Raw genomic sequence first — 72,089 nt, forward strand, 5'->3', positions numbered from 1 at the left:
GTAATCGGAACTCACTAGCTAGAGGTTTGAATGTAAACTTTGAGATCAATTTGGGAAACTATTAGACATTGTTTTCCAAAATTTAACCTAAACATAAGCCATGACTATTCTTCTGTATATAACCAACCATTTTAGCTTGCTAAAGTTGCCAAATTGCAGTATACCAGAGCTGGGTTGGCTTTTACAGTGGGCATTTATTGCTTATAAGCTTACAATTCTGAGGCCATGAAAATGTCCAAATCAGGGCACCATCAAGACAACACTTTCTTCTTAAAGACAAGCTGCTGGTGATCCAGGACTCCCCTGTCATGCGGCTAGGCAGGCTGGGATGCCTGCTGGTCCCTTTCTCCAGGGTTCCTTTGCCTTCAGTTTCTGGTTCTCCATCTGTGGCTTCGTTTCTGAACATCTGTGTCCTCTCTTGGCTCCTGTGGTTTTTCCATTCTGTCTTCTGTGTGTTTCTGTGAATTTCATCCCTAGTAAAGAACTTGGTTAAGAAGATTAAGACCCACCTGGGGTATGCCCCAACTGAAATAACCTGATCAAAAGGCCACACCCAATAGATCCACACCCACAGAAATGGATTAACTTTAAGAACATTATCTTTTCTGGGGTACATGCAGCTTCAAATCACCAACAGAAATTTATAACATCATTTATTAAATACCTATATAGAAATGTTGCAGAAGAATTATTCATAGGAGCTACAAATACAAAGCTATGTATTTGTCCATCAACTTGTATCTACCAATTTGTGTATTAAAAGGATACACAAGTTTTCAATGTAATATTATGCACCAATGGAAAAGAAATAAGGTCTTATACATGTTTAATTTCACCAACATAATATTGAAGTAGAAAGAAGCTATACGCAAAACACTCCTTGACCCCTATCATATGATCTCATTTATATAAGATTCAAAAAATTAAAATTTTAATTTATAGTAATGGAATCCATAATGATGTTTATCTGGGAGATGATGACAAGAAAGAATCCTGAGAGAGATTTCCAATATATTGGCTATATTCTGTATCTTTATGTGGGTACTGATTTCACAGGCGTGTGTGCTTTGTAAAACTTCATTGTATTATACAATTAAGATTTATGCACTTTATGTTATACTTCATTACATACAAGCTAATGAAAACATTATATGATATACATAAATATGGAGTTTACTTTGGAACAATTACTTATCAAACTCTTTCAAATTAAATCTTGATAATAGCTAAAAGGAATTGCATTTTTATATTACAATATATTCCATCTATTGACTTACTTTTGTAATTTTGAGGTCCTGTATCTAAGTACATGTTTTGTGACCTGTCTAGCTTTAAAGTTAAAAAAAACATTTAAATCATGTATTATAAAAAGTTAAAATAATAATCATGCCAATGTGCCTAATATCATGGATCATCAGGGAAATCTAAATTAAAAACCACCATGAAACTTCACCGTACACACAAAACAAAAAATGATTATTTTGATGGGGCTAGTATTCATAGAACTTGCACTAGGTGCTAGATTTTTAAAAATATATTTGTTGAAATATAATTGACTTACCATTAACATGGACATATTTAAAGTATACAATTTTATGAGTATACACCCACAGAAGCCATCATTACAATCAAGACAATTAAGATACATATCAACTCCAAAAGCTTTCTGCCACTCTTCCTTGTACCCCTCCCCATGTCCTGCTTTCTGTTTATGCACAGTTTGCATTTTCTAGGATCGTATACAAATGGAATCATAAAATGTGTACATTTTTGTCTGGTTTCTTTCATGCAGCATAATCATTTTTAGATTCATGCATATTGGTGCATTTGTTAATAGTTCATTTTTTATTACTGAGTAATATCCTACTGTATGATATACTACAATGTTGCTGGACATTTGGGTTGTTGCCAGTTTGTGATACAATAAACATCCATTGCCAAGCATTTGCAAGTATATATGCTTAATACCGAAGAGTGAAAGTACTGAATCATATGGTTGGTAGACGGTTAAAAGCTTAAGAAATTGCAAAAATGTTTTCCAAAGTGGCTGTATCATTTTATAGTCCCACTAGCAGCTTATGAGTGTTCCAATTACTCTACATCTTTACAAATACTTGGTATACAGCATACTCTGCAATTTTAACCATTCCAATAGGTATGTAGACACACGTCATTGTGGTTATAATTTGCAATCCCATAATGACTAATGATGATGAGCATCTTTCCATGCGTTTATCTCCCAACTGTATATCTTCTCTGATAAAGTGTTTAACAATCTTGTACTTATTTTTATTATTTTGTTTTTCTTATTTTTGCGTTTGAGAGTTCCTCGTATATTCTGTATAAACCTCCAACAAATACATGATTTGCAAGTATTTTTTCTCGTTCCTAAGGCTTGTTTTTTAATTCTCTTAACAGTTTCTTTTGAAGTGCAAAAACTCAAGTTCGATTAAGTCCAATTTGAAAATGTTTCTTTTTTAGTTCTAGCTTTCAGTATGACAGCGAAGAAATCTTTGCCTAATCACAAGTTGCTAAATTTTCTCCTAAGTTGTCTTCTGATTTTATAGATTTATCTTTTATTTGATGTTTATATGGTGCAAAGTATATACCAAGGTTCAGTTATTTATTTATTTTGCAGGTGGATAGCCAAATGTTCCAACACCATTTGTTGAAGAGACTATTTTTCTTCCATTGAATTAATTTTGCATCTTTGTCATAATTAAGTGACCATATAAATGTGAACCTACTTCCGAATTCTAATTTGTTCTATAGATCTATTTATCTATCTTGTCATCAATATAATGTGGTCTTGATTACATAGCTTTATGATAAGGCTTAAAGTCTGGCAATGTAGGTCCTCCATAATTGTTTTAAATTTTCCATATAAATTCTGGAATCAGTTTGGGATTTTGATTGAGATTGCATAGAATCTGCATGTGAATTTGTAGATAATTGACATTTTAATATTATCAAATCTTCCAAGTCATGAACACAGACTACCTCTCCACTTACTTGATTTTCTTTAATTTCTCTGAGGAATATTTCATTGTACTTTTCATTTTAGAGGTCTTGTAAGTATTCTAACTGGATGCCATTAAGTATTTCACTTTTATGCTAGTTGAATGTTGTTTTTTACATTTTTGATTCCAAATATTCATTGCCAGTATGAAACAATTTACTTGACATTTGTACATTGATCTTGTATCCAATAACTATCCAATAACTTTGCTCAATTCACTTATTAGTTCTGGTAGCTTTTTGGGTATTTCATAGGATCTTCTATGTAAATTTTCATGTTATCTGTGAATAAAAGGAATTTTACTCTTGTTTTTCAATCTTAGAAACATTTACTTGCTGTTCTTGCCTTATTGTACTGGCTCGACTCTCCAGAATGGCCGAAGCTGAAGAGAAGAAGTGGGGCATGGACACCTGGCCTGGCTCCTGAGCTTAGGGACTATCCATTTAGCCTTTCCTCATCTCATACGCCATTAGTATAGATTTCTCTCAATGTTCTTCTCATGTTAAGGAAGTTCCGTCCTTTTAATAGTTTGTCGAGATATTTTATCAAAAATAGACGTTGGATATTGCCAAATGTTCTCTCTGCATCTACTGAGATAATTGTACGGCTTTTCATTTTTCAGCCTGTTAATGTGATGAATAGTATGTATTGATTTGTGAATGTTAACGTAACTTTATGTTCTTGGGATAAAACCCATTTGGCCATGATGTATTATATCCTTATTAGCAAATAAGGATATAATATTAGCAAAAGTCCTAAAATTGTTTTGGGAATCTTTGCACTTATGTGTTTGGAGATCATTCTTCCTAAGTTTCTCTTCCTAAGAGAAGATATACAGTTGGGAGATAAACGCATGAATTGAGCAAAGTTATTGGATACAAGATCAATGTATCCATTGAGTTCCTCTCTGCAGCTCTCCTCTTTCCTATATTCTGCCCCGCTATCTCTAGGAGGCCTGGTTTCCCCAGACTGTAGCTCTGTCTCTCCAGGTTAGGAAGAGCCTCAGGTTCTGCCTGGGGTCCTCTCCCTGAACAGCAACTTGGAAACCCTCCAAGCAGTACACGGGGCAAGCACAGGGCTCACCTCATTTGTTTCCTATCTCTCAGCAGTTACTGTCTTTCATTGTCTGTTTTTAAAGTCATGGTTTCAAATGTTTAATGTGAGTTTTTCATATGTTTAATGTGATTTTTTTTTTTAGTTGTTTCTGGTGACAGGGTAAATCTTGGCTCTGTAACCCCATGTTGAATGGAAGCAGAATTAGATTTTGTACAATATTTTATTTTATTCTACAAGCCCCTCTCCACTGTTCCCAATCTCAGGAAAAGGCATCACTGTCTTCACAGCTGCTCATGCAAGAAACCTGGAGTTGTCCTTGATGTTTTCCATTCCCTCACTTGAACAATTCCATTGGTTAAAACCTACCAAGTTAACTTCAATATACATCACCAATATATTGATTTTTTTACCACTAGCATTGTCACTACTCTAGTGCCAGACACATCCAAGTATGATAATTTGCATAATGCAACCTCTGAAACGATCAGTTTTCCAGAATCCATAAGGGAACTGTAATAGTCGATTTCAGGAAAGCTTCTAAAACACAAGGTGAATACAAGGAGTTTCCATGTTTCCAGGCTGGTATACATGTCAGGGAAAACAAACTTCACAAGCGGAGGGAAATCAAAGGAATTCAAATTTTGATAGGAAGGAGAAGAAGAGGAAAATCTCCTGTATTTCTTTATCGATGTATCATTATAATCTAAACAGAATTATTTGTAGGTGTCTAGCTATCAACACTATTAACTAAAAATACATCCCCACACAAATTCTATCCCCATCCTTATTCACTGAGCTACTTCTCTAAAGGGAAAAACAGCTTGGGAAACAGGGGAAAGGCTATTCCTTAATTTTTTTGTACCTATAGAGAAATCTTTGGGAAACACTACTTACAGCTTCAAGATCATAAACACCTGCTTATTATACTATATGCCACTCATTCATTCACCCATTCGTTCATTCAGAAAACATTAAAGGAGGCCTGCTATGTGGTCAGATCTCTGCTTCTGGGACTTTAATTACAAATAGGACACAATCATTTTTCTTTGGTAGTTCATCTTTTATTAGTGAAAATAGACTTAAAACACACAAAACATATAACACAAAAATATCTCAGGGAAATTAATTTTAAGTGATAGTATTTTCTTTTGAGTTTAAAAACAATCTTGAATTTCAAAAGTGAAGACTCAGACATAAGTAAGTATTTCCACCAAGATCATCTACTACTAGTAAAGAATTCTACCTATGACTGGCAGTTGCCCATTTGCACAATTAAAATGATTGAAGTGCTACATTTTTACTAAATTTTGTTGAAAAAAAAAATCAAGAGAATACCTAAAATTCTTTACTTAAACGCAGAAAAATAGTATAACTGAAAGATAAAAGGTGACTTTTTAAACTCCTTTTAAAAGGAGTTTTCATGTGTACATATATATATATATGTACACACACTGAAGGCACATTTGAAAATATGTATAAATGCATTAGAAAAAGCTTCATATTCTACACCTAAGGAAAAGCATTTAACATAGTGGAAAAGACATTTAGTTACATAGTGATTACAATTAAATAAAAATTAAATGCTAAAAAAGCAGTTATTAAAGATTTTATAGCCTCTACAAAGAAAGTCATGTACATCATATTGAAATACGTGGATGTTTAGTTTTACTGATATAATTAGATAATAAATTATATTTCAGAACTCCAGGAAAGGCAGAGCCTCAACTGTCTGTTTGTTGCAAAATACATATCTGCTTCATGGAATAATTCAATTAAAAATGTACTAAAATGTTTATTTTTGTTAAGCTAATTTAAATTCTTCTAACAATAATAAGTATTCATACCTTACATCAATATCATAAGTAATACTCAAAATGTAACCAACTTTATATTATACAAGAGAATAAAAACTAATTAAAAAATATACAGAATGACTCAATTTTGCACCATATTGAACTGATTAAAGGTACTGCCTGTGGTGTCAGATCTGGGAACCCTGTTCTAGGTTTTCTCAAACATGAGATATAACAATGGTATATGAACAGTTAGGCTGGGGTGAGGTTGAATGAAATAAATCCTACAAAGTGTCAGGAACTGTCTCATCTGTGTTGCCTGGACTTAAGAACTGCTCTTCTCTTCACAAGTATATCCAGGCCATCTTCCTTTATTGTGTCAGTGAAAGGGTTCAGACTTGTGTCACTTAGCAGCTTCCACATTCAACACATAGGGTGACCCTAGAGCACCTCAGGCCAATGCTTGGTCATATAGGACAGAATGGGCAGACAGCTCAGAGCCCTGCTACAAGCTTGATATCTAAAAAAGGCAGCCTTCTTCCTTCCCAGACTCTTAGAGCAGAAGGCTTGTGTAATTGTTGGGCAAAAGCCTAGAGAAGCCTAGAGGAAAGGTCCAAATCCATCATGCCACAAGTGTGTGGATAACGCAAAAGAAAAGGCCAGCAACTGTACCAAGTCTTCCCATGGTTTCTTCAAACATGGTTCTAGCTTGAAGCCTCTGTCTTATATTTTCTGCTTCAGACCACATCTTGGTAGGCAATTCAGATGTGCACACATGTAACTCTAATTATATGTTAACACTGTTGTGAAACAGCATGATAAACCTTCATGGTCCTTCGTATATAAACCAAAAACCCAGACCAAGTCAGCTTTCCATCAGGTCACACCTGGCAGGCTGACCCATGGGCCATTCTCTAAGTCCCATCACCAGCTCCTGTCACTCCTACTCAGACCTGCATATAAAAAATCCTTTCTTTAATATTACATCCAAAGAATGTGACACTGGGTAAAACTTTGTTGATTTTTACTTCTTTCATATACTGTAAACTTGATATTCTCACAGAAAATATACCTGACAGTCTTGCTTTCCAGGTCAGCAGAGATTTTCATACTCAAACAAATTCTGCTGACTTGCATTATTTATTTAAGAAAGGCAATGAAAACAAAAAGAAACTAAATCTAGATGATGAATTTTTCCATAAAGAACAAAATTCTTAGGCCCAATGTGCTACAGAAGACTTAGTCATTATTAATGAAACTTGCAGCAGCTCTCCATGTTCTGTGAAAATAGAGCTTGGGATTTTGGTCAATTGCTATAGCTCATTTTATTCTAAAGACTCATCTTAACATCTAAAAAAGTATCACCATGTATCATAAACATAGATGAACAACACATATCACTATGTAGCAAAATGGATTAACATTTTATTTTAACCACTTCCAAAAGCACATCAGTATTGTAGTACAGCTTTAGTGACATTAAAAGACATTGGTTCTAAATGCTGAATGTTTACTGCACACTGGACATTTTCACATATTTTCTCAACTACAACCCACATAACCACCCAAAGAAGAAATTGTTATTGTCTTCATTATCTTTTTCATGAGGTATCAGACCCAAAGTGGAAAAGTGATGCATATACATTCACATAACTAATATGTGATAGAGTCAAGAATTCAGCCCAAATCTTCTAATTCAAAGAACCATGTTATTTTCTCAGCATAATTGTTAGGATATTTACTGAGATTTCATGTAAATTGAGCATTGTATCTCAATATAAGGAGGGCTAAAATATAAACATGAGGGAAATGTTATGTTAAAATAGCAGAATAAAACTGAATAAGAAATTTCTCTTCATTGAAACTATCAAAACAGCAAACAAACAAAACTAAAATTTCAAAAAGGAAAACCAATTTCCTGGCAGCAACCAAGATGGGACAGTCAGTAACCAAAAACGTCAAAGCTCTCAAAGGAGGAAACTTAAGATTCTGAACAAAGAGAAAAGGCAATGGATGGCACAGTATGGCAAAAATCCTATTTTTAAGCTAAAACTCTCAAATGCAAAACAAAGCAAACTGAGTGAGTCCCATCTTTATTCCAATTCTGACTGAATAGGTCTGACTGGCAGAAATACAGCTGTCAGTACTGCACACTGAATTGGAATAATGGGCTGCATTTTTCTGAAGAGTGTGACCAAGCACTGCCCATCTCTTCAGTAATTTATTCCCCTGCTCCAACTCCCCCAACACCTCACCTCACTCCCATCCCTGGACAATTGTTGAGGCTACAGAAAAGTACAGAGCATAAAGAAGGCCCAGCCTCCAAATTGTTATTTAGAAGGTAAAAGAAATAATTCCCAAATACAGAAACAATTCCAAATACAAGTTGAATAGAAGACCTGGACAGAATCGCCCAAGCATAAAAAAGATGAAAGATTTCACATGCTGACAAGGCAAAGTAGTAGAAATAAAAGAAAGAAAAGTTTGTTCATGATAAGCTTAACCTACAAGAAGACCAATCCTGGCCCCAAATGGAAGAAAAGTCATCATTCCATAAAATAACAATTTTTGAAATGAATCAAACCAGCAGGAACTGAAACCAGCAAAACAGACATAGCTGGACATAAATATCACAGAGGAGGAGCTTAGGACAATTTCAATGAAAGCATATAAAAAGTGCAAAGGAATTAAATTAATTTTTTTAAAAAAGCTAATAGACACGAAGGACATACAAGTGCAATCCAACATAAAAATGTGCAATAAATGGAACAGAAAATACAATATAAGAGATATTTTCCTGAAAGGAATAACAATAAAAACAATAAAATCCAAATCAGCAAGTTATAGGAATATATGAGGTTTCAGGGAAATTTAGTGCTCAGAATCAAAATGGATCATGGTTAAGAATTTCAGGGAAAAATAAGAATGCCCCAAACATCCAGGGAGAAAAGGCACATCACATTCAAGGCAGAAAATAGCAATTTTCCTCAGAGTTTTCTACTGCAGTATGCAATGACAGACTATGTCTACAGCAGTATGAGTCAATGAAACTATTAACCAAAGGTATTATACCAAACAAACTGTTGCCCTAATAGAAATCAAATAGGAAAGAACCCAAAAACAGAGAGCCTATGAATGCTTATTTAAAAATAACTTGAAAATGAAACCCAGCCAAAATGGTAGAACAAGAAATACTCGTGAGCACAATTAAATACAGAATTAATATGAAACCCCCATGGGGATTATAGTTACAAGTTAGAATGATTCTTTTATATATTGGGAGCATGTAAAATAATAATAAAACAAATAAAAGAAGGGAATAAAGGAAAATCAGAGAGAGTCTTTCATAACAGGGAGTCAAACTAATAGAGTTTAATTGGCACATAGTTTTAAAATATTAATTCAGATCTGAATGGCTTCCATGGCCAGTTTTAAAACATTAGAATATTTTAAGCAATAATATCTCTTGTGGTGCAGAAAATGTATGGATCTCTGCAATGCCTTCAGCTACACTAGGGTTTTCCTTCTGAAACATCCTTATACAATTAAATCAAGAGTTTCCATTAAAAATTTTCATAGTCCTAATGAATAAAAGCATGTCTGTATATTGGTTCTTCTCTCGGTGTACCAATAAAAATGATTTCTGGAAAGACACAGAATAAATAGAAACAAAGATTATATCTTGGTTGTGTTAAATTTTACATTTTTATCTTTTCTTGTTCTCATAATGATCTTGCATCATGTTTCCAAAAATGATAAAGAGATTTTGGTCATTTAAGAGAAAAAATGAAACAAAATGCAACAACCCTGCAGCTAAAGATGTAAAATACTTTTAGAAAGACTTAAAATCTTACATAATAACACCTGAGAGAATTTGAACAGAGGGATATGATTTTAAAAAATAAACTGACTGTGTTAGTATTGATCAGAAGATATTTCTTAGAAATAAGTACTGGTGGTTTCTGAAGGAAGAAATTAGCAAAAATTGATAATCAGAAGTGTAAACGATCTCTAAGAAGATCAAAGGAAGTACAAAACATGTACAATAACAAAAATGAATGTATTTAGCTTGAGCAACGGTCTTGGGATTTGAATAAGTAAGAAAAGGAGTAGGAAGAGGAGGGAAAAGGGAAAACATGGGGAGAATGGAGTAAAACGGGAAGAAAGTGAGGGGAAGAAGAAACGGAGAAGGGAGGAGGAGTATGAGATGGAAACGGAGAAGAAGAAAAAGAATAGCAAAAATTCTATTAGGTCTTAAATATGTGTGTGTGTTCTAGTTTGCTAGCTGCTGGAATGCAACACACCAGAGACAGATTGGCTTTTAATAAAAGGGGATTTATTTTGTTAGCTCTTCATAGGAAAGGCAGCAAACTTTCATCTGAAGTTCTTTCTTGCGTGGGAAGGCACAGGGTAATCTCTGCTGGCCTTCTCTCCAAGCCTCTAGGTTCCAACAACAGCCCCCGGGGATGATTCCTTTCTGTATCTCCAAAGGCCTGGGCTGAGTTGCGAGTGCTGAGATGAGGTATGCTGAGCTGCTTGGGCTGTGCTACGTTGCGCTCTCTCATTTAAGCACCAGCCAATTAAGTCAAACATCATTCATTGCAGTAGGCACTCCTCCTAGCTGACTGTAGACGTAATCAGCAACAGATGAGGTTCACGTACCACTGGCTCATGTCCACAGCAACAGAACTATGTGCTTTCACCTGGCCAAGTTGACAACTGAATCTAACTACCATAGTGTGAAATATTTTTCAAAAAGTAAAATAGAGAAAGAAAATGCATCCAGGTTTGTGAAGCCAGTAAATATCAGAACTGGAATTTCTCCCTAAAGTATGTTAGGCTATTTCTAGGGTTGCCTCCAAATTAATTTAGGAAAATACAAAGTAGTCTATCTACATACACCATAACCTTCATAACTTATTCAAACCAGCCACTCAATCCCAGAACTTAGAAAAGGAAGTAAGATTTTTTATAAAGGGCTTTATGGACAAAGAAGAAAAATGAAGAAATTGATAAAAACTGTCCCTACTCAACTTTCCCTTCCAGGCCGCACAACAGGAAACTTCCATTGTCCAGGTGTTTGTTCTCAAGTTTGATGTAGTTGACCAAATAAGGGTAACAGGTTGACCTTCATGGACCATGTCTTGGCAGCCATTGAGCCTCCAATTTTGGATGCCTGGTTTGTTCTTTTAGGGGAAGCAGTTGGGACTACATTAGGCCTCAAGGCATAATCTTAACATCAAGATGTGTAACCCACACCCCTGACTAGGGTTCAGGCACTTTTAGTCTTCAGTCTGGTCTGTACCCCTGTCCACGAACAGGAGGCCTGCTTCCTGTCCCACTCTTCTGTGTTCTCTGTTACATCATGTCAATGCATTTTCCAGGGCAAACTAACCTATATTTAATATAAATAATATATTTATATAAATTTTTAATCACTCTAATTAAATGTCCATTAGGAATTGGTGGGGATTTCTGAGCGACAACTTCACTCTGCAACAGACTGAAGAAATTTCCCAACTGGAAAATCACAGCAGCAGCAGCAGCAGGCTGGAGTGTGGTACACCAGCTTTTAATGCGTCCACTGAGAAGTGACATATGTGATGACTTCTTGAGCTGAGCAAGCCAACTGGGCATGCCTAATTTCAAGGGTAGAGAGATGCGTAATCTCCTATATGCTCATTACTAAGTATAACCAGATAGTGGGTATTAGTAGTAAGGTTTCTTGATTGCTTGCTGCAAAATGCAATATGCCAGAAATGGAATGGCTTTGAAAAAGGGGAATTTTTGCTAGTTTACAGCTCTAAGGCCAAGACAATGTCCCAAGTAAAGCAAGTCTATGGAAATGTCCAATCAAAGGCATTCATGGAAAGATACCCTGGTTCAAGAAGGTCGATGAAGTTCAGGGTTTCTCTCTCATGTGAGAAGGCACATGGCAAACACAGTCAGGGCTTCTCTCTCATCTGGAAGGGCATGTGGTGAACATGGCATCATCTGTTAGCTTTCTCTCCTGGCTTCTTATTTCATGAAGCTCCCCAGGAGACATTTTCCTTCTTCATCTCCAAAGGCCGCTGACTGGTGTACTCTCTGCTTCTCGCAGCTATCTCGTTCTGCTCGCTCAGAATCTCTCACATTCTCCAAAATATTTCCTCTTTTATAAGATTCCAGTAAACTAATCAAAACCCACCCGAATGGGTGGAGACATGTCTCCACTTAATCCAGTTTAACAACCACTCTTGATTGAGTCACATCTCCAGGGAGATGATCTAATTACAGTTTCAAATATACAGTACTTAATAGGGATTAGAAGAAACAGCTGCCTTTACAAAATGGGATTAGGGTTAAAGCATGGTTTTTCTAGGGTACATACATCCTTTCAAACCAGTGCATGGGATAATTTACAATCAGTTTCAATGGCTTATTTTTGCCTATGTCCTAAATAGGGGTGTGGGGTCCAAATTATTATTACCTTAGCTGTCATATCCTATGTAATGGAATTAAAATATTCACAAGTGCTGATAATGTATACAAAGTTATCGCTCATTGATTGTCAATTTTAAAGCAAAACTGTATTACCCTAAACATATCAGAATAATTTTTATGCATTTATCACGAGCAGATATTATTATAGATCTTCCCTATAAATGGGCTGAGATTTTGTTTCCATTTTTTTCGCAATAATTCTTCCCAAGTTACAGTACACAGAAATTAAAAAAAAAAAAAGTAGAAAAGAGAAGAATGTCTATCATGAAATTCACCTTAGGAAGATAAATAAGGTAAAAAAACTACTCCAGTTTTTAAAGAGGTGAATTTGTGAGAATATGCATATTTGAATTAAAATGTTAGCCATTTAGTATAGATTGGTAAGTTTTAAGATAAGTAAAAGGAAGAGAAAAAATGTTTCCAGATTTACTGAAAAACTGTAGTAGAAATACCAGTATAACAGAAGAATATGAATACTTTAAAAATCAGATTCATTGGGAGATGAAAACAACTAAGAGAAGACAAATACTTCATGAAATTAGGTATACACCAGAAAAAAACCATTATGTGCCTATAAAAGGCTAGTATAATTGCAGTGTTTTGTCTGTTTTGCTTTGTTTTCTTATTTTTTCAATGAAGGTAGCATGTGATTGTCTAATGGGTTATGGGTTTAATTTTATTGTTTGAGAATTTTTCTCAAATAAACCAATTCATGCTTAAGGAAAACAGTATCACACCAATCTATCTTTTTGAATATACAATTACTGTAGCTAACCAATAAGACTAACTCACACATTAACATCAACTTCTACAATCACACAGCAACCCCTTCACTTTCTTCAAAAGGATGAGAGTCTGCAATCTTACTGATGAAAAAGCTGCCAACAATTTTTTCCAGTGCCTAGGACTTCTTGCACTTGGTTGCATGCTTCCATGGTTGGAGATTTCACATCCAAATCAGTAATGTGGAAAAATAAGTCCTATGAGGAACAAACAAATTCATCCCAACAGTCAATGACTTTGTCAGCCACAACTCCTACTTCCTTTGGGATTCTGCATATCCATGACCTTTATGGAAACAGGCTCTTTTGCCAAGACAAATCGAATAAAAAGGAGAATGCAATTGTTTTTCATGAAGTTTTTCTATTGTTCACAAATATGAAATTTGCATAAACTATACAGTAGTATAGTATTCCTTTTTTAGAAATTCAAAAGGAAATAAATTTTCCTTTTGGGATTTCAGAACCTGTTGAACTGGATTTTGTTGCATATTTTAAGGCTACCAAGTTGTAAAATAGATAAATTGAAAATTATTTATTCATTTTAAAAGAGATTGTTTCAGCTTGCACGTTTGTGGAAGCACATCACTTGTGACCAAAGGAAGTACAAATTCAACCAGTCAGATCATGGCAGCACCCTAACTCTTCCACTTATAGTACTTTCTACACCTGCAGTTCACACTCACTCTGACAGGAGTTGATTAGATCAGCTAGAGAACAGAGTGAATTAAAACATCTCTGATGTGTAATAATAGAAAGGACACTGTACAAATAATATAAATCAACTAGAAAGGGGAATTTCTCAAATTAAATTGATGATGAATATGGAAACATAATAAAATTTGAGCATTTGCCAAAATGTCTGCAAATGAGGAAATGTGATAATGGCAGAAAATTGGGGAAAAAAGATACCTAAAGACTTTTTAAAATAAAATATTAGGAAAAATATTATTTAAGGGAGCTTGAGGAGTTTACAATTCATGATGGAGCATCCAAACTACACACAGAAAGGAGCTCCATCGAGAGAGTAGAAAGGGGAAGGTGATACAGGGCAAATACAGAAGCAAGTAAGGAAATGTTGTGACTGGTGGACATAAGGTTTCCTTTTACATAGGAGGTCTTACAATATGGGAAGCGTATTACATGGATTAGTATGGTATGCTTGTCCATTCCGGTAAACTCTCTCCACTGGGCTGAAACAAGTGCTGCTTAGCTACAGTTCTTTGGGAGCGTTTCATTGTTTCATTTTCTTGAAAACCCTGAAGGTCAATTGTGTTTTCTGGAAAATCCTTTCTCAGAAAGGAGTCCCTCTCAGGAATGCCCAATGCAGGTGGTCATTCTATGTTACTTAACAGACTAAAGGAGACAACAGTGAAAGGGATGGACTAGCTACATGTGTGAATTTTCTTTTGTTGTACTTGCTCTTGTAGAACTGTTGTTATTCACCTGGAGGGAGGAGGTTGTGGGGATAGGGTGATGGTGACAGAGAAAGGCAACATGTCTTCTGAACTTTTGAGGGTAATATTTTATTGCCACCATGGTACTACTGGGGAGCTGAGCCACGTGTGCAGGAAACATATCTAGTTATGGCCAGGATGAGTCTTCTTCTCATGTTTTGTCCTGGAGAGTTGTTCACTGTTTCATCATGTGACGTTTTCAGTAGTTGCATTATATGGCTTATGCTAAGCACATCACGGATGTGCCCGTTTCTTGGCCATCTACCAGACCTTCCTCACCTGCCCAACTCCTTCTCTGGGAAAGGCACGAACACAGCACATGCTCAGTGGCCATCTTCAGACCTTCCACTAACCCTTCTCCCTTTCCATTGCGTGCCATTCCACAACCTGGTGCAGGTGTTAAATCCAATGATAAGGCTAGAAACCTGGAACAAGCAGCCCCAGTTGCTTATCACAACAGGAATTCTCTGGCAGGGCCCTCTCCCCCTGAGGTGAAATAAAACCACACTCAAATAAGATACATGGGTCTCTCTTCTCCACAGTGAAGTGAAGCATGTGAAGTTGCCATCCATCTATGGACACCAACCTGGAGCAGTTTAAGCCAACCTCAGACACTGGCCTTTCTCTTTTGGACTCTTTGTGCCATGTGAGTAATAAAGGGATTATTTGCTAAAAGTTCCTGCCATGCACTCCTACTATGCTCCTACTATGCACCATGGTAGCAACTCTTTCCACAACATAATAATGGACTAAGGCCACCATCCCACCTCTTCCACTAGTTAGCTGAGAGATTGCTAATTGCACAATGAGCCTTTCATGCAGACCAGTGCTTCTCAAACTTCAACCTGCATCTACATTCCTGAGGCTCTTATTAAAAGGCAGATTCAGGTTCAGCAAGTCTGAAGTACAGCCTGAGACTCTTCATTTCCAACCGAATCCCATGTGATGCTGCGGGGAAGGCATCTGGTCCATGCACCACACTTTTTACAGCCAGGATTTAGAGATTCCATCTTTACTTAGAGTGAAGTGACTAGAAGTATCTATGGGCCTAGTGGGCTCTGCAGTATTATCTTCAGTACTATTTCAGTTCCTACATCCAGGCAAAGCTGTAGTTAAAAGGGTACCTCAGAGGTCATTGGTAAGGGAAATGATTGGCACCCACAGTATTGATCTCTGTTTCTGCTATCAGCAAGCCACAAATTGGTGCTTGTCAATGCATGCAGAAGAAAAACAGAAATGGGTAAAAACAAAAGCACTTCCCCTTGGGGAGAAACAATCCACTGTTCCAAGTATTATTTCCTGGCTACATAACTGTCCAGGCAGAACTCTGTCTGCTGAGTGAAACTAAGTCTTGTGCTGTAGACCTTCCATTTGTCAGAACATCCCCATATCAATGCTTTCTCTTGACAAGTGCCAGAGCTAGCTTGCCTATCTCACCAGAACAGAGCAATATGCATTTCTGAGTTACTGTTTGTGGTATCAAGCCCATTGATAAGAAAAATTATGCCATATATTAGAATTTCATTTGGCCAGTTTTGGAAAGAAAAGCCTTCATTTGTGACAATCCAAATCTGCTCTTCAAAATCCTTATTACAAATGGTTAGAAAGGAAATGCCAACCTTAGTTTTCTATTTAGTCTTAGTTAAAATTTTGCATTAACTTGTCCTGGCTCAATAAAAGTATTTGTTTAAGCATTGACTGCTACCCCGTATTTACCCAGTAGACACCAGTTAATAGAACTTGAAAATATTAGACTATGAATGACAAGAGGCAGCTTGCTATTTTTATAAGGAAAAAAATTGTCCTGTTTTATACAGACTTCTAAACAGTCAGTTGCATGATTGGTAATACAAGAGCAGGTTAGAAGACCCGGTGTTTCTTCAGCTGCATTACCCATTCATTGGCCCCCACTGTATTTTAAGCTTTTTTGTGGCAGAAACTATCATGCAAGGGTGAAAGAAGAAAGTCAAAAGTTGCCTTCAATCACTTTGCATTATGAATGTCATCCAGCGAAACCTCTCACTTCTGCATTTCCTTTTAACATCATTCCAAATTTCTCACTTCTCCAGCTGCCTTAGTAGGCGTTTTGACACTTGACACTTTTAAAAGGAGGAAAGAAATAGAAGGTTTTTCCATATAACTATCTCTCTGTTTTCTAATACTGTGAGAGAAAGAACAATTCTAGTTAATTTGATATTCTGATTAGAGAATTTTCACATATGGATTGTAATACATTTTAAAATGTGTACACTAAATCTAGATTGTGTACAATGTAACTTTTCTTAGAAGATCCAAAAGGCTCTTAATACTGCATGGCAGATGTGTGGAAATACTGGTTAATGGGGCTGGCGGATAGTGCAGCTGATTAAATGTAATACAACATTTTTACTGAATGCCAAAGCAGTAGCAGTACCCAGTTGCAAGATTTCTAAAAGAGAGTTACTGACTCATGCAGATATTATCTACATCTGGACTGTGCTGTTTCTCAAAGTCAGAAAAATCATTAACTTAATGATTTTTAGGGTTGCTTGACACCATTTATATGTGGGCCCATGCATTTTAGATCAAGTGCCTCAAAGACAAGAGTATTTAAACTTCCAGGGTCTTACAGTAGAACCAGAAAGTGGGTTCTTCCATTCGATGTATGGAAGAAGTTCGGGTGCTGTGAAGTGAGTAATTTAAAGCATTTTAACCCCCTGGGTTATGATCTCCCCTCTGTCCTACATTCTCATATGAGTTTTCAAACACGATCACCTTTCCCTCCCCAAGTGGCCTCTCCAAGTTCTGCAGAAAGGGATTTCAGAGACAATTAATGGATTTTAAAATCAGGTTTTTGTGACTAATGAAAATAACATTTTATAACAGTTTTCCTTAATGAAAATTTATGCGCTCATGAAAGGAAGTGAACTAACATATATTGAATGGCCATGATGTTTCTCCATTCTTGTAGGCACATTTATATGCATTACATGCATGATCTCACTTAATCTCCACCAAAAATCTGTGGAGTAGTTATTAATTCTACTTTCCAGATAAGAAAATACAGCCTCCAAGAGGGCAAATTTGCCCCTGGTTGTACAACTAGTTGCCAATAGAGCTAAAACATAAACCCATATTCATATAAGTTTAATATTCACATAATTTGGTATATCATATTCAAACACAACTATAAATTAACATCAGATAGAAACTAAACTACACTAAACAATTTGTTCACTTGGCTTCCATCTATTCATTTATTGAATTATCAAACTAATATAACTCATTAGAAAACTTGAAAAATACAGCATATTTCCTGTAATCTTATCACCCAGAGATAACCATTGATAATATTGGATGGGGATATATAAATTTAACTTTTATACAATTAGGTTCATAATTTGTGTATTTTTTTCTAATCAGTATTTGCACTTACCAAAAGCCATGACCATTTCCCATTATATGACCATTAATAACATATTAAATATGCTTCAAAATATAATTTTCATGGCTAAATGTCATTCCATATTATGGAGTCACCATAATTAATTCAGCCCTCTGTTGTTAGATGTTCTTGTTGTTTCCAATTACAATTGTTCTTTAAAAATAAAATAAAAGAAAGCCCTGTGATACAATGAAAACAACCCAGGACTAGAAATATAGAAAATTGAATTCTAGGCTTTTTTATTTGCTAGGTCTGAAACCTTAAGAAAGTCATTTAACCTTTCTGGTATTGATTTTTACCTGTAAAATAAAAGAATTAGAGTACATAACCCCTCTCACAGGTTGTAGGTTCTATGAAGCTAGGAATACTGTATGAGTTACTATAATATTATGATACTCAAACTGGGTATATTGTACTCAAACATAAAAACAATTTGGTGATGATGGTGAGGATTCTCAACCTACATATTGGATAAATGTGGCAGACTCAATTTACCCAAATTTAGTTGAAATATTACTTTGACAAATACTAGCATATAGCAGAATAAAAAGCAATATTTTCTTGGATTTTTCTCCCTAAAAAAGAAAACTTCAAGATATCAAACCCCAACTCCTTAGGGTAAATAATGCTCTCCTGTTTTATTAATATATTTTGTTGGAAAAATTGGAGCATTTGAGTAGCATTGCCCTAACACTATTGAAACTGTGCTGAAATACTATCACTATGTTAGTAACTAATCAGGTATTTCCAAGTAAATGATTCAGGTTCCTGGCACAGATTTCCTTTGCAGATGTCTTCCTTCAGATATTATGGACAGCAGAATATTTCTCGACATTGCAACAGAATAAATATTAACCATTTTCCTTTTATTTTACCTCAGATGGATTCTTTTTTTTTTATAGAGAAAAAAATAAAAATAATAATAATAGTAAAAAAAAAAAGAAGAAAAGGAAAAAGAAAAAAAAAAGACAAACAAACAGAGACAAAACAACAAAACAGAAAATGACAAGTGCTGGAGAGGATGTGGAGAAAGAGGCACACTTATCCACTGTTGGTGGGAATGTCAAATGGTGCAACCACTGTGGAAGGCAGTTTGGCGGTTCCTCAAAAAGCTGAATATAAAATTGCCATATGACCCAGCAATACCATTGCTAGGTATCTACTCAAAGGACTTAAGGGCAAAGACACAGACGGACATTTGCACACCAATGTTTATAGCAGCGTTACTTACGATTGCAAAGAGATGGAAACAGCCAAAATGTCCATCAACAGACGAGTGGCTAAACAAACTGTGGTATATACATACAATGGAATATTATGCAGCTTTAAGACAGAATAAACTTATGAAGCATGTAATAACATGGATGGACCTAGAGAACATTATGCTGAGTGAGTCTAGCCAAAAACTAAAGGACAAATACTGTATGGTCCCACTGATGTGAACCGACATTCGAGAATAAACTTGGAATATGTCATTGGTAACAGAGTCCAGCAGGAGTTAGAAACAGGGTAAGATAATAGGTAATTGGAGCTGAAGGGATACAGACTGTGCAACAGGACTAGATACAAAAACTCAAAAATGGACAGCACAATAATACCTAATTGTAAAGTAATCATGTTAAAACACTGAATGAAGCTGCATCAGATGGATTCTTTTGAAAATATAAAACCTCAAAAAAATATTAAATCCTGAATTCCTGTTATAAATATAACACCACTGGTAAAAACTGGCTTTGAGAAGTCCACTTTACATTAGTCTAGCATGGCTTTTAGTCTTTGTGGCTTTGAAACACTTTGATTTTCTTACTGTTCTTTGTTCTTTTCCTACTGTTATTTGTTCTTCTGCTCCCTTTGGTTTACCTACCACCATCCCAGGAGTTATTTCCTCCCTTTTTGTTCTTGTGTTAGGGATAATTTTTCATTCATTATATGTAAATTAAATAAGGTATTTATAAAATGTACCTGATGCATTTCTTTTGCACTCCTTTCCCTAATAAAAATTTTTTAAATGTGCACATTGCATGTCACACACATGCACACACACACACACACACACACACACACACACACACACACACACACACACACACTGTTATACCAGGGATCCTTAAGATTTCTTCCATGTGTGGATGGTTTGAAAAGAGATCCATAATGGTTATGGCTGAGAGGAGGAATTAGTTGGAAATCACTCACTTAGGTAGTCAATTCATGAAAATTAGTACCTCCTGATGGTATGAAGGAAGCAGTTAGCCCGCCAGTAGTTAGGCAATGGACCTAATGACTGTTCAATGGGGTCTTGAATGTGATTTAATATGGTCTGCCTTTCCTTCAAGCCTTAGCTAATTTTTTGTGTGAATATAATTGGGGAAACAATGCATTTCCACACACATATCTTTTTGATTTCTTTTACCTGAGAACCTGTTGGGATGAAAATGCTCCTTTCAGTGATGAGAATACAAATGTGTTCCTTACCCACAAGAAGTTCAAAGTCTATTAGTCAACACTGAAAAAGTCCTAAATATAGGGAAGATAATGCTTCTGAAGAATTTCTGCTTGGTATTGTATTGTACTGCTTTTTGTAGTGAACCCAACTTAAAAATCTATTTGTCAAGATTCCAGGAGCATACAGATACCAAGGTCAGTGCTTCATCATTGATGATATGCTGTTTGTGTAGATATCCACAATCCTTTCCATATGCAATGCTGCCTTCGGTCTCACAGCAGGAGTAGGCATCACCATTTGAGAGACAAGTCAGGACCATGAAGTAACTTCTCCAAGGTCACACAGTTGGACTGTGAAAGCCAGGACTCAAGCCAACCTTTTCAAATTACCAGTCTAATGTTCTTCTCTCCCTTCTTTAGTATATATCAAATTCTTTGAAAATTTTGTTCAGCAAAAAAAAAAAGAAAATCAAGAACTAGATGAATGTCGAAAATAACCGTGTATAAATAACGCCATTTGCTGTGCTTTGCTGTTTTTTCATTCTCAGTTTTCCTCATCACTTTGAATGTAGCAAAAAGGTAAGGTTGAATGGGACCAATAGTCCATAATAAATTGAAAAAAACTTATTGATTCATTAGAATGGGGGTATGTTTAACATTTATGAGAAATCTTATTTAGTAGAAGGAGTTAATAAATTAAACATAAATATTTGTAGGTGTTTAAGTTTATGCTAAAATTACCCTGGTCAATGCAACAAGGGAGAGGAGGCTGTGGAGTGTTTACAAGAGTGACATAAACTGAGAAAACAAGTGGGCCAGGCTAAGTGAGATAAAGAATTTGCCTGACCAGAAACTGTACCACCTAGGCGCTCCTCAGGGTGGCCAGTATTAAATACCATACCTCATCCTCATGTTGACTATGTTATAATAATAATACTTAAATATGAAGTAAATTAGTAAATAGGGCAGAGCAATGCATGACCTTGCTGATTGCACTTGGAAGAGAGATTACAGAGAAATTTGTGCAAGAGACAACAGACGACATAAAAAAGTTTGTTAGTAAAAGAGATTATTTTTTTTCTGCACCAGCATGCTTGTTTACTTCTTCAACACCATATGTCTCTCAGCTGGATTTCCTGGTGACTTTCTCAATTAATGTAAACCAGCACAGAGTTTTGGGCATTCTCATTTTTCTTCCTATCTCTTCCACCTGATCAACAGGACGAATCCCCAGATCAGGAGACACAAGTGGATGGCTTGATGAATTTGTTGTGGATTACAAGCAGTTGTGATGGCAGCATTTTGCATGTGTCTCGCTGGATCTGTTGCCCCCATGTGCTCTTAAAGAGTTGAGGGCTTTAAGGGTTAAGGACATCTGAAATGGAACATCACTGTCACACTGCACAAACATGAGTGCCAACTGCCTTTCCAGACCCCCCTCCTTTCTATCCATTGGTCCATACTCTGTAAGAAGAACCATCACAGAGGTGTTTAAATAATCTACAGAAACTCTTGTGACATTGATTTTATCCTCTCTGTGAACCAGAGTTCAGCAACAAAAAAATCTTCACATGAGAGAATCAAAAAGCCTGCCAGAATTAAAAATGTCTCCTGGGTCACTGCCCTATTTCCTCTAGCACAAAAGGACAGCTTTGCCTTTGTCTATTACCAGATATGTCCTTCAAATTGTAGCCATCTGTTCCATGAACTTCTAAGAGTTGGAACAAGGGAACTCTAAACCAAGAAAGCATTTCACCAAATGTCAGTCAGACCTAAAAAACTCAGAATGTGATATGTTTCAGAAGGTTGCAGCCTTTTGCAGAATTTTCCAAATTGTAGTATACATTTAAAATTAATATTTATTTTATGTTTCTGGTTCTAAAAGGATTTGATGTCCATTGCAAAAAGTTTAAAATATAAAAAGTTTAAAAGAAAATAAAAGTAGCTCACAATCACATTTAACCACTATGTATTCTTTTATAAAATGTTTTACAAGATTAGTACCACATTCTATTTACTGCTATGTATACCTGATTCCCATTTATATTTTCCTGTTAAATGTTGTGCTAGTTTGAATCTGTGGTGGACCCCAGAAAAACCATGCCCTTTGATCCTCATTCAAAATTGCTGGGTGGGAGCATTTTGATTGTTTCTATGAAAATGTGACCCACCCAATTGTGGGTGGTAACTTTTAATTAGATGATTTCCATGGAGGTGTGTCTCCACCCACTGAAGGTGGAGTTGCTTGCTGGAATCCTTTAAAAGAGGAAACATTTTGGAGAGAGTCCACTTTTTGGCAGAGCCACGTGAAAGCCAGCAGACGCCACCATGTTCGCCATGTGCTCTTCCAGCTGAGAGAGAAAGGTTGAACGTCGTCGGCCTTCTTGAACCAAGGTATCTTTCCCCGGATCTCTTAAATTGGACATTTCTACAGACTTGTTTTGATTGGGACATTTTCTCAGCCTTAGAACTGTAAACTAGCAACTCATTAAATTGCCCTTGTTAAAAGCCATTCTGTTTCTGGTATATTGCATTTGGCAGCTAGCAAACCAGAACAAATGTCGTTGGATTCTCATGCATTCTTCTATAGATTGTTTTACAAGATTTGTATTTCTGATCCCCATATAAATTTTCCATGTTATTTAACAGTCTAGGAAAATTTTACTCTCTCATAAGTGCCATTATTAATCAATTCCAAACAGAGGTACACATACCTCCCCATTTTAAATAGAATAATTTAGGGAATACCTTTGTTCATATAACATTGTATTCATCTTTGAGTTCTACCTTATTTTTTTTCTAGGAATTTAATTACTATGACAGATATCAATGACCATTTTTAGAGTCCTGGTACAGTTTGTCATATTGACTTATTGAAAGTTGGCACTCTCCCAAAGCAACGTATGTGGCTGAGGACATGTGTCTTCCCTGTAAACAGAGAAACTGACCACACATCTCAGAATATCCTAAAATTATCCAATTTTTTGTTACTTCAAATTTTGACTACTAATGAGATTAATCATCTTTCTATGTTTGTTTGACATCCACACCCCATCCACCCACACACGCATACAAACACACACACTCACTGTTTTTTTTATATGTATTTTTTTAATTTTTATTAGAGAAGTTGTGAGTTTAGAGAGCAACCATGCATAAAATACAGGATTCCCATACATCACCCTTCCCCCACCAACACTTGCATTATTGTTGAAAGTTTGTTACAATTGATGTTAACATTTTTTTGGCAAATCTACTTTTTGTTAGCAGTAGTTACACTTGTTATAATTGATGAAATATTATAAAAGTCATACTGTAACTATTGTCCGTAGTTTGCAAAGGGAGTATTTCCCCCATATTCATGTCCTATTACTTTTTGTTCATGCATGTCTTTATTTTATTATTCATATACTCTTACTCTGGATAAAGGGAGTTTCAGTCACAAGGTTTTAACAATCAAACAGTCACACAATAAAAGCTATACAGATTTACATTCATTATCAAAGATCGAGCCTACTGGATTACAACAATTTCAGGTGTTTACTTTTGGCTACTCTAACACACTAGAAACTAAAAAAGAAATATTATATAATGAGTCGGTAGTCATAATCATTTGTTAAATTCTAATTTCTCAGTTATACCTCCTCCTTCTCCATTGATCATTCTCTCAGTATTCAGGGTGATCAGGAAAGTAACCACTTTTAGAGCCCAGGGTATTATTCTAGGGTTTTCAAGAATGCTGTTAGTTGGGGATTGACATACTATGGCAATTTGCAATATTTGGCTGAAGCTTGCATAAGAATAATCTTCAGAATGACCTCTCGACCCTATTTGAAATCTCTCAGCCACTGAAACTATATTTTGTTGCATTTCTTGCCCCCTCCTCCTGTTTTGGTCGAGAAGGCATTCATAATCTGATGATGCCAGATTATCTGATTAAGCCAGGCTTATACCTGGGAGCCATGTTTCCTATGCCAAGGTGACTTATATGCCTGGGAGTCATGTCTCACATAGGGGGAGAATACTGAGTTTATTTGCAGAATTGGCTTAGAGAGAGAGGCCATACCTGAGCAACAAAGACGTTCTCTGAGGGTGACTTTTAGGCAGGAATATGAGTAGGTTTAGCTTTACTATTGCAGCAATTAGTTTGTAAGGGCAAGCCTCAAGATTGAGGGCTTGGCTTTTTAAACTGGATGTAATTAGTGCCTGTGCGAATATCAGGAATACCCCAGGTGGCAAAGTTTAATCATTCCATATTTTTCCCCAGTTCATCAAGGGGACTTTGCAAATACTTTTTTATGTCTCACCAAAATACTGTATAATTGTCAGGGTATTACATTAACTTACGCTTAATAAGAAGAGCTCATTCCATAGTCTATGTTCCCTGTAATTAGGTTGCTTATATAACCCAGACAGGTTAAATTAGATACTGTGCTACAAAAAAAATCTAAATTTAGGACAAAATAAACATCTCTTCCTTTGTTCTCACACAGAAGTTGAAGTTTTAAAATACAGACAAGTCATTCTTTGCCCTGTACTCTGATTTACTTGGACCTAACCGCATCAGCTTCATTCACATCTTTAATTGGAGTCTGATCTCCTTTCAGCTTCTTTACAGTTGCTGAATGTAGGAAGACTGACTTTCAGAGCTACCGAACTTTGACTCTGAGTCTCAGATGTCAAAGTTCCTAAATTTCCTAAAGTTCCAGGGAAATACCAAGTTATACACAAAGAGCATGTCATCTCAGAATTTAGAAATAATGGTTAAAACCTGCTGTAAGATCTTATAATCTGGGAATCTTTGCAATAAGCCTTATTGAACATTTTCTTTTCCTTAATCATCGATACCACAATTTCTACTACTTTCCATCCCCTCATAATCTATACTCTCAAATTCAATTCTCAGAGTTTCCTTATTATAGTTAGTTTATATTAGTGAAACCAGACAATATTTGTCCTTTAGTTTCTGGCTAATTTCACTCAACATAATGCCCTCAAGGTTCATTTAGCTAGTTGCATGCCTCATGACTTCAATCCTTTCTGCAGCTGCCCAATATTCCATCATATGAATATACCACAATTCACCCTTCCATTCATCAGTCAATATACCCTTAGGCCACCTCCATCCATTGGCAATCAAGAATAATGCCTCCATAAACACCAGTGTGCAGATACATGTTTGTGTCTCTGCTTTTGCTTCTTCCAAGTATACACCTAATATTGCAATTGCAGGATTATATGGCAATCCTCTACTTCGCCTCTTGTGGAACCACTACACTGCCCCCCAAAGTGGTTGCACCAATCTACTTCGCTGCCAACAGTGAAAAGCTCTCTCTCTCTCTTTCCACATCTTCTCCACCACTTGTATCCCCCTTTTTACTTTATAAACAGTTTTATTTACACACCATAAAATCTAACCTAAGTGTAAAATCAATAGTCCTGATGTAATCACATAGTTATATATTGACCACAACAATCTATATGAGAACAATTTCCATTTCTTTCACAAAAAGCAAAGAGAAAAAAAGAAAATAAAGGAGAAATAACAACAACAAAAAGCTCATATCCCTCCCTTATGTCCCCCTTTTATTAATATTTAGCTTTGGTATATTGCCTTTGTTTCAATTAATGAAAGAATATTACAATGTCACTGTTAACTATAAACCCTAATTTGCGTTAATTGCATTTTTTCCATATACCATCTCATTTTCTACACCTTGCAATTGTGACATTCATTTGTTCTACCTCATCAAAAATTTCTTATACTTGTACATTTAAATCACCATCATTGTCCACTCTATGTTTTGCTAAGTTATACAATTCCAGTTTTTAGCCTCCATCTTTCCTTCTGATGTCATGCATGTCCCCAGCCTTCCTCTTTCAACCATACTCACACTCAGCTTTGTTCATTATACTTACAATATAGTGCTACCATCACACAGCATTATGCTACCCATTTCTGAACCTTTATTAATATTCTGTACTCATTCAGTATCTAATGTCCAGCCTCTACTCTCTTTCTATCTCCTGATAACCTATGTTCTCAACTTTAACTCTCAGAGTTTGTTCATTATAGTACTTATTTTAGGGAGACCATACAGTACCTGTCCTTTGATTTCTGACTGATTTCACTCTACATAACATCCTCAAGTTTCATCCACATTGTTGCATGCATCATGACTTTATTCCATCTTACAGCTGCATAATATTCTGTCATATGTACATACCACAGTTTGTTTATCTACTTGGCTGCTGATGGACATTTGGGCTGTTTTTTTCTACTTTTTATCTATTTATGGCAGTCATAAATAATGCCGCCATAAACATCAGTTTGAAAACGTCCACTTGTTTCCCTGCCTAAAGTTATGCCAAGTATGTACCTAGTAATGGGATTGCTGGATCATACAGCAATTCTACATTTAGCTCCCTGAGAAACCACCAAACTGCTTTCCAAAGGACCTGTATCACTGTACATTCCCACCAGGGATAAATAAGTGCACCTCTTTTTCCACATCACCTCCAGCATTTGTAATTTTCTGTTTTGTTTTGTTTTTATGATGACCATTCTGGTAGGTGTGAGATGAGATGATATCTTATTGTAATTTTGATTTGCTTTTCCCTAATAGCTAGTGAAGTTGAGCATCTTTTCATATACGCTTGAGCCATTTGTATTTCTTCTTTGGAAAACTGTCTATCCATGTCTTTTAACCAGTTTGTAATTGTTTTTTAATTGTTGTCTTTTTGTCATTGAGCTGTAGAATCTCTTTATATGTTCAGGATATTAAAGCTCTATTGGTTATGTGTTTTTTAAATATTGTCTCCCATTGAGTAGGCTGCCTTTTTTACTTTCCTGATAAACTCCTTTAATATGAAAAAATATTCAATTGTAAGAGGATCTCATTCATTTATTTTTCTTTCTTTGCCTGGGCTTTCGGTGCAAGGCCTAAGAAATGTTTTTAAGACATTTCCTTACATTTTTCTTCTTAAAGCTTTATGGTTTTAGCTCTAATGTTTAGGTCTTTGATCCATTCTGCATTAATTTTCATATAAAGTATGAGATAGGGGGCCTCTTTCATTCTTTTGTATATGGATATCCAGTTTTAAAAGTACCATTTGTTGATGAGGCTTCTCTGTCCTAATTGAGTTGACCTGGCCATCTTATGAAAAATCAATAGGCTGTAGTTAAGGGGGTCTATTTCAGTCAATTGTTGGGATTTTAATTGGTATTGCATTGAATCTATAAATCAATTTTGGTAAAACTGATATCTTAACTGTATTTGGCCTTCCAATCAATGAACATGGTATGTCCTTCCATTTATTTAGGTCTTTCTTGATTTCTGTTTGCAATGCTTTGTAGATTTCTGCATATAGGTCTTTTATGTCCTTGGTTAAATTCAGTCTTTAATGTTTTATTCTTAAGGTTGCTATTTCAAGTGGAATTTTTTCTTGATTTCCTTTCCTTGATTTCCTCAATCTGAGGAAATAATAGTGCTCATTATTACTATATAGAAACATTGCCAATTTTTGCAGGTTAAGCTTCTACCCTGCTGCTTTTGTTAATCCACTCATCTGTTGATGGGTACTTGAATTGTTTCCATCTCTTGGTGATTGTGAATAATACTGCTAGGAACATTGGTGTACAAATGTCTGTGTCACTGCTTTCAGCTTTTCTGGTTATATACTGAGTAGTGATATTACCAGGTCATAGGATAACTCAGCATTTAGTTTTCTAAGGACCTGCCAAACTGTTTTAATAGTGGTTGTACCATTATACATTCCCACCAGCAGTGCATAAGTGTCCCAATTTCTCCATATCCTCTCCAGCATTTGTAGTTTCCTGTTTGTGTAATAGCACCCATTCTTATAAGTGTGAGGTGGTATCTCATTGTAGCCTTGATCTGCATTTTCCTTTAAGCTAATATAAATGAGCATCTTTTCATGTGCTTTTTAGCCATCTGTATTTGCTCTATGAAAAAAATTTCTATTCATGTCTTTAGCCCATTTTATAGTTGGGTTGTTTGTTCTTTTATTGTTGAATTATATGATTTCTTTGTGTACATAGGATATCAAATCTTTATCTGATATGTGATTTCAAAAGATTTTATCTCATTGAGTTGGCTACCTCTTCACCTTTTGACAAATTTCTTTCGAAGCATAAAAGCATTTGAATTTGAGAAATTCCCTTTTATCCATGTTTTCTTTCATTGCTTGTGCTTAAGGTGTAAGCTTTAGGAAGCTACCTCCTATTACTAGGACTTGAAGCTGTTTCCCTGAATTTTCTTCTAAGAGTTTTACAGTACTGCTTCTTATACATAGGTCTTTGATCTACTTTGAGTTAATTTTTGTATAAAGTGTAAGATAAGGGTCATTTTTCATTCTTTTGGCTATTGATATCCAATTCTCCCATGCTTATTTATTGAAAAGACTATTTTGTCCAGTTCAGTGATTTGGGGGCCTTGTCAAAGAGCATTTGATCACAGATTTGGTGATGTATTTCTATAACTTTCAAATCATTCCATTGGTCAATCTCTTCTATCTTTGTGCCAATACCATGCTCTTTTGACCCCTGTGGCTTTTTAATAAGCCTTAACATCAGGGTGTGCTACTCCTCTCACTCCATTCTTCTTCTTATTATTATTATTATTATTTATTTTTTAGGATTTTTTAGCTATTAAAGATCTCTTCCCCTTCCAAATGAATTTGATAACTAGCTTTTCCAAGTCTTCAATATAGGTTGTTAGAATTTTGATTGGTGTTGCATTAAACGTGTAGATCAATTTGGGTAGAATTGACATTTTGACTACATTTAACCTTTCTAGCCATGAGCAGGGAATGTCTTTTCACCTATTTAGGTCTTTGATTCTTTTAGCAGTACTGGGGCAGGGGTGTGTGCATGCACGAGGCATTGGTGAGTGGGATACAGGGGTCAAGGGGGCAGGGTGGGTGTGCCTGGTGGGTAGGGGCTGGCAGGATGCAGGTGTCCTCCTGTGTGGGGTCCTCCTGTGTGGGGAGGGGTACAGGTGTGCATGTGTGCAGAGCATGGCAGGGCGGGTGCTGGGGAAGGGATGTTTGTGGGAACAGGCAAGAGTCAGGGCAGGGCGGGGGTGAATGCATATGCAGTATATGGTGCCAGTGTTGGGAGGCAGGGCATGGGTGTGTGAGTGTGGAGTTGGGGGGATGCGGGTGTGCATGTGTGTGGGGGGGGGGAGGGCAGCAGCAGGGGTATGTGCATGTGCAGGGTAAGGAGGGTAGGGTGCCAGGGTCAAGAGGGTGCAGTGCAGGTGTGCACATGCACAGGGCTGGGCGGTGGGGCTTGGGCGTGTGGGGTGCAAGTTGTGGGGTGAGGTGGCATACGTGGGTGTGGCTCATTTAAGGAACACAGCTTGGCTTACTTCCTCATCTCCACTGCCCCATGTGTGCACTTCTGAGGGCTCCCAGCCTTTGTATGGAAAGGGGCACATTAGCCCCTTTATACTAGCTGGATGGTCTCCAGTTCCCTACAACTCAATTCCTCAACTTTTTCAACCAGTAGCTTCCTATGTAGTGTGGAAGACGCTTTCAGATCATTTGCACCCTGGAATTGCTGTCCTGATCATTTTTGTCACTTCTCTAGCTGTTCCTTGGAGGAGGGGGAAACCCAGCCCATCCCGCTCTGCCACTTCCCTGAAATACTGAGCTAATTTTGGTGTAAGGTAAGGGTCAGCTTTCATTCTTTTGTCTATTGACATCCAGTTCTCCCATCCCATTTATTGAAAAGACTATTCTTTCCCAATTCAGTGGTTTTGGAGCCTTGTTGAAGATCAATTGACTATAGATTTGGTGGACTATCTCCACACCCTCAACTTAATTCCATTGGTAAATACTTCTGCCTTTGTGCCAGTACCATGCTGTTTTGAACCCTGTGGCTTTGTAATAAACTTTAAAACCATGTTAGTTATCTCACTTTGCTCTTTTTTAGGACATGTTTAACTATTCAAGATCTCTTTCCCTCCTTTCCAAATTAATTTTATAATTAACTTTTCCGAGTCTTCAAAGTAGATTGTTGGAATTTTGATTGGTATTGCATTTTGAAACTGTAGATCAGCTTGGGTAGAAGTGATATCTTAACTACAGTTAATTTTACTATGCATGAGCAGAGAATGTCTAACTATTCAGATCTTCTTTGATTTCTTTTAGCAATGTTTTATATCTTTCTGTGTAGAGGTCCTTTACATTCTTGGTTAAGTTTACTTCCAGATACTTGATTCTTTCTTTCCTCTTTTGAAGTGATTTTTTTTTCCTTAATTGTCTCCTCAATTAGGTCATTGCTTCTGTACAGAAACATTACTTAGTTTTACATATTAATCTTATATCCTGCCACTTTGCTGAATTTGTTTATTAGCTCAAGTAGCTTTGTTATAAATTTCTCAGGATTTTCCAAGTATAGTATCATGTCATCTGCAAATAATGAAAGTTTTATTTCATCTTTTCTAATTTGGATGCCTTTCACTTCTTTTTCCTGCCTGATTGCTTTAGCTAGCGCTTCTAGTACAATGTTGAATAATAGTGGTGAGGGAGAGCATCCTTGCCTCATTCTTGATCTTAAGGGGAAAGCTTGCAGTCTCTCCCCTTCAGTACGATGCTAAATATGGGTTTTTGATGCATTCCCTTTATCATATTGAGGAATTTCCTTTGATTCCTACCTTTCAAAGTGTTTTTATCAGAAAAGAATGCTGAATTTTGGTGAATGCTTTTTCAGCATCAATCAAGATGATCATATGATTTTTTCCCTTTTGATTTGTTAATGTGCTTTATTACATTGATTGATTTTCTTGTGTTGAAACACACTTGCATTCCTGGCGTAATCCCACTTGGTCATAGTGTATAATTCTTTTACTGTGTCATTGGATTCAATTTGCCAGTATTTCATTGAGAATTTTTTTTATCTATATTTTTTAGGGATATTGGCCTCTAGTTTTCCTTTCTTGCAGTATCTTTACCTGGTTTTGGTATTAGAGTGATGTTTGCTTCATAAAATGAGTTAGGCAGTATTCTTTTTCTTCAATATTTTGAAATTTAATTCCTTTGTGAAAGCATCTGGCCCTGTGCTTTCTTCATAGGAAGATATTTGATGACTGATTGAATCTCTTTACTTGTGATTGGTTTGTCGAGATCTTCTCTTTCTTTTTGAGTCAGTGTAGGTTGTTCATGTGTTTTTAGGAATTTGTCCATTTCCTCTAAACTGTCTAGTTTGTTGGTATACTATGGTTCATAGTATCCTCTTATAATTTTTTTTGTTCCTTCAGGGTCTGTGGTAATGATCCTCCCTCTCATATCTGATTTTGTTTATTTGCATCCTCTGTCCTTTTTTGTCAGTCTAGCTAAGGATCCATTAATTTTACTGATTTTTTCAAAGAACCAATTTTTCATTGTATCGATTCTATTGTTTTGTTTTGCTCTCCAATTCACTTATTTCTGCTTTACTCCTGTTATTTCTCATCTTCTATTGCTTTGGAATTAGTTTGCTATTATTTATCTAGGTCCTCCAGATGAGCAGTTAATTTTCTTCTCTTTTCTTTCTTTCTTTCTTTTTTCTTTTATGAGCAGATTACCAGGAAGATGAGCAGTTAAATCCTCATTTTCTGTGTTTTCTTTTTTAATGTAGGAATTTATGGCAATAAATTTCCCTCTCAGCACTGCCTTTTGCTGAAGCCCATGAGTTTTGATATGTTGTACTCTCATTGTCATTGATCTCCATAGATTTACCAATTTCTCTAGCAAATTCTTCTTTGACTCACTGATTGTTTGAGTGCATTATTTTTCTATAAAATGTATGAAAGTTCTGGTTCTTTGGTGGTTCTTGATTCCCAGTTTCATTCGATTGTGATCAGAAAAAGTGTTTTGAATAATTTTAATGTGTTTACATTTATAAAGACATGTTTTGTGCACCAGCATATGATCTATCCTGGAAAACATCCCATGAGAATTAGAGAATACATATCCTGGTGTTTTGCAGTGTAATGATCTGTATATGTCTGTTAGCTATTTCATTTATCAAATTGTTTAAGTTCTCTATTCCCTTGTTGATCCTCTGTCTGTTGTTCTGTCTTTAGAGGAGATGGTGTATTGAAGTCTCCCCGTGTTATTGTTGAAATGTCTATTGCTCCTTTCAGTTTTACCAGTGTTGGCCTAAGGTACTTTGAAGCTACTTGATTGGGAATATAAACATTTAGAATTGATATTTCTTCTTGGTGAATTGTCCCTTTTATTAATATGTAGCGTCCTTCCTTGTCTCTTATGGCATCTTTACATTTAAATTCTGTTTTGTTAATCTCATTAGTGCTACTCCTGCTTTTTTTTTGGTTACACCTTTCATGGAACATCTTTTTCTATCCTTTCACTCTCAATCTATTTGTATGCTTGGGTCTAAGATGAGTCTCTTGTAAGCAGCATAAGGTTGAATCATATTTCTTAATCCATTCTGCCAATCTGTATCTTTTAATTGGTGAGTTTTGTCCATTAGCATTCAAAGTTTTACTGTAAAGGAACTTCTTGAATCTACCATTTTATCCTTGGTGTTTATTTGTCAAATATATATATATATTCTTTTTCCTATTTCTCTTTTTATCCTTTGACTTACACTAACTAGTAATCTGTAGTTCTATGCCACCTCTAGACTGCCTTCTCCTGTCTTTTTCTTTCAGTTGACAGAACCCCCTTTAGTATTTCTTGTAGGGCCTGTCTCTTATTGTCAAATTCTTTCAACCTTGGTCTGTTTGTGAAAATTTTAAACTCTCCCTCACTTTTGAAGGACAACTTGACTGGATAAAGAATTCTTGTTTGGAGGTCTTTGTCTTTCAGGATCTCAAATATATCATACCACTGCCTTCTCACCTCCAAAGGTGTTGAATAGTCTAAACTCAATCTTATGTGATTTCCCTTGTATATGGTAAGTTTCCTCTCTTTTGCCACTTTCAGAACTTTCTGACACATTCAGAATGATTAGAATGTGTCATGGAGTAGGTCCATTTGGAGTTATTCTATTTTGGGGGTTTGTTGGATTGTTTGATTTGCATATTTATGTCTTTCATAAGGGTTGGAAAATTTTCCCCCATTATCTCCTCAGTTAATCTTCCTAGCCCTTTACTTGTCTCTTATCTTTCTGGGACACTGATGATATATTTGTGTGCTTTGTCTTGACAATAATTTCCCTGGGCTTCAATTCAAAATTTTTATCTCTTTTTGCCATTTGTTCTTTTGTATGTTTAAATCAATTGTCCTGTCCTCTAGTTCACTTATTCTTTCATCTGCCTCTTCATGTCTGCTGTTGTGTGTCTCTACTATAATTTTAATATGATCTACAGTATCTTTCATCTCTTTGATATTTTGTATGTATTCTTTCAAATTCTTCTTTATGCTCTTCTAGTTTCTTCTTGATATCCTTTATGTTATTGGCAACCCATTGAATTTATTTAGAAGAGTTATGGGAACATATTTGATTAGTTTTCCCAAAGTCTGTATCTCATCCAATGTTTTAATATGGTCATTTGGCTGGGCCAAATATGCCTACATCTTCATATGCTTTGTGATTTTCTGTTGGCTTCAAGGCATTTGATTATATTGGCAGGATTATTATGAAAGTCAATATCTCCCAGTCATCTAAAGTTTTGTATTTGTTTGGGTTTGCATTGGAGGTCTCCTTTTGCACTTGGTTCAGTAATTTCCCACCAAATCAAGGCCCAGACCTCATGCAGGGGCTATAATTCTACTTAAGGATCTGTTTGAAGCTAGAAAGACAGTTTACTAGTCTACACTTTCCATTTTTTCCCAGAAGGTGGTGCTCCTGGGCCACTGCTTCCACTCAGACCCACCTTTTCTTGACTTCAGCAGCTGGGTGAGCTGGATGGAGACCCACTGTAATTCCAGCCAGGTCTGGTAGTCACAGAGTGTGCTAAAAGCTGCCAACCTCATGGCTGAGATATGGACAGTGTGCACCTCAGTGGAGATTCCACTTGTAGGACCATTGGGACTGGTGGCCTCCAGACTCTTGCTTGGAATGACCTTGGCCTATGGGACTGGGTATCTCAGCTGTCCCTGTCCATAGCCAATCTAGAAATGCTTGCCTGATAGGTGCACATTGGGCACAGGGTGGAGCATGGGGTGAGGTGGATGCAGAATGGTGGGTGGCACAGTGGCATGGGGTGAGGTGGGCTCAGAGCAAAAAGTAGTGCAGTGAGTGGAATGGGGCATGGTGTGGGGTAGGTGCGGAGGGGAAGATGGCACAGTGATGTGGGGGTGGGGTATGGAATGGAGTGGGTGCAGAGCAGAATGTGGCATGGTGGGTGGGGTAGGGTGTGGAGTCGGCACAGAAGCATGAGGTAGACTGTGGGGGACAGGGTGTGGGTTGTGACATGGCTTGTTTCCTTGCCCCACCTCCCTGTCCATGCATGCCTGTGACCTCTGGCTCTCTGTATGGAATGAGGAATGGTAGGCTCTGTGGTCCCTATGAGCAAGGAAAACAAGTTTATTGGCATCTAGGCTCCCCAAGGGAGCTTCAAGCTGCGGAGCTCAGGGGGCTGACCTCCCAACCTGGCTGCAGGGTGGGCACTGTCCTGTTTGCAGCCTCTAGTTCCAGTGGAGTCCCAGCAAATCCCATTCACCCCACTCTCTGCATCCCAATTCCTCAACTTTGTCATCCAGGACCTTCCTATGTAGTGTAGAAGACCCTCTCAGGTCACTCACACCCTGGAATTGCTGCCCTGGTTGTTTTTCTGTCTTTTCTCTAGTTCTTCCTTGGGGCAGGAGTGAATTTAGTCTTTCTTATCCCATCAACTTCCCAGAAGTCGACACTCACTCTTAAATGCTGCTTCCCCACAACAGGAAATAATCGAATCTAATATGTGGTCAGTCCCCCTGTTTACAGGACCCAGCAAGACACAGCTTCTGATGGGTTGCCTGCCCTGCCCTGACCCATCATGGTCTTGTTGGAGGTATTATGTCGAGATCTTCTCTACCCACAGTACCTTGTATTCAGGAGGGAGAGAAACGTGTGAGTGCTCAGCAACCTCTTCAATCTGACTGTGTTTAAAACATACAGCAGTGATTCCTAAGCACTTACACCATTTCATGGTTTCCAGTTGTTGCAGGGTTTCTCCTAATATTTTTTATATTCTGTATGGTATTCATTTGTATCACTGTTATTGCACCTTTAAATCTCCAGAGTTCTGTGTTTTTGTGTTGAGTGACCAGTACTTTGTCCCCTCAAAAATGCAAATTCAGCTTCTCCTGATCCCCTTCCCCATTAGCTTCCTTTCTTTTCTTCTAGAGCCTCTTCTTCCCAGAGGCATCTTCACTTCTAAACATCTACTAGACCCCAGTTTTATTCTCAGCTAACCATGAAATAATCTCTCAAGAGTGCTAGAAAAATGAACAATGGATTAACTGATAATCATTTATGCTGTGTTTTCTTTCATTTAAAAAAGTAAGGGAAATTAAAATAAAAATAGCTTTTCATGATGCAAAGGAATAAAAGTTTGATTATAGATAATAGGAAAAAAAGCCTCGCTTGGTGCTCCCTCAGATGAGTTGCTGTGTTTTGAAAGTTGGATACTTTACCTTAGCGTAATTTGTAAATCTGAATCCAAAGTGTATCTCCAAATATCTTAGTATCTCAAATCTATATTTATTTCACTTGTATACGAAAAACATATAATTTTGTTGTTGCAAAATGTCTGCCACTTTCAGCTGTTTCCTCCACTTGGTTTCACCTTACCAGCAAATCTGTTGATACTGAACAAAGCTGACTCTTACAAACTTTGCCAAAGACTGAAAGTCACAAGAAGGGCCTTTAAGGTCATCTGAGAAAATAAGCAACTAAAAGAGGATGCAGATACTATCATTTGCTATTAAAATGATCTCATTTGCAGCATTGCCATTGTTGAAAACTTACTGGGGAATGCATCCTAAAAGAACCTTTCAGGTGCATTGTATTTCACTTAGGTTATTATCACAGCTTCACATTAACCTTTTCCTTTGTAACCATTCCCTCCTAATATCTCACCCAGTACCTATGAGAAGAAATAGTTTCTAGTTAACTAATGAGAAGTTCCTAGCTAAGTTATAAATACACAGGTGCAACCTCAGATGAGTCAAAAAGTTACTTTGCTACCATCCTGCTCCTTACAATCACGTTTTTCCTTAATTATGTGATGTGCACCTGCTTTAAGGGATATGCTTCCAGAAAGTCAGACAATTCCTTATCTGAATCTATATTTTATTCACCTTAATGAGTTTTATGCATATGCTAATCTTTAAAATATACCTCAAAGAAGTGAGAGTATATATATACACATACATATATATATATAAATATACATATTTATGTTCCCCATAATATATGTACATTATTATAATTCCATAAATATATATTTTGAAGAAAGAGCAAAATATGAGAAAAAGCAGCAAAAATTCTAATAGTCCTGTAGCACAGTATAAAATATGATAACACAATTGATTCTCTAGTGAGTATAGAAAATACAGAAATTCAGCACCAAGAATAGTTTTCCTCTTTGGTTCAGATATTTCTCAATATGACACACAGCCTTTCAGTCTTGACAGGTCTTCATAGGACTCAAAATGAAACATAATCTTTGTCTTTTATTACAAATAATTCTTGTCCCATTTGAGCTGCTTAAAAGGAAGGGTTTTGTACTGACAAGCCAAAGCATGTGATCTGCGCAGCTCTGATGCCCAACCCCTTACCTATTGAGAACTGGGCTGTTATGCCTATGGGCAAATGGGGTCAGAGTTCAGTTTGAGGGACTGAATAGTAAAGTGACCTCCTCACCTCCAAGGCATAGGAGGCCTCCTGGATCCTGTTGGTCAGGACTTCTGCCCTTGAAGAGAAGAAAGTTGGGGCAATCATGGTCTGCTCTCACCCCAACTTTTATGTGGAGACAAATGTGATGAGCCTTTTATAGGTAACTGTTTACACATGGGTCAGTCCATTCAACCTGAAAAATTAGCATGAGAGAGTTAATTAAGCTATCAAATATGGAAATTGGCAGTTTGATTATCTTTGCTTGACTTAGGGAACACATAGTATATTACATCTTGAACCAAGACTCATTTTTCTTTTGACCTTTATTGAGCTGATTGAAGTAGCACATTCAGAAGAGAAATTCCAACCCCAGACAAGTTGAATCCTGTTTCACTAAGTTACATCTTTTACAGTAAGGAATACATCAAGAAATGAAATATGTTCGTTAGACTCGAGGGATCTGAGAAGATAGAGGATTTTCAAGAAGATATTCATAGGAAAGACTGAATTGGGCAACAGGGGCAGCCAGGTCACTGACTTTCCCTTGGTTAAAGAGTTCAGTTCTTCATAGCATGAAGATCACTTACATCTAACACCCTTGGCACTTTACTCATGTCACTTACATCTAAGGCCCTTGGCACTTTACTCTTTTTTTTATGCATTGGATTTATAAAGATGAGAGTAGCAGCCTCATATCCTTTTGTCCCACACATGTAAATTGAGGGTCCTTATAGATAGTTAACTCTCTGACCTCTCAACTTTCTTCTCTTCAAGGGCAGAAGTCCTGACCAACAGGAGCCAGGAGGCCTCCTATGCCTTGGAGGTGAGGAGGTCACTTTACTATTCGGTCCCTCAAACTGAACTCTGACCCCATTTGCCCACAGGCATGACAGCCCAGTTCTCAACAGGTAAGGGGTTGGACATCAGAGCTGCACAGATCACATGCTCTTCAAATAGCCTCTAAGATACTTACAGGAGACATTGTTATTCCAGTTTTAAACTCATGAAAACTAAAGCCAGGGTGATTCAATGACCCTCTAAAATTAAAGTCCATTACATGTAGTAACTTTAACTTAAAATAAAAGTCTGCTCTCTTTAGGGACTCCGTATCCTATTTACAATTACTTCCTTGTTGTTAAAGTATGTCCATATGTAATATCTCCTTTATTCTAATAGTCTCAATGGGCAGAGAACATGTCTTTCTCATGTTCGGACTGTCTACAGTGCCATCTTCTCTGGAAACTTGCACGTATTAAGCCAATCCTGATAGGTTAGCTTGTACCTTTAATATAGTTATGTAATTATTTTTTATTTATCTATTTTATTTTCCCGTTACTATTTGTCAAGGAGGAAATATTCTTATGTGTATGCTAAATCTCTTTAAGAGTTAACACTCCAGCTCCTTTTTTTATGCATTGGATTTATAAAGATGAGAGTAGCAGCCTCATATCCTTTTGTCCCACACATGTAAATTGAGTGTCCTTATAGATAGTTAACTCTCTGACCTCTCAAGAATGGTTCAACATATCCCTTAGCATTTAAAAAAAAGTTTAGCTTGGTTTTGTTTTTTTCAATCTCTTATTTATTAGTGCTACATTTTTGGCACATTTAAAATTTCTAACCAATTAATAAACTACATGTTATTCAGGGGTTTTGATTTGTTTATCATTTGAAATTAAAACTCATATGATTTTAACAAAAATCTTTTAAAAAATAAATTTTTTTCTCTGGCCAAGAAGACCTGATGTAGAAAATATAAGACTTCAAGTTTTGGCCACAAATATAGCCAAAGCTAAAATTTTTGCATGTGAAAAGGAGAAAAATATTTTAAATTATTTTTATGACTTTACGAGGCATTTCATACTCCACCTTCAGAGAATAACTGCAGATGAAAGTGATACTTGCTCCAGCTGGCAAAGTGGTCATTATGCCTGACTGCCAGCTTTTTGGTGACCTCTGCTATCATAAGTTAGCCACCATAATTGCAGGCTTCCTACCATCATGCCTGCCTCCAAAATATGTCCTCTAATTTCCCTTATGCACATGTTGGAGCCAGGGATACTCCAAAATGGGATGGGCAAATAATCAAATGAGTAGTCACTAATGTTCACAAGGGAAGACCCTAGTTTTTGGCATACATATGGAGCAAGCATACCTTTAGTGGTCCCTTCAGCTTGCCCCTTGGTTTATAGCCCAATCTCTAAATATAATCGTTGGAGTCAAATTTAGTGATTCTGAATTGAAATGTGAAACAGCATTTTGATAAGAATATTGGGGTTGGCAAAAAATCAAATGAAACCATGGAGATGCAAAAATAGCAACAGGAAAACATAAAGCCTTGCGTTATTTTAAGTTTCAGAGAGCTCAATTTAGCTCAACCAGAGCAGAAAACAATGCAAAATAATAATAAAGGAACAGAAAGCACAAATAACTTTTGGAAATTTTTAATTTTACCACTTAGGGATATTTTTCTTTTCTTCTCAAGAATCTTAATGCCTGAGCTAAAGAAGAGGGTTTCTTAAACTCAGCACTAGTGACATTTTGGACCAGGTAACTCTTTGTTGTGGGAATCTGCCATGCACACTGGCAGACATTTAGCAGCACCCTGACTTCTATCCACTAGATCTTGCAGCACAAACTCACCCCTCCATCTGGGAAAACCAACAGTGTTCCCAGACATTGCTCTATTACCTTGCATCTTGAGTTCAAACCAAGATGGACTGATGGCACACACCACCGATAGTAATATGCAATGTATGCTATTTGGGCCACATAAACAGTGGTCATTTTCTTCCTTCCAAATTAAGAACTAAAAGGGGTTGAATTTGAGGACCTTACTATTCTTTACACTTTTCTGGGCTGTGAATTTAATTCTTATATTTCTACATGCTAACATATGCATGCACTGATAGCTCCCTGCTGATTATCCAGTTTCTCACCTCAATTACCAACCCAATTATCATTCCACTTAGCCATTTTCTGATGGAAAATATTCATAGCTGCCTTCTCACAAGGGAAAATGTCCTCTTTCATTGTCATTATGGTTCAGCCTAAGACTAGATTAATGTATCTTTAGACTCAGTAGAACACCTTTAGCAAAGCCTCAATTTTTTTCTTCCTTGTTAAAAGACAATATATCTATAGGGTAGATGAATTTTAAAATACAAATAAATAAAAGGAATACAATTTGAATCCTAATAACGCTTCCCAGAGGCATTTCACTATTCTCACATAAATATACACACAAGAAATGGGTATTGATAAGTTAGACAGTATTTTGAGATAAATGTAATATAATTGATCCTATGATGTAGATATACAGAAAGGTTCCAAATCCATAATTGGTTCCAAATCCATAATTGGTATGTCAAGAAGGTTCCTATAAGAAATAATTCCTATATAATGAGGAGTTAGCTAATTAAAGGGAAAAAGGATATAAGAATTAATGCCCCAAGCAAAGAAAGGTAATAGCATGAGCAAAAGCCCAGGGTAAGGTGGGAGAGGTCTTGTCATGTCAATTCAAAGGGGTGTCTTTAGGGGGCTTGGTGACCATGATGGTGGTGGTGGAACATGCGAGTAGCAAAAGCTAGTGGCAGACCATAGAGGTGATGCAACCAACATGGCAATGAAAGACACCCCCTGGAAAGGCCTCCCCTCAGAATCAACTAATAAAAGCACAAAATCCAATTGCTTGAAACTTGGAAGGATGATAGAGAATGAAGAAGGGCTCCACAAACACTGACTTGAAAAAAAAGAAAAACAATTCCAAGATTAAGTAAAAGATCTTCCCAGACTACCAGTCTGGATCCCTTCTCATTCTGTCCCACACAGCTTATGAGTTGCAAAGTAGTAGCATGCCCCAGGTTCCTCCAGCCATGTATGAAAACTATAGAGCCACCCACTGCATGAAGTTAGAACCCCACGCATATCCAGGAATAGGGGCTGAAGTCCACAGTCCAGTATAGAGCATAAGCAACTGAGGAGTGCTACATATAAAAAGTCCTCCCGTATTAAAAGAGAGAAAGACTGCAACAGAATGGTTGGCAAGAGTGCGCATACTGAAACCAGTCTCTGTTGGTGGGCACCTAAATGCAAAATGGAATTTTCCACATTGACTCATGTGTCAGTTTGCAAGCTGCTGGAATGTGATACACCAGAACTGGAACTGCTTTTAAAAGGGGGGATTTAATAAGTTACAACTTTACAGTTCTAAGGAAGTGAAAGTGTCCAAATTAAGTCACCAACAAGAGGTTACCTTCACTCAAGAAAGGCCAATGAGTCAGGAACTCCTCTGTCAGCTGGGAGGTCACGTGGGTGGAATCTGCTGGTCCCTTGCTCTTAGGCTCCATTGTTTTCAGCTTCTCCCTGTGGAAGTCCCTCACTTTGCTTCTCTGGGTTTGACTTTCATCTCATGGCTTCCCTTGCTTCTCTCCAGGTTCTGGCTTGTTCTACTTCTCATGGCAAAATCTGCTGGGCTCCAAGCATCTCCAAACATCCATGTCTCTGTTCTCCATATGCCTGCATCTGTGTCAGCTCTGCTTTGAAGTTTATGTTGGTTCTCAGTCTTCTGTCATTTCTTGAGGCTCTGACGTTTCTGTCATTTCTTCAAAATTTCCCTCTTTTAAAGGAATCTTTTAAAGGATTCCAATAAACTAATCAAGACCCACCTAGAATGAGTGAAGTCACACATCTCCATCTAATCAAAAGTTGGGCAGGCAATGGTGGCTCAGTGGCAGAGTTCTCACCTGCCATGCCAGAGATCCTGGTTCAATTCCCAGAACCTGCCCATGCAAAAACAGAAAAAAAATTACAAATAAAAAAAGTTAGTACCCACAGTTGGGCAAGTCACATTTCCATGGGGATAATCTAATCAAAAACTTCTACATACAATGCTGAATCAGGATTAAAAGAAACAGTCACTCCCACAAGATTGGATAAGGATTAAAACATGGCTCTTCTAGGGTACATAATATTTTCAAATCAGCAAAACTCACTACTCTGGATTAACCCATAATATTTTCAAATCAACAAAACTCACTACTCTGGATTAACCACATTGTGGTCCCCAAGTTGGTATATGTTAACAGGGAAGAAACTGGAGGCAGAAAGGGCTCACAGAAAAACAGTGTGGGAAATATTGAACTCCTATAACATAGGACAAGTCCAGAAGTGAAAAGCATGAAGAAAAGTGGGCACTGAGTGAGGGAGATAACTTAAACAAAGCATAGGATCTGGAGAGAAAATTCTGCACAAACACAAACAGAACAGATCAAGATTCCTAAAGAAGGAATACAGGAAAGGAAGCTTTTGCCTCAAGGGAAATAATTGCACACAAAAAATACAATCTTAAAATGTGTCCTGCATATCCAAGGCAAGAATTACATGAAGAAGAGCTAAAAAAAAATCTGAATAGTTAAACTTAGGCTACTTTAAATGTCCAGAGTAAGTTGGACAAAGCATCAAAGAAGAGCCTTAACACAGAGCCAACCAACTGAAAACCTTAAACAAGAGGGAGAAATTGATCTTCAGAATTAACTCATCAAAATAATGTCATGCCTAGACATCAGCAAAAAATTACAAGCTAGACCAAGAAACAGGAATATATGACTTGTATGCATGCATACATATATATGTATGCAAGATTTCAGAGGAGACACAGAACTTGGGATTAATCAAAGAAGTTCAAGAAAATCTCATAAATCAATTCAAGGAGATGAAGAAAAAATATGGATATAGACTTAAGGATATTAAGAAGACAGTGTGTGAGCATACGGAAGAATTTGAAGTTTTAAACAGAAACAAGAGAAATTATGAGGATGCAAAGCACAGTAATGGAGATTTAAAATACACTAAAGGTATATAACAACATATATGAACAAGTAGAAGAAAGAACCAGTGAATTAAAAAACAGGACAATTTACATTATAAAGTCAGAAAAAATAGATAGATGATAGGAAAAAAATGAGGAGTATCTCACAGATATGAGTGCAACATGAAACACAAAAACATATGCATCACGGGTGTCCCAGAAGGAGAAGAGAAAAGAAGGGATGAAGAAGGAATATTTGAATCAATAATGACCCCAACTTTCCCAACTTTAATGGAAGGCATAAGTGTACATATCCAGGAAGTATACTGTATTCCAAATGGATTAAATCCTAAAAGTCCTATTCTGAGACATACTAATTATAATGACAAATGACAAAGATAAAGATAGGATTCTGAAAGCAACAAAAGAAGTGATTTGTCACATACAAGGGATTCTTAATAAGGCTAAGTGCTGATTTCTCATGAGAAACCATGGAGTCAAGAAGGCAGTGGTAAGATATACTTAAAGTACTGATCGAGTAAAACTGACAGCTCAAAATTCTTTATTTGACAAAACTGTCCTTTAAAAATGTGGGAGAGGATATATAGGTGGTTCAGTGGTATAATGCTCATCTTCCATGCAGAAGACCCAGGTTCGATTCCCAGACCATGCACTCCCCCCAAAAAAAAAAATATATATATATAGGGAGAGTTTAAAATATTGACAGATAAACAGAAGTAGAGAGTTTGTCAACAAAAGATCTGCCCTACATGAATTTCTAAAGGGAGCTCTGCAAGTTGAAAGAAAAGGCAGGATGAGAGGCTTGGAGTAGTGTGAAGAAATGAAGATCTTCAGCAATAGTAGTTGAAAGAGTAAATGCAAAATCCAGTAGTAATGTATCCTCAATATACAACTGTATTCTTTAATTCCTATAAGTGTCAGAATACAATTGGACAAGTAAAAGTTATATTTCTTCTTATTGGACATATGAAATATAAAGATGTTACATGGGACATAATCATAAAGAGGGGAAACAAAGGTATGTGTAGAAGAGAATGTGTGTGCTATTGAAGCTATGTTATTACCTTTTCTATTTAGTAGTTTATAGATGTGGGTAGTGTAACATAAACCCCATGGTAGTCACAAAGAAAATATTTTTAAAATATACAGAAACAGAAATGTGAGAGAGATCATTCAGATACATCACAAAAGATCCACCGTACAGAAAAAGAGGTTGCAATAAATAAAAGAGACACAACAAAAGAAGATATGATGTATAAAAACCAAAGAACAAAAAAAGTTGAGTTAACTACTGCCTTTATAGTAATAACAATGATTATTAATTGATACTAAGCTAGGGTAATGAATGACAGTGAAGTTGGAAATAAATGGATGGATATAAGAGACATTTAGGAAGTAACACTGACAAAAAATTTTCAAGGTAATGTCTTGGATGTAGGTGCTGAAAGCAAGAGGTAAATCAAATGTAATACTATAAATATTTGTGGTGTAAATGGTTGAATCTAATTATCTCATAAAATCTCCATTTCTAAGTACCTAACAAAATGAAGCAGGTCAACAAGAACTCATAACTCATTCTCCATATGTGTGTGTGTGTATGTGTGCATATATATGTGTGTGTGAATATGTATGTAGGTGGACACATGCTCTCACATATATGTATGCATGTATGCATGCATTTAGAGGTACATGTGCTTGTGTTTACAATTACACATACATAAAATCAATAAGAAACAAACAAGGAAAGGAGCATAACCTAACAACAGAAGATTCAAAAAGTGTCAGCCAAAGGGTAAAACCAAGATTTCTGGGGTAGAACAAAGGGACAAATACCAAAAGCCTCCTATATTATTCTCAACTTCTGACAGCTGTCAATCAGAAGCATTAAATAATGATAATTCACACTACTATCCTCAAATCTGGAGAGAAGCAAACCAGTTGGGTATACTGATGCATAAATGAAATAGTTAGGAACAAATTAAAAAGGGGAAATGAAAAGTGACTGTTTCACAGAAGTAATGTTTCCTGAATAGAAGAAGGAAATGAACCAACAAACATGAAGTATACGTCTCAACAAATTACCAGGAGCTCTGATATAGGATATTTAACTACCAAAGTTGTTTTAGTTTGCAAGCTGCTGTAATGTAATATACCAGAACTAGAATGGCTTTTAAAAAGGGGAATTTAATAAGTTAAAAGTTTATAGTTCTAAGCCTATACAAATATACTAACTAAGGCATCTGGAGAAAGATACTTTCACTCAAGAAAGGCTGATGGGTCAGGAATACCTCTGTCAGCTGGGAAGTCATGTGGCTGGCATCTGCCGGTCCCTTGCTTCAAGGCTCTGTTGCTTTCATACTTTCTTCTTGTGGGGATTCTTCACTTTGCTTTTTCAGGGCTGGCTTTCATTTCTTGGCTCCTCTTGGCTCTCTCCAGGTTTTGGCTTGCTAAACATCTCATGGTGACATCTGCTGGGCTCCAAGCTTCTCCAAACATCCGTGTCTCTCCATGTATTGGCATCTGTGTCAGCTCTTCTCTGAAGTTTCTGTTGGATCTGTCATTTCCGTCGGCTTTCTCTATGTCAGCTATGAGGCTTTTGTCATTTCTGACTCTCTCCAAAATGTTTCCTCTTTTAAAGGATTCCAGTAAACTAATCAAGACCCATCTTGATTGGGTGGAGTTATATTTCCATCCAATCAAAAGTTAATATCCGCAACAGGGTGTGTCACATCTCTATGAAGATAATTTAATCAAAAGTATCCAACTTCAATATTGAATCAGTAATAAAAGAAACAGCTGCCCCCCCCAAAGACTGAATTTTCTGGGGTACATAGTTGATTCAAAACAGCAAAAAAGCCTTATGCATAATCATTGATCTTGATTATTTTAACTAAACACAACCCCCAAAGCATCTCCACAAGTTCCTAACCCTATTGCCATGTTCCCAGGCATAGATAGAATGCAAAACACACAGCACTGACACTGTGATTTTTTGGTAAGTGGCAGTGGGCACACGATTTCTGTATAGCGAATTGGTTAGTCAAGAGGTTCCCTAGATGATAGTGCAGCTAAGGGAAAACCTATATAGCGCTGATAAAGTACACAATAAATGGTGCAGCACTCCTGCAAATGGCTGAAGCAAATAAATGAAAATACATCATCCAAATGCTACTTTTTTAAGCCTAGGAAATGTAGCTTTTGGAACAAAGGAAATTCTCTGAAAGTTCTGTGAGCTATAGAACAATCTAATGAGGACATTTATATAAGTATCCACTCAAAATAAAAATGTATAACAGCAGAATAGCATGCATAGGGAGATTATAGTTTGTATGAAATAAAATTACCCGTTAATGGAAAACATAAATAAATTAGAGACAGCTGGGAATGGAAAAGTCAAGTAGGTGATTTATTGAAAATGCTTGGTGTACACACTGAAAATGCATATGTGAAAGCATTTAAGGCAATCAAGGCTAATGTAAGTAGGTTTGAAGAATAGAAAAAAGATACCTCAACATGCCCATTATTAGTGTCTGTGAATTTAAAAAAAAAAAAAAACCTCCACAATAGTACAAAAAAGATATCTAAAAATGTAACTCAAAAGCAGTGTCCCAGAAAGGAAGGGTGGAGGAGGGAGACAGAAGGGAGGAGAAAGAGGAGGCTATATTCATCTTCATTTTCAGATGCCAAAACTGAGGCAACAAGAGAACTGGCCCAGGCAATGCCAGACTTTACGCCTAGGCAGGCTGGCATTAGAAAGCAAAAGAGCACAACGTGTTCCAGGGAGATTTGAAACAAAACTAAGTGACTCCTTATTTGTACACTTGAGGCAAAATGAAAGAAATTTACACTATCCCTTTTGTCTGCATTACACTCATGATTCTTCAAATACAAGTACCTCTTTTCTGTAATTTTTTATTTCAAATTGCCAAGACACCATGATACCATCTTTTCTTCATTGTCTCTCTGCTTCTTCACTTAAAAGATTAGAGGCATATTTCTCCATGTAAAAGTAGACATTAAAAAAATAAATTATTTCTATGATTTTATAAGGAACTCCCTGACCCACCTCCAGTGACTGTGAATAAAACATAACCCTGCAATGAAGTTCAAAATCCATAAGTCTCATCCATATATTTAGAGCTTCCAAATAGGTTTCCCTACCCTCTGTCCCCAAAGAGAAGAGGGTGGTTAAGTGTTTTATTATTCTTTTTATTTTATTGTGGGGGCATATACATAAAATAAATTTTATCATTTTCACTATTTTAAACTTACAATTCAATGGCATTAATTACATTTATAATGTTTTGCTACGGTTACCACCATCCATCAGTAAAACTTTTCATTACCTCATAAAAAAAAATTGGTATCAATTAACCAATAACTCCTTATCATATCCTCCCCATTTGCAGTTCCTGATAACCTCTTAGCTACTTTCTGTCTCTATGATTTTACATATTTTAGGTATTTCATATAAGTGAAATGATATAATATTTGCCAGTTTGTCTGACTTGTTTCATTTAGCATAGTTTTTGAGGGTCCTCTGTGCTGCAACATGCTTCAGAGAGAACTTCATTCCTTTCTATGGCTGAATAAAATTCCATTAGATGTATGTACCTCATTTGGATTATCTATTCATCAGTTGAGGGACACTTGGGTTGTTTCTAACTTTTGGCTATTGTGCATGATGCTGTTATGAACACTGGCATACAGGTATCTGTCTGAGTCTCTGCTTCTGATTCATTTGGGTATTTACCCAGGAGTGGAGTTGCTGAGTCAAAAATTATATGGTAATTCTATGTTTAATTTTTCCAGGAACTGCCAAACTGTTTTCCACAGCAGTTGTACCATTTCGCATTCACACAGAAATGCACAGGCATTCCCAAAACATCATTTTAATTTCTGAACTTTAAACATGAGCCAACAACCAAAGATTGATAGCTATCTGAAGAAAGCTTTTTTTTTTTTTGAAAGAAAAATGTCAGGCAAAGAGAGAAAAAAATTGGAAGAAATAGACTATTAGTTAATATCATAAGAGAAATTTGATTCAGGAGAGAAGAAAAGCTTCCCTATATCAATACGTACTATAAGGCTACAGAAATCAAAACAGTGTGGTACTGGCATACGGCTATGGATCAATGACCTACAGATATAGATCAATGGAACATAATTGAGAGTCCAAAAATAAACCCTTATATTTAGAGCTAATTGAACTTATCAAGGGTGTTCAGGAAATTCACTGGGAAATGAACTTTTCCACAAATGGTTCTAGGATTATTGGATTTCCACATGTATAAAAGATGAATTAGGCCCTTACATCACACCACGCAAAAAGGATCAGAAACCTAAATGTAAACTTTTATTAACAGCAAACTATAATATTAAACTATAAAACTTTTAGAAGACATAGAAGAATATTTTTGTATCGGTGGGCTGGACAAAGCCCTTATCTAAATTCCTTAGATAGAACACCTAGACCAAGATTCTTTAAAATGTACAAATTGTACTTCGTTAAAAAAAAAAAAAACTTTAGTACTTCAAATGATATCATTTTGAAAATGAAAAGGCAGCCCACAGACTGGGAGATAATTTTTACAATGTACATCTGAAAAAGGGCTTTTATCCAAAATATATTTTAAAAACTCAATAATATAAAAACAAATAGCCTAATTAAAAATTGGACAAAATATTTGAAGAGAATATTTTACCATAAAAGATATATGAATGCCTAAGAAGCACATGAAAACAAATGTTCAACATCAATCATTAGGAAAGTGCAAATCAAGACAATGAGAAGACATCAATTCATAACCCCTTTGAAGAGCTAAAGGCAAAAAGACAGGCAATAGCAAATGTTAGTGAACATGTGGAGAAATAAGAACATTAATCTGTAGTTGATAAAGATATAAAATGGCATAACCATTTTGGAAAGTAGTTCAGCCTTTCCTTAAAAAGTTTAGCATAAATTTACCCTGTGACCCCGTAACTTCGTTCTTATAGCTCTACCCAAGAAGAACAAAAGCACATCCTTACAAAGACTTGCATGCAAATGTTCATAGCAACATTATTCATCGTAGCAAAAAAGTGGAAAAACTCAAATACTTATCAATTTGTAAATGGTTAAGTAAAATGTGATGCAGCCATTCAATGAAATACTATTCAGCAATAAAAAAGACCAACTGCTGATATACATCTCAACATGGATGAACTTCAAAAGCAGGCTAAGTGAAAGAAGCCAGACAGAAAAGATGATATATCATATGATTCTGTTTATAGAAAAAACACAGAAAAGAAGATCTGTAGAGACAGATCACAGGTTAATGGTTGACCGGGTTCTGGGGGTGGCAATGCGGAGTCATCAACGGTGGTTACCTCTAGGATGAGAAAGATGGAATTTAACCACTGAATGCTGTTTAAAGCTTTGTAGTTCTATCTTTTGAATTAATATGTATTAATTGTTTTAATGAACTAAAGCATATTTTAAAATGTATGCCTTTTCCAAAACCTAGAGTACAGAAAAGGAGATGAGTAACTTTACAGTGGAGAATGGTGGTAAAGACATCCAGCGTTAACATCATTGATGATAAATCCCGTTGATGGCATGTACCTTGACATGACGTAATGAGAATGACACTCACTCTGTGGTCCTCTTTCCCGCAGCCCATCACCCAGACTAACCCAGAAGAAAATACTGGGCAATACCAGTTAAAGGACAGTCTACAAATACCTGACACAGTCCTCAAGACTCTCAAATTCAAAGCTCAGGTCGTATAATGACTAAACGCAATGTGGCACCCTGGATGGGATCCTGGTGCAGAAAAAGGACATTAGGGGAAAATTAATGAACTGTGAATGAAGTGGGAAGCGTGATTAAGAGCAATGTTGGTCCTTTGGTTTTGACAAGGGCACCATGACAGAGCAAGATGTTAACAGAGGGAAATAACTGTCTGCATTATATTTGTGACTTTTCTCTGAGTCAAAAATATATCTTAAAATAAAATACTTGTTGAAAAATTTAAAAAAGCAACAGATGTCTGCAATGACGTTTACCTGAAGTTAATGGCTATTTCTTGGGGAGGAGAGATTGCACTTTTCCGTTTACTTGCATCTTTATTTTTCTCTTTGTAATAAACTTTTTCCTTAATGATTATGCATTTTTAAAAACTATGATGTGATTTTCATTTAAAAATAATTAGTTATGATGCCAAGGTTTCCAGCTTGCAATACTGGGTAGATGGTGGTTATATTAGCTGGCTATTGTGGCAATAACAACTACATAACTATCCACCCCAAACCTAATGGTTGAAACAACAAGCCTTTCTTTTCTGTGGTTTTTGGAATTGGTTTTTATGGGCTTGACTCTGATTGGTGGGCCTAGTTCCAGACCGTGGATTAGGTGTAAGTGAGCTCTATGTGTAACTTTCTCCTGTGGATCAGTTCCTACAAAGTTTACTCATAGCAACTAGCAAGACCACAAGAGTATGAGAGAAAGCACATCATGCCTTTCAAGGCCTGGGCCCCAAACTGAATGCTTTCACTTTCGCCAACACTGCATTGTCCTAGCAAGTCACATAGCCAAACTTAACCTCATTCAGGTGGGGAAATATGTCCCACCTATCCCGGTGGGTCATGTCGTGAAATCACCACGGCAAAGAGCATGGATGCATAACCCCAAAATGCCATTAAGAATACAGTGCATTGAGAGGAGAGCAGAATGATTCTCTAATTAGGTTTTCACAGAAAAGGGTCAAGCATCCCGGCAGTCAGCTCTGTCTTTATGGAATTGAGTAGTCAGCATCTCCAGAGCAGCTGGCCCACTTCAATGCAGGTCCGCTCCATTTTTATCTTCGGGTGTGATGTTAACATGCTTCCATACACCTCAAGCTCTTATAACAGTGTAATAAACAGTAGAAATGATATTGACCTTGCTTGACCATCAACCTTTCTATCAGCAAGCATCCTTTAATTTTTAAATGACTGTGGTACTGTCCCCATAAGCCCTGATCATTATTTTCTCTTTATTTTATAGCCATATCCCTCTTTTCACTTTCCCAAAAGTATTTGACTATGATTCCCATCTAAAGATAATGACTAAACTCTTTAAATGCTAATAGACCAATCAACCCTTCCCTTCAGTCACTTCCAAACCTTGCCACTGTGGGTAATACAGTGAACCTCTCTGAGCCTCTATTTTTCCTTGTGTAAAACTGAACAATTAACACATGCCCTTCCTTCTTCAAATGATCTATAAATTAATTCCTCTTTAAGCACTTTAACTCTCAACATTGCTCAACAACTAAAATATGCTGCAATTTAAAATTTAAGTTGTGCCACTAGATATATTATGGGAATTATTACAAAAACTTAATGATCTGATCTCAGAGTTAAAAGAGAGAAAGTTGTACTTTTAACTCTCTTATCAAACATAGTGAAACGTAAAATTCTATCTCATCAATTTCTTTTGCCTTTTTCTGACAGCTAATGCCATTGGCAAATATCCATTAAGATCAGATTTTCCAGTTTTGCCCACAGGAAGTCTATGATTTTTTTATTTCCAGGGCAAATTATTTAGCTCCAGGTTAATTGTCATAGAAATTAATATAGAGCAGCAGCATATTCCTAATAACTTAATTTATTGTTTTATCATTTCACATGCAATTTTATGTTTTTATCTATTAGTAGGTATTTTGTGTTTTAAATAATGAAATGTCTTTGACTTCCATTATTCATTATTCATTTAATGTTGGTTAAACTGGAGGTTAGATGTGACAAGTATCAATATTCTAAAGATATATATATATATATATTTATAACAGTTTGGGAGAAAACATTCTATTACTATCACTGCATTGAAAATTAACTCTACTGTTGGGCATTTGTTACAATGTAGTTATGTGGCTATGCTATGGATTGCTTTTGTATACAAAGTTGTAACTTTAATTAAATGAAAGCAGTTGCTACTCATGCTTTATTTATGGATTTTTTCATGCCAAAATAAAGTAAAAATAAGCTTCAGTGCTCATAAAGTATAAAAAATGCAACAGTCTTTTCATATATAATTCATATGTTGGGAACTGTAACAAGAATGCATTAGTATTTTTCCATGCCTAGATAATGATGAACAGCTACAAGATTTTTAAAAATCCTCTAAAACAAAAATGTAAATAAAATATTAATGGTAAATGCAATTCTAGATGATTTACATAATGTATACCTTGCTAAATAGAATTTGTTCCATTTGCATATGTAAACAGTGAGTAGGAATGTTTGATACTTTCATAGCAAAAAAAAAGAAGATAAAAATGATTTTCCCAAAAGGTCTCACTTCTCAGTATTGAAGTCTTGCAAATAGCACCTTCTAAAGCAGCTGAAGGGATCAGCAGAGATATGAACCAAGGAAAAATGAAATACCTGCACAGAGTAGGGAGAAACCAGCAGGAAAGTAGGGGGTACAAATGAAGACAGGTCCTCACAGCTCTTCCCTCAATTATAGTAGGGCAGAAAATATAACCAGTAGGCCATTATTGAGGTCTACATGTACATTTCCACTTTACTTCCAGTTATCTACTTCACAATGACATTGTCTACCAACAAAAACACAGAAAGGAGATAGAACTACAATGGAGGTTTGAAAAGGCTTCAGAGTCAGGCTACGTATGAAAATACTGGCTCTACCAACCCATTAACTCTGTGGCCTTATATAAGTTCCACAGTATCTTTATGTTTCAGCTTCTACAATTAAAGCATGTGCAGGTTAACTGTAGCACTTCTGTGAGTTATCAGAAGAATTAAGATATAATACATGTAAAACACCTAATATAGGACAAAAGTATGACCCTAAAAACCGTGGCTTTAGTATTCGATTTATACACGCATCGCTATTTTCCAAATGATTCAAATCCTGAATCTTTTGGGCACATATATAGCACTGTTAAAACATATGTTTTGACACTATCCATATGGTTTAAATTAATATAAGCAGAATTTCATAAGTAAAAATGCTCACTTAAATATGTGGGATAACTAGATTTCTAAATTGCTCATATTTAATGAGTATTCACCAAATCTTCTTCGTTATTTGGTTCAATGGGCATAGTCTCTTTAACTTACTTACTTGTTTTTCACTTTGGCCGTTTACAAACTGATTTAATGGTCTTTTCTCCATAAAAGCCACAGCAAATAATGCCAAATAACTCAAATAACTTCAAAATCTTCTGACAAAACCCCTGACTTGGCCATAATAATTAACTCTGGGTAACATATTTGGGAGAGCATTTACTTGAAAGATTTGAAATTTGAAATGTGGGAATTAATATTAACTCATAAGAGAAAATGCTGTTGTGTCTCCTGCTCTTTTTGTTTAGATTATCCAGAAAATCAGACAATTCCTGGTTTGGCAAATAGAGTTGGAAAAACTATACACTGAAATACACTTGAATATTCCTGATACATTATATATTCAGCCATCTCTGTGGGTCTTTCCCCAGTAGCCACTGGAATTACTGCCTGATTTTTTAAAAACATTGCAATTTGACCTATACTATCCAGTTCCTTTAATCCCCACTGTGTGCATGCATTGTAATCTCCATCTTGGTACATTCACCCCACTAGCCTGAAATTTGTAGTAGGCAAATAATTCCACTTGACAGATGTTAAATAAGGGAATCTGCAGGTAGCTTTCATTCAAATGTTAATTGCTCTCAATGCTTTGTTCATAAACCCATCCAGAAGCCAGGATCATTAAACTCTATTGCAGAGAGAGGTAGAAGTAAGATAGGTTGTAGGGATTCTGGCAGAAAAGAAGAATGGATTCAGTTTTAGCTGTTTTTAGTACCCTGGATGTTGTACCAGCATGGAAATCAATAGTGATGGATGTTTGCATGGTGGTTGTTGTTTCCCAGATGGTGAGAGAATGTACAAAAGGTTCCTAGGGCCTAATGGTAAAGTCAAAGAACATTTGCAAATTCAGCTTGTAAAAAGAGAATGGAGAGAGTCAATTGGCAAATTACCAAACTATAAAACAGTGCTGGGCAGGACAGAAGTAGCCTGTTGACAGTCATATTGAGATGCACTAAGTAAATGAAGAGTGGATTTGGAACTAAGCAAATAAGCAATGAGCATGCTGGTTTTATTGGAGCCAGCCACTTTGCATGTTGCATAGATGATCCAATCCCTCTGTAGATGGTGGTTCAGTATCCTTTAGGAGTAACTGTTCAGAGCAAATGAGTAGCCCAAGGAAAGAAATCAGTAGCATGATTTGGGGCAATTCAGTTTGCCACGCTGGACTTCAGTTTCCTCCTTTGTAAAATGAGATAATTGGGCTAACTGTATCTCTGAGAAACCATCCTGGTTCAGCTCTGCTTTCCAGTATGGGACCAAAGCACAGTTCACTTAAAAAGCAAGAATCAGCTGTTTTATCCACATCCACCAAAAATGCTAACTTCTAACCAAATGGGCAAGGGAAACAACCATATTCATCTGCCAGAGGATAGATCTCAGCAAAAAAGGTAAAATTAGGTTCAAACAAGGCAATCCAATAGAGGGAATTGGGACTTTGTGATACTGACCTGCCTTGCCCAAGGATTCATTTTTAATGCAATTTTATTGAGATATATTCACAGTGTCATCATATAGTTGTGTATCATCACGCAAACAATTTTTGAATATTTTCATTAGTCCAAAAAAATAAAAATAAGAAAGAACACCCAAACATCCCATACCACTTATCCCTCTCTATCATTTATTTATTTTTTATCTTTATTTTCTTATTCATTTGTCCATCCACTGGATAAAGGGAGTGTCAGTCACAAGGTTTTCAAAATCACAAAATCATACCATAAAAGCTGTATAGTTATGCAATCATCTTCAAGAAACAAGTCTACTGGATTCCAGTTCAATAGTTTCAGGCATTTCCCTCTGGCTACTCCAAATTACCAAAAACTGAAAAAAGGTATCTATATAATGCATAAGAATTATATGCATGACCTCCAGAATGACCTCTTGACTCTATTGAAATCTCTCAGCCACTGAAACTTTATTGTGTTCCATTTCTCTTCATTCTTTTGGTCAAGAAGACTTCCTCAATCCCACAATGCCAGATCCAGACTCATCCCCAGAAGTTATGTCCCATGTTGTCAGGGAGATTTACACCCCTGGGAGTCATGTTCTACATAGCAGGGAGGACAGGCAGTTTACCTGTTGAGTTTTGAAAAAGAGATCACATCTGAGCAACACAAGAGGTTCTCTGGGGGTGACTCTTAGGAATAATTGTAAGTTGACTTAGCTTCTCCTTTGTAGGAGTAGGTTTCATAAAGGCAAGCCCCAAGATCAAGGGCTTGACTGATTAAACTGATAATCCGAAATGCTTGCAAGAATATCAGGAATTTTCCAGGTGGGGAAGTTTAATATTTCCACATTTTTCCCCAATTCCTCTAGGGGATTTTGCTAATACTTTTTTTTATTTTCTGCTCAGATTTCTCTGGGATGGATTGGGGCATCACACTAATCTATACAAACCAACAAGATCTCACTCACTATTCAAGGTTCCATGTAATTATGGTGTTTGAATAAACTGATCACAAAGGTTAAATTAGCTAGTGTGCTACAGAAAATACAAATTTTGCACCTATAAATACCTCTTCCTTTGGTCTCACGCAGAAGTTGAAGTTTTAAAACACAGTCAATATCATCCTTTGCCTTTTAGTCAGATTTACCTTAATCCTAACCAGATCGGTTTCATTCATATCTCTAATTGAAATATGATATATTTTTAAAGTTTTTTTTAACAACTACTGTATGTAGTAATGCTGACTTTCATAGCTGCTGAACACTAGCTCTGAGTCTCAGGTGTCTCACAGATACCTGAAATTCTAGGGAACGACCAGATTGTACGCAAAGAGCTCTGCATCTCAGAATTCAGAAATAACAGTTACAATTCAAGAATAGAAGTGACTGCTCTTGGAGCTTGCAATAAGCCTTCTCCTGATTATCTATGTCCTTGAATTCAATTCTCAGAGTTTCCACATTACAGTTAGTCCATATTAGTGAGGCATTATAAAATTTATCTTTTCTTTTCTGGTTTATTTCACTCAACATACTGCCCTCAAGTTTCATTCACCTAGTTACTTGCCTCACAAGTTCATTCTTTCCTGTAGCCACTCAATATTCCATTGTATGTGTACACTAGAGTTCGCCCTTCCATTCATCAGTGATATACTCTTAGCCCACTTCCATCCACTGGAAATCATCAATACTGCCTCCATAAACACCAGTGTGCAAATGTCTATTCCTGTCCTTGCTTTCAGTTCTTCCAAGTATATACTAATAATGCCCAAGGATTCTTAATCACCTTTGTCTACTCAGTTCAACTATCTAAATTTAGTTATTCCTTCATTCAGTTACATTTATTACTATTTACTATGTGCCAGATGCACCTCAGATGCAATGGTGCTTACAAAACTAATGGCTGATAATTACAGTTTTAATTCAGTTTGTATTTTTCATTTCACTCACTTTTCCACTTAGACGTTAACTTGTAAGTATTTCTAAAGGATAGAAAGTATATATAAGCCATTTTTCTTATAGGCACTTGACAAATGCCATTTGTTAATGGTGGAGGTGACACTGATGGTAAAGAAGAATTTCTTCCTAAGAATTTTCTTACTTTGTTGGCACTTGAATATGTTTCATATGTGTCATGTTGGCCACAATGGAGGATTTGGGGGATTTAGTTATTCTTCAGACAGTTTTCTTGAACTTAGAAGCAGAAGACGTGTGTGTGTGTGTGTGTGTGTGTATGTGAGTGTGAGTGTGTATGTATTCTTATTCCATCAAGTTCAAAAGATAATTTTTCCAGTTACCTGACTTTGTAGACTGATTTTGGTGTACTGTTTGAGTTTATCAAAATCTTACCATTCATAAACACAGAAACTTAAAAACTTTTTAATTACCATGAAACTTCCAGGGTTTGTTTTTTTTCCAAATGTTTTATGCATATGAAAATAGCAAATATATATATGTATATACAGAATAACTATGTATATACAGAAAATGTTAAGCTGCCTTGATAAAAAATAATACACTTTGGAGGATATATACAATACCCTTCTCCTTGTTTTATAATTCTTCTAATATTTTTCTTTTAAAATTTATTCATTTACTAATTAGCTACTCTTCTCATTCACTTCTCCTCTCTTCATCTAGCTTTTCTGTTTTTGTCCTCACCTTGTTGTTAGACTGTATCCATTTCCGCAAGTATGTCCTCTGGGCATCCCTTGGTGCTATGAGGCAACATTAAGATGAGGTGCCCAAATTTGAGAAAGAGAGGAAGTCTTGGGTTCTCTCTCATCAATGGTTGCAAGAAGCACAGCACTAACCCACATTCCACTGATTCTTGTTCTTATGTCTTCATGTATAACATTAATTTGCTATAAAATGCTCTTCAGATAAATCATAGGATATTTACATATGTTCATAAATCAGTCCAAAATTACCTGTTACTCTCACTGCTCCACTGGGTACCATGATTCTCACTGAGAACTGCCATGTGCCTTTCTTCAATATAAATCCCCTCATTAATACATCTACTAGTAATATTCCTTTCACTACTCTATGCGGCATTGTGGAATTCCAAAGATGACAGTTACATGGTTCTCCATTACAGTATTTCTCAAATTTGCAAATCCACAAGTTCTTTTGTTTCCGGAATAAGGAGACCCTACCAAAATGTAAAGGAATGCTATTCCTGTTTTATTGGCAAAGAAAACCTTGGTACCATCAAGACAGTTTTCAAAAGGAACATGTCAGTATGCTCATGGGCATGGTTGATTTACATTCTGACTAAAGCTCCTCCTCTCATCAAGGACAAGTTCACAGACATACCAGTACCACACATAGCACTGCTCTATCACACAGTGAGGAAGAGCAGGCCTTTCTCTCTCCTATGATCTTCAACACATTATTCTACAAGGTATCTGTGAAGTAATGCCAAGAGTCATATTCTTGAAAAGCTTTCAGGCAAAGAGCCCTCTCATGTTTATCCGAGTGAAAGAACTTACACTTGGGTCCAGTGAGAAACCGGAATGGGATGACAGTATAATCCTATGCTCTATTTTGCAATCAACCCGTTCCTTGATGACTAATGCCTTCTTCTTGGATGAAACTCACTTATGCCAGATTCTTCACCCCCTTATGATGAGGTCTTTTCCAAGACATTCCTCAGTTCTCACGCAAATAGGTCTTTGGGAAGATTGCACTTGGACACCTGCATGTATGCAAGCTGGTACTCAAGCTAGAAGCATCCTCAATATCCTTCTCTTCAACTGTTCTTGAGTGGTATATTATAGACAGCACTTGGAATATAGAGGTAAGTAGAACCTGGCCTTCACAATAAGGAATCTGGAGAATAATTGGGAAGAAGATATGCACGCAAATGTTTATGATATGACACTAACTCTAATAAATGTAATAAGAGAAGCCAGAAAATATGTGGCAGACAGATGTTACTTCTGATTAAAAGAATGGAAAATATTTGAATAAACAGCTACATTTGTGCTAAGCCTTGGAGGATGTTTATGATTTATGATGCAGCAAAAGAGTTAATGCAGAACTTGCATTATGATGACTTGGAAACTGCTGGATGTTTTCATTTATGGTACCTTGTACCCAATCTGTGCCATGTGAAACCTGAGCTCATCGATAATTACTCACACTCTGATCTTTCCTGACTACACTTAAAAGTAGTAAGTGGTTCAGGGGTAATGCTGTGTTCCCTACATTGTTTTTGGTCCTAATCTCAGTTTACATCATACAGACATTTTAAAAAATAACCAAAATAATTTATTTCTGGTGTTTAATTAGGCCAGTTCTTTGAAGATATGAATAAAGGGTCAATGATTAATCTGAATGTTTCAAAAGGTAATTTCATAACAACCGTTTTTGTGCAGGATAGTGATTATTATCTTGGGTGGCCTTACCATTATTTAAAAGCATTTCTCCTTAGGTTAGAGAAAACTTCTATGCTCTCTGAAATTTCCTTGTATCCTTTCCCTACCAAACTTTAATTGCTTCCTGTGTTCCTAGTTAGATTGATGTGGCTCTCATTAATGTACTGCCTAAAAGCTCTAGTATATAAAAATGAATAGTCTGATGAAGAATGGCAATTATGACTTGTTTCTTTAATAGCAGTTTCAGTCAATTTAATGCAAACCACTGTGGTGTATATTTGGTTCCCTTTGGGGCCTACAGCTTCACACTACAGTCCACATGAACTAAATTCCTTGTTGGTCTCTGAGAAATACACGTTAGCAATAACCCACCATGAAACAATCTTACATTTCTTGTTGTGTGGTGACAACTTAAGTTGTGTACATTCCTAAGAAGCAATGTCCCCCACATCATATCATAGAAGATAAGTGTTTTCCATGGGACAGCTGAGAAATTCCATGGACTAAGCACCAGAGAATATTTTGTTCTAGGCTCATCTCTTAAAATAAATTCCATACCCCTTAATAAAAAATATTGTAAGGATAAAGGCAAATCCTTCAAGATCAGTACAAGAAGGAAGACTAGGAAGAGAACACCTGGATCCCATGGTTCTCTTATGTTCTCAAGATTCCCTTTACCCTTGGTAGGCCATTAATTTTCACTGCCACCACTCAAGGGGGATGATACAGGCCTACAGCTTTCTTCTCTTGCAGAGCAGAGGCAGCCTAGAACCCTTACACTAGACTTACTGAAGACTGGAGAATAAAGAGAGGAAAGTGAACAGGGAGAATGTTGACTCGATGTCATCTGATTAAAAGGCTTCCTCTCTGTGTTCTCAGGCTATATGTGAGCTTATATATATCTGTAAGAAAAGGAGCATCCTGCTTACCTCTCTCTCTCTCTCTAAAGTAGGACGGTGAAAATATAGAAATGCACCCTGTCACTGATCATCAGGAGCACGCAGTCACCTGATGCCTTGAAGTCTAAATTGAACTAGTGAGTCTAACACCTCTTTCCACCTACCCACACAGCAGACCTTAAACTTCAGTGCCTATAAGAATCACTGAGAGAAGTGAAAAATGAGGACCTGCAGACCCTACTTTAAGAAATTTTGATTCAGCACAAACAGGGTGGTACACAAGAATCTATTTTAACAGCTATGCCAGGAGACTTTAATGTAAATGGCTTTGGTCCACACTTTGGTGAACGTTATACCAGAAAATTTGTTGTCACTAGGATATTTCCCGGTTATTGTTCCTGGGAATTACCTCCAGGGAAAACCGACCCTTATCCCATAAAATCACAGCCTTACAATCTCAATAGATTGAACTGAGCAAAAGTAGCCTTTCAGAATATAATTCAATCACTTATATGAGGCAGATTTAAAATAATTTAAGGTGGGCATGGTAGCTCAGCAGGCAGAGTTCTCACCTGCCATGCTGGAGACCCGGGTTCGATTCCTGGTGCCTGTGCATGCAAAAAATAAAAATAAAAAAAAATAATAAAATAAGATAATTCAGGCTCTTTCATATAGGACCAGCCACCATGTTTCACTTACAACTCTAAAATGCAAAGGCACTTACCTATGTCCCTCAAATGAAACGGTGAGAGCTATTGTGTACTCATTTACTCCATCATTCATCAAATACTTGTTGAATTGTCTTTTATGTTCTAGACACAACAGTTTCTAATTTTATTTTTTTTTAAATCTTTTGAATTTTAAAATTTCTGCAGAACACCTTGCCCCCATGATTGTCAATATATTTTAGGTTCCACTGATTATGAACACATTGCCAAATATTATTATGATTTCCAGATCTGTTTCATATTATTCAAAATGATATCTAAATTGACTTGAGAAGTACTGAGAAATAATACATAAATACATGAGGTTCTTCTACTTCCCTAAAGCAAGTGTTCAGTGTCCATATAATATCACAGTGTCCATATGATATCACAGGCCCACCCAATACCACAATTCTGACATCTTCCAAGTGTGGCTAGCCCTCAGCATGGCAATGGGCCAGATGCTCTTCAAGATTCTCTTCGAGGGAAGTTAAATTCCAACTTGCTGAGACTTCAAAACTAGAATTATTAATAGCTAATATATTGGTGAAAAACCTTGAGGTACATAACTTGATTTCTTTCATGTTTCTTCCTTCAAAGTGTCAAAAGCTGGTTGAGAATGAAACGAAATTCTTAAGATGCAAATTACTCTTGGCTGTAAGAAGAGATGTTTATGACAGGAGTAAATACATCCTTGAAATTAGTTTGATCAGATTTATTTACCACCATCTTAGTCCCCACTGACTGACTGTGTTGTTTGGTTTGATCTTAACCAACGAACTTAAATTATTTTAAAAGTATTAGCACGGGCCATGGTGGCTCAGCAGGCAGAGTTCTCACCTGCCATACCCGGGTTTGTTTCCTTGTGCCGGCCCACGCAAATAAAAAAAAAGTATCAGCTTGGCATTCCAAGTGCCCCTCTATTTTTCATAATTATTTAAGAGAACTACAATTTGTCAAGTAGCCCAGTATTAGCCTCATTCCAGCCTGGTTAGTCTAAGCATCAAGAAGCATTTTTGTACATAAATTCTTAAAACTAATGTTTTAAGTGGTTCAGAGTAAAACTATGTTCAAAACTTATTTTTATCATGATGTGAGCAAATCACCCGCAAGGAATATTTCCTTTTTAATTTTGTACAACAGGCATGTCTGACTTCCACTCTGTGGGATGGTCAAAAGCTCTGACCACCTCACTATTCCTGGCACCTGTCAGAGCATCTACACACAATGGACACTTCACACATTTTACATTGAATGAATGAATGCACAAATAAAGGTAAATAAGTGCTTTTTCTCTTGACCTACTTTGCAATATTTAGCAATTTAATATGTGCTTTTTTCTTTTTTAGCTTTTAAACTTCCTGTGCTTCAAAGTGATAAATATGATTTCATGATCAAGAAAGTTTAATAGCAATTCCTAAAGTAGCTATCTCATTGCCAAGGAATAGCATACATACCTTTTGTATGTTTTTAGTTCAATGTCTCTCTACACACAAATGCAGATTGCTGGAATTTTACTTCCACTAAGCTGAAGATCTATTTAATAACAATCCATTGAGCACCAACAATTTAAGGTGTAATGAGGGCCAAAAGAGCCTTCAAATTCAAACCCTATCTGGAAGATGCTAAAATATAGTGGGAGAGAAAAAGCTGAAGGCTAACAGAGTAACTGTTAATAAATGCTGCAGGAAAAGCACAAGTTAACTGTTATAAGAAATTAAATTAGCTGTAATTATCCTTAAAAGAATTTGTATAACGACTCAGAAAAATGCCCAAAGAATTAGCACCAATTTCAATGATCCTTTTTCATCTGTTCTTAATGGGCAAAACTTCACTTCGATTTTAATTTTAACTAGTTGATTCACATTTTTTTGCAAGTCTTTACTATTTAATAAAATACTTAAGTATACAACTAAATGGTGATGCCCAAATCCAAGAATCCATGCTTTCCCTTTTCTTGAAATTGCAAACCCTTAATTTTCTATTCACCTGTCTATCTAGCAAGATTCTTATAACAATCTGGGTTTAAGCAACTAAGAGGTATTCAAGTGTTGGATGTGGTGGTGTTAACTCCAATGCAATATCGACTCCTTTTTTATTGTGTGTGCCTGGACCCTAAATTGTCCATATCAGCAGTCATCTGCTCCATTAACATTAGATGATGGCATCTGAAGACCTTCTTCTATTCCCAATTTGCAACTCAGTTGGCAGCATTTAGAGACAGATGATTTGCTCAATATCTTTTGCTTTCGCATTGTACTTTTAAAGTTTCAATCTCTATTGTATTTGGAGGATAAATTGCACAGAACAATTTACTTTCTTAAGCTTCTCCAACATTTTGTAGAGTTAGATTTTTGAGGAGAGGATTTATGTGAGGGGAATGGTAAATATATTATGTACCAAAATACACCTTGTTACCTCTCTAGTTGAAAGATATAAGAATTTAGATAAATATAGGGAGATTAAAAATAATGTCAGAACTTAACACCTGTGCCATTAGTATATAAAAATGATTGATAGCAATTTATATCTTCTATTGGATACACAAAATGTTGTCAAGCTTGATTAACATTAGAACTGATGATATCTTTTTTCAGTTTAATAACATGGAGTCCAATTACTTTACCGGCCATAACTAAGGAGAGGCTCCAAAACATTTGATAATTACTAGAGGAAATTAAAAATTGTGACACAATTTTTAATTTACTGGCCCAAATTTTGTCAACTTGCTAGGACAGTTTCAAACTATTTCCCTTGACTCAAGCAATGTGTTCACATTAACCAGAAGGGGACGAAGGTTTAGGGACTGGAAGTTTGTACAATTTGGGAGATTCCTTTAGGGGAAAAGAATGCAAAATTACAAAGGCAAAATTAATGTCAAGAGAAGTGAGAAAATGTGAAAAGCAAGTTTCATCAGGTTTGTGGTTAAGTCCCCTCTGTTCCAAATATACAATGTTTTCTGTAATAAGTTTGGTTTTAAAAGGAAGCCATAGAGAAGCTGGCAAAATTCTTCTGGGCATCATGACCTTTGGAGATTATGAGCTACTGAGTCTGCTGGCTGGTTGAGCCAAACTGGTTCCTTCTAGTGAATGTAGCTGACGCAGCCTTCTGCCGAGTATGGGGTCTAAGAGCTCCATCTCTACAGACAGATCACTGAGATTTAAATGCCTACAAATACAATCAGAAGCAGGTTGTCTAACCAATTTTCAGGCTGTTTCTCCAAAAGTGGAATAATGATAATAAGAACATCTATCTCATAGGATTATTGGAAGGTTAAATGATTTAAAGCATGTAAAATGTCCAGCACAGTGTCCAACCCCTAATATTCACTAAAAAGATAAGTGTAGGTTTTGTATAGTGATAACATGATTTTTCTTTTGCATCATGTGTAATAATCTCTACAGACACACTGCTGGTGGAATAAATGATTGATATTACATAAAAGGTTTATCCTATTGGTAGATACCAGGTTTAAACATCAGAGAGAGAGCTGTATCAAATTGTTGAATTATTTTATCTTTTATACTATATGTAAAAAAAAGTTATGAAATTGTACAGTCATCTAGATATGTCAGAGAAATCTTAGATTTTTATTATTATTGAAATTAATTTAATACCTTAAAAATTCAAGCTTTTGATCTCTATATATGTTGATAAGTGTAAGTTGTATATATAAGTATATATTTTTGCAATTGGCCTTATTTTAAATCTAGCTGACCTAAGTATCTAAAACACTTCAGATATGTGAGACTAGAATTTCCAAGTGGGCTGACTGCTTTCAGAAAATCAAAGCACTGCAAAATAGACTTATTGAATGAATTCTTTTCGCTTTCAGATCAGAGATAAACAAATAGCTATTTTTCCATTTTTAGTTCTGGAGCAAAAGGAGAAAAACATTGTGATAAAAGGTTTTTTGACTTTTAAAATTGGGAAAGAAGTAATTGAATGCAATTTTCTCTTTCAAGATTTCCTTTCAATGATTTTCTTCTGAGTCCATAGTGTTTTGATAATTTTTTTTTCACTTGGCTAGCTCAACTAAGTTTCAAGCCCTTCTGCCTTCACAAATGTATGTATGTTAATCCATATTTTGTTTACTTTGAGTCAATTTGTCTCAGAGAAACTGATAGAGTATTGCAGAAAATCTGTATATATACGCATTTGTATATGAATGCAAATGTAAATTAGTTAGAGATAATAAAGAGAGTTATTCTTTTACATGAGAGGTTTTGATAGGATTTATCTGTTTAATAATGCCATAAAAGACTTAATTTCTGCTCTGCTCCCCTACATACTTTGGATTGTAGCCTTATGTGCTGGCCGCTTCTGTCTGTTTTATCAGGAAAAGCAAAAGCCTTCCAAGAATCTTCCCGAGTAGATGCCTACATAACTCCACTGGCAAGAAATGTGTTATTTTTTCCCAAAGTCAGGAGGCTGAAGAAGTAAGAAACAGTCCTGAGGAAGTAAGCACCTGTCCTAAATTTTCACAGTGGAAAATGTGAAAGATGATGGGATTGGGAATGGATGTTATATTTGCCACGAAAGCAAATACAATATCAAGACTAATGTTGTACAATTATCAGGCAATATTTATTTTCAAAGCATCTTCATATCTACTATATTAATTCATGAAAGTAAGATGCTTCACTGTATGTTAATCAAAATTCAATATTTGGGGATAATTACATTAATTATTAATTCATCATTTAAACATATTTTGAGTGACAACTCATTGCCAGACTATTAAGCCCTACAGATACATAGATAAGCCGTTCATAGTTCTCTCCTTCAGGAATGAAGATACCCATAAAAAATTCAATTATAATGGGTGGAAGGCAAAAACGAAAAAGAAGAAAAGAATAAACTGCACCCACAAATACATCAAATCCTCAGAACCTAATCCACAATGAATATGTTACATTGTAAGGAAATAGGGAATTAAAGTTGCACATGGAATTAAGGTTGCTAACGAGCTGACTTAAAATGGGAAGGTAGCCTGATTTACCCAGGTGGGTCCAATTTAATAGCATGAGTCCCTAGAGGTGAAAGAAATAGAAGGCTGTGTCAGAGAGATAAGACTTGAGACATCCTCAATTTGCCACTGATGGTTTTGAAGACAGAGAAAGGGAACCATGGGCAAGCAGTACAATGGTTTCCAGGAGATGGGAATGGACCCCAGTGTACAGCTAGTAAGAAAGTGGACCTTTGGTTCTACATGCAAGAAGCTGAATTCTGCCAACAGCCTGAATAGCCTGGAAGTGGATTCTCCTCCCTAGCCTCTCGAAAGGGATACTGTCTGCCAATGCCTTGGCTTTAGCCAGGTGAGACTTACTATCCACAAAACTGTAAAATAATAAATTTGTGATGCTTACATCATCTAAATCTGCAGTAATTTGTTACAGCAGCAATTTGTTACTGTAGTAATTTGTTACAGAAAAATAATATACAGTAATATATTAGTGGCATCATTAAACAAAAGATTATGATATAATAGAAGGGCCTAAGGAATGTGTTGGGTATCATGTTAAGAGCTTTGGATTCTATAAGTTATAAAGAATCATCAGGAACTTTTAGCTAATTATTTGACTTAGAGAAATAAAAGCTTATGCTCCCACAAAAGCAAAGTACACAAATGTTTCTAACGGTTCTCTTCATAAGCATCAAAAACTAGAAACAATTCAAATGTCCTTCAGTAGGCGAATGGATAAATGAGCTGTGTTACATTTATACAATGAAATACTACTTAGTTTTAAAAAGAAAAAATCTATTAATATATGCAAAAATGTATCTATGAATTTCAGAGGGAATGACAGAATCCCATATACCCCATTTGTGTGATATTCTTCATCAAAATGGCAAAACCATAGTGATGGATCAGTGGTTGCCAGGGGTCAGAGGTGGGAAGAACATGGCACTGTAAAAGGAGAGCATGAATCACTGTTCTGTATTGTGATGTGGCACTGGTTACAGAAATCTATACCTGTGTTAAAATCCATTGAATTGTACAGCAAAGATAAATTCACTTTTACTATATGACAATTTAAATACATATATGATGCATTATATATATGATGTATGTGTCTGTACACAGAAACACACATGCCAACATATAGGCTGCAGTAAGAAGATATGGTCTAGAGAAACCAGTATTCCATAGCAACGGGGGGCAAGAGAGATCATAGAGTTCTGAACTTTGTGGCAGTGGAATGGAACATACATTCAGAAGACCTTCCAAAGGCAGCACCAGAATGACCTAGTCTACTTTTGCATGGAAGGAGAGTCAAAATAATGTCTTAAGAAAGTGGGTGAAGGTGAATGACTATATTAAGAGAGGGTTACAAAAAAGAGCTGATTATGTTGGAATTGGACACATTGAATCCTGAGCACTGTGGTGTATCTAAGACATATGAGGAGAAACATAAAAGATGAGAAGAGACATGGAATCTGTGTTAAGTTTCACTCAATGGAACCACCACAGTTCCAGGTGGTGGCTGCAGTCATAGGAGAGAAAGTATGTAGAGCCATTCCAACAATAACACTCTTGCAAATAACAATTTCATCTTCAATGTCTGTAATTGCTAAGTCCTTCAATTCCTGAGACTCTATCTGCAATGAGGAACATCTATGGTTCGGATTCTTCACTTGTTATGGAGAATGCTCTGTAGCAAGCGTCTTTACTAGTAAACATCAGGTATGGCCATCTTTACTCCCCAGGAAGATGGGGAAACTACTTTTTCAGGATTTTTAGTGTGAAATTCCATAGCATGTAAAACTAATGTCTGCACTTTCTTACAGTTTTCCAGTTAGAACAGGACAGTCCACATATCATCTTATTTTTATGTTTCATTATTATAAAAACCCTTGTTTAACTATGACAAGCATGTTTTCAGGCTCTCATTGTTATGAAAGCTTTTATACCAAAACAAGTCTGAAATTTCAAAGGGGGTCTCTCTTCATTGACCTAAATGAAAAGAATATGTTTTTAAGCTTAATTAGTGAATAGATTAATTCTCCCTGCCATATACGACTGGAAATTTTAGGGTTAAAAAAAAGAACAATCTCAAATCTTCTGGTTGAGGAAAGCAAAACAAAAGTTAACTCAGGATAAATTAAGTTTAACTTAAGTGGTATAATTAAAGATTTTAATGTAGCAACATCAGTCTCATCATAATCACCAAAACATATTTGAAAAATTCCTGTTGCATCCTTCAGATTGATTTCCTGATGTTGTATGTTTACTTTTTATGAAAACAGTTGGAAATAGTTTATTACGAAGTCTATATGGCTTGGCCAAATTCACTGGCTAAGCGGATTTGCAACTTACCATTGTCTTAGTAATTGGCTGCGAGGCAGACAATCAGACTAGCTGTGAGGTAAGCCAATTTGTTAATCAAGGAGACATAAAATCCTGGTTCAACTGTGCCTCAGTCCACGTTTTGCAATTGCCTGGTTGTTAGGAATTCATGTTGTGTTTGTGACTGGAGGGAAGGATTTGGGTTTTACATTGCAATTACCATCCTGTATCAGGAAGCTTCAAGGATATGACCAGTTGTTTACAGCCAGACAGCCCAGGACCTGGTAGTAAACCCAGCCAATAAAGAAGGACAAATATTTGGGAGATGACAAGGGCATAAGTTTGCAACTAAAGTTCAGTTTGGGAAGCAATTGTTTCATTTAAAAACCCTGCAGTTGCCAGTTAAAATTGAGGCAAAGTATTTGATGGTAGTCAATCATAACAGCCTCCTAACTGGTCTGCCTGCACCCTTTCCATCTCATTCTCTACAGGTTGCCTGAGAGATCTTCTGCAAGATGTCAGTGAACAGTCGTCTGCAGCTCCCTTCCTTCTGCCTAAAATCGTTCAATGCCTCCCCATCCCTTGATAAAAAATAAAATACTAAATAGGATCCGTGGAGCTCAGCAATGCCTCGATGCCACCTGCCTGTACAGCCCGTTTTCATCCTACCCCTTGCTCTCTGCTCTCTAAACATAGATCTGTGTTCTTTTTACTGGCCGTGCTGTCTCCTGCCAGAAGGCCTTTGCACATGCAGTTTCCTCTGAAAAGAGGACTCTTCGAGGGTCATTTCCTCAGTGAAGGTTTCCTTGACCTCCCTAAATCAAATCTCTTCTTACAGATTCATCCCTTATCAATGTTGCAAGCAGACACTGTTCATGTGATTATTTGATACTAACAGCACCATTACTCTGTGGTTTTGATCACCACTGTTTTCTCACACCCCAAAAAGTGTCTGAGACATAGGTGCTCAATAAATATTTGTTAAATATATAAACAGATGAAGTAAGAATATTTTCAAAGTTTCTTGATAATATAATTTCTATTACATGGTGTTATTTCACTAACCTTCAGTAAGAAAATGGACCACCGTATCATCTAGCATAATTCTTTCAATTATGAAGGGACTAATACAAACTTAAGAAATAGAATTAAAGTTACATAGACATGGTGTGTTTATACAGGAAAAATTCAGGATGGTTAGTTTGATCAGTGTGGGTGTGCTAAATGCAGAGACAAGGAATGCCAGTTCTCCTACCTGGAGCAGGTGGCCCATGGAACACAACACATACTCCCTCACAAGGTCACTGAAAGGTCGCACACACATCTGGTTTACACTGCCTAAGATCAGCTAATACAAAGAAGTCAACTCAGTCCTAAGAGAAAGATTATAATTGAATAACCAATTTAGGGATCTATTAATTGAAGACATGTACAACTTTATTCTCATTTTGCAAAAGAAATATTAAGCACAAAAAGCTTAACAGATATGTCTAAGGTCATAGTCTTATTTAGTGTTAAAATCAGGACCAGAAGCCAGACAACATGGTTAGAGATTTCTAAAGGGTTTAATGTACGTTTGACACTTTGTCTTGAATCTGTAGGGAATTGAATTAAAGATAGATTCACTGAATCATTTGCATATATGGAAAATATTATTGATAGATCTTTGACAGGCCTGTCGCAGCATTTAAAAAATAGCAATATATGTAATGAATGCTAAGAAAACTATAACTAAAGCAATTATTAGTTCAAAAACTAAAAATTTTTAAAAATCATATAAGAAAGGAATATTACTTGACTGAATGGTGAACAGTGTTTATGTAGTCATAATAATGTAAGCAGAACAAAAATGATGCTATTACTATTGGAATGTTTGGAGAAATGTAAGAATGAATACCTTATAACATTGATAAATCAAGAAATAGCAGTATAAATATATTATGCAGAATTGTGGCAATAAGTACCAAAGTGCTTTCAAGTATTGCCTCTGGGGAGAGGTAACAGATGGTGTGATGGTTAATTTCATGTGACAATTTGGCTAGGTTATAGTGTCCAGCAGTTTGTTCAAACACTGGCCTACTTATTATTATAAAGGTATTTTGTGAGTGGAATTTTCATCTACCGATCAGTTGATTGCATCTACAAAGTAGCCCTCATTAAGGTGGGTAAGCCCCTCATCCAACCAGCTGGAGGTCTTAAAAGGGAAAACTGAGAGTTCCAGAGGTCAGAAGAATTTCTGCCTTGACTTCAACATCGGCTCTTGCTGGAATTTCTAGCCATCCAGCTTCCCCTGGTGAATTCAAACTAAAGGCTTCAACATCCTCGTTAATGTGGTTTCCAGCCTGTGGTCTGCCCTGGAGAGCTCAGACTTGCCAGCCGTGACGGTCTCCTGAGCCAATTCCTCATTTTATATATCCACGTTATATATAAATGATACATGCACATTTTATATATACATGATATTTATATATACATGTATATAGATACATCCTGCTGGTTCTGTTTCTCTAATACAGATTGTAAAAGATGGTTGCTGCAGAAGACTGCTGTTGTTTTTCTTAAGCATTCAGCACTTTTTCAGCCAGGACCCAATTAGAAGAAAGAAATCAAGCAGTATTTAAACTGGGAAACTTTAAAATAAAATAACGTCATTCACTGTAGCAGGTGAGGAGGACTGGAGAAGTGGGAATTAGCTATCAAGGGATACAGAGAACGCCAAAGAATATATGAACAGTAGACATAAGGGGCAGCCACTTTCTCTAGGGTGAGGCAAAGGACCCAATGAAGGAAGAAATCTAGAAGATTCCCCTCACCCCAAAGTTGAAATGCAGACCTTGTTTTAGGAAGTGCCGCTGTGGCTTCCTGGGAGACGTAAAGTTCATGTAGGTGCTGCACCAACAGAATTGACTGGGATGGCACTCTCTGAGTATCTGGATAAGCTGTCTACAGGGAGGGGCTACTAAAGTGGAATTCAATAGGCCACAGCTCTATGGGGTAACAAGGGAGTGTCCATGGGGAGGTATCTTAGAACTTGTCTGGAAGGCACTGGATGGGCAGTGCTGGGAGAAGTCATCCAGGAAGAGGCGCCATGCTTTGTGACTCTCACTGAGGTCACCTGAGAGTGTGCAGGGGAAGATACCCAAGGTTTTCCTTGGACCTCACTGTCAAGGTGCTCAAAGAGGGGCCAAGGAAAGCCACCCTCAGAGAGGTGCTATACAAGTTCTTGACGACTAGGAAACATGCTAAGAAAATCATTCTTAAAGTTTGCATATTTGTGTTTCTCCTCACCTCCATTTCTATTTTCCTGTCCGTGATTCTTGTTCTTAAATATATCTTTGCCATGATTTTATAATATACATTTTCAAAGGTAACCTCAAGTAGCTCTTAATAAATAAGACATGCTCCCTGCTTTCCAGAAGTTTATTGTCAGGCTGAGGTCATAAGACAAATTCACTTAAAACAAGTGGGGAATAGCAAAGTACAAAATCTTATTAAGTGATAAATTTTGCAAGACAAAAATCAATTCTCTAAGAGTTCTTTGAAGGAGAATATTCAAATTGTAATAGTCAGTGAAAATTTCCTGAAGACTTAAATTGACCTTTAAAACAAGAAAATAATTTATTTGAGATGAGGGAGGAGAGGAGAGGGAGCAAAAAGACATTGCTTTGCCTCTCAAGGATTTACCAGGCATGACGAAGGACAGGGTCTGATAAACTGGCATCACTGGCTCATCACAATCTGTCCTTAACCACCTTCGCAGCAGCATCTTTGATGCTTGTTGGATACCAACTCTCTGCTTCTTTCACTTTGACTGATTTTTTGACCTGAAAATATTTTATACATAGTTCTAGTTAGACATTCTTCTCCTAGCCCCTCCTTGGAATGTATCATTTTCCCTCTTATCCGAGTCTTGCCCATCAGAAAAGACCAAGCATCTTGACCTACAGTGACTGCTTCCATTTTTGAACTCCATTCATGCTTAGCTCAGTATTAGTCAGCCAGAAATCTAAACACAGGATGGTGAGATGGAATAGTGGAAGTGCCCACACTACAGTCAGAAGACAGGTTCACGTCCTGGATCTCCAACACTGTTATGTAATTCCTTGACTCTCCTAATCTATTTTCACACTGTACCTTGGGGTTGATGCCTGATTCTTAGGGTTGTCGTAA

At 36.4% G+C, this 72,089-nt stretch overlaps 2 long non-coding RNA genes across 2 annotated transcripts in view; both read left to right on the forward strand.

Moving 5' to 3' along the window:
• LOC143682521 (uncharacterized) overlaps positions 1 to 15,243 on the forward strand; it is a 27,473-nt gene extending 12,230 nt beyond the window's left edge. The window contains exon 4 of the long non-coding RNA XR_013175168.1: positions 15,130 to 15,243. This is a non-coding gene — a long non-coding RNA (uncharacterized LOC143682521). The remainder of the gene's footprint in view (positions 1 to 15,129) is intronic.
• A 7,472-nt stretch (positions 15,244 to 22,715) lies between these two features.
• On the forward strand, positions 22,716 to 51,685 carry LOC143682522 (uncharacterized). The gene is made up of 3 exons (XR_013175169.1): positions 22,716 to 22,847; positions 38,026 to 38,159; positions 49,739 to 51,685. It is a non-coding gene; the product is annotated as an uncharacterized LOC143682522 (long non-coding RNA).
• Positions 51,686 to 72,089: the final 20,404 nt, after the last annotated feature.

The sequence above is a fragment of the Tamandua tetradactyla genome, chromosome 5 (assembly GCF_023851605.1).
Source record: "Tamandua tetradactyla isolate mTamTet1 chromosome 5, mTamTet1.pri, whole genome shotgun sequence".
In the NCBI taxonomy this organism is placed as follows: domain Eukaryota; kingdom Metazoa; phylum Chordata; class Mammalia; order Pilosa; family Myrmecophagidae; genus Tamandua; species Tamandua tetradactyla.